We start from the raw sequence: 72,089 nt of genomic DNA on the forward strand, positions 1-72,089 counted from the left end.
ATAAGTTGTTTTAGGGTTTATATTAGACATCTTCCACTTATTACGCTCTACCTTCTGATCATATTATTATCCTTCATGTATAGTATAAGCTCATTACAATAGTTTACTTTCATTTCACCTTTCCTAGATTTTAGGTTATTGTGGATATACATTTTATTTCTACATATATTAGTAACCCCACATGCATTGTTACATTTTTGTTTTAACCGGTCAGTAATGTTTTAAAGATGTTTAAAAATTAGGGAAAAGTGTATTTTGTATTTACTCACAAACTTTGCATTTCCAGTGCTCTTTATTTCCTTGTGTATATCCAGAATTATAGTTGGTGTCATTTTCCTTCTGTCTGGAGGATTTTCTTTAATATGTATTATAATGCTGGGCTGCTGGTGATGAATTTTAGCTTTGATATGTCTGAAATAGTATTTATTTCATTTTCATTTCTGAAATGTATGTTTACTGTATATAGAATTCTGGGCAACCATTATTTTTCTTTCAGCTCTTTAAAGGTGTTGCTCCGTTGTCTTCTGGCTTTCATTCAATCCAGTGAGAAGTCTGCTGTAATTCTCATTTTTCTTCTGTACACGTGTCTTTTTTTGGGCTGCTTTTAAGTTTTTTCCTTATCACTGATTTTAAGCAATACGATTATGATGTGCATTGGTGTAATTTTCTTTGTTTCTTCTGCTTGGGGTTCATTGAGCTTCTTGGAAATATGAGTTTATGGTTTTCATTAAATTTGGAAAAATTTCATCCGTAAGTCCTTCAAAATTTTCAGTCCTATCCGTCTCCTCCTTTTTGGGAGTGCAGTTATATCTGTATTAGGGCACATGATGTTTTTCTATAGCTCACTGATATTTAGTTTTTTCCAATCTTTCCTCTCTCTCATTTTAGATGATTTCTGTTGTCTTTAAGTTCATTAATCTTCTTCTACAGTGTCTAACCTGTTGATAATTTTAACCATACTGTTTTTCTTCTCAGACATTGTATTTTCACTTCTAGATGTTTATTTGTGGTTTGTTTTGTTTGTTTCCTTTTAGATTAACAAAGGTTGTTTTACCATGCTAAAAATATAAAATATACCATCTTAACCATTTATGAGTGTAGCACAATTCAGTAGTGTTAAGTAAATTCATATTGCTGAGGAATAGATTTCTTTTACATCTTCCATATCTCCTTAAAATGCTCATCTTTCATCCTTCTTGAACATATGAACTATATTTATACTAAGTGTTTAAACATTCTTGCCAACTGTTTCTGTCATCTCTGGGTCTGTTCATATCGATTGATTTTTCTTTTCATTTTAGGTCTTATTTTCCTGTCTCTTGCATATCTGGTAATTTTTTTTTGTCAAGTGCCACATAGTGTGAATTTTATTTTCTTAGTTGTTGGAGTTTCTGTATTTTTTTTCTAAAATATTTTCAGGCTTTGTTTTGAGATTCAGTTAAGCCATTTGTAATCAACTCTGCCATTTTGAGGCTTGCTTTCTTGCTTTGTTAGGTGGATCCAGTACAACTTTTAGTATAGGACTAATTTGGTCCCAACACTGATGTGATACCCTCTTGAGAATGTCCTTGTATTAGGAGGTTTTTTTTATTTGGCTAGTGGGAATATAGAGTATTACCAGCCCTGTGTGAGTTCTGGGATGGCTATACTTGAATCTTTCTCATGGTCTTTCACTGGCCTTGAGTAGTTTCCTCACACACCTGCATTGATCAGTACTCATTTGGAGCTCTTCCTGCGCAGATCTGTCTTCTCTCATACTTCATCCCATAAATGCTCATAAGATTTCCTTGTATGAGCTCTGTATCTTTAGCTCCTGGAACCAGCAGGCTCCGTTTGGGTACTTCCTGCCTGCACATAGCCTAAAAATTCTCTCCAGGCTGTAAGCTGGGGCAATAATAATATGGCTCACATCTTTTGTTTCATTTCTCTCAGAGATCATTATCTTTCACTGACTGTTGTCTAATATCTGGAAACCACTGTATGTTTTGTCCGGTTTCTTAGTTGTGTGTGGTGGGAGGATAAGTCTTGTTGTTTTCTTTTTAATCCAGTTGTGTTTACCCCATCATTGCTAGAACCCCAAATCTCAAAAATACTACATATTGATAACAGATACATACAGATGTAGTAAAAGTACAAAGAAAAGCACAAGAAGGATAAATTCTAAATTCAGAATAGTGGTTACTTCTGGGGAAGCTGGGAGAAAGAGGAATGTGATTAGGTATAAAAAGAGACCTATAGGGGGCCATCCCCATGGCCGAGTGGTTAAGTTCATGCTCTCCACTTCCACGGCCTGGGGTTCGCTGGTTCGGATCCTCGGCATAGACCTACACACCGCTCATCAAGCCATGCTGTGGCAGCCTCCCACATAGAAGAACTAGAATGACTTATAACTAGGATATAGAACTATGTACTGGGGCTTTTGGGAGACAAAAAAGAGGAAGCTTGGCAACAGATGTTAGCTCAGGGCCAATCTTCCTCACCAAAAAGCGTGCAAAAACAAGACCTATGACTATTTTTATAATATTTTATTTCATAAGCTGGGTATTGGGCACATAGGTATTTGGCTTAGTGTTAGTCACATTTAATATCAGTCCTGAAATATTTCACAATTGAAAGATTTCAAACAGAACAAAGGATTAAGTTTTTTAAAAAGACAAACTGAAAATGCTAGAAGAAAAAGCAGGTATGTCTTAGTGGTGTCTATAACCTTTTACTCCCTCTACAAATGGATGTATACTATGTAAGAAATAGTCTTCAAATTAATATTATCAATCATTCATAAAAAACATTGAGCCGGTCTTGTGCCCATTTCTTTGATTTTTGCTCTGAGAAGTTGATATGGAGAATATATGTATTTCCAGACTGTTCTTGACTTTTAGAAAAGTTTAAGGCACCTTGACTGAAGTGAGCAAACTAGAATCCTGAGTAGGGACAATGAGGTCACATTCTGTGGATTCATTCTTCCAGGTCTGCAAAACAGTAAGAAACCATTTCCTCAGTATTAGAGGGATCAGATAGCAGCAAGACTCGGAAAGCTTCACCAAACTGTCTTCTGTTTCTACCATATGCCTCCCAGAGGAACCAGAACTAGCAATTCTAATGGCCTTGCACAGTTGTAGGAGAACTCCTGCCACTACCATGCATGTATCTATGACTTTCCCTCCTTTATATTTTCCCCTGTGAACATGAAGGACTATAGTAGTAGTTAATTATGTTTTCCGAATATTTCTGATTCTCTGCCTTCCAGGACGTGGTAGGACTGCGATTCCCAGATTCTTGGTTTGGGTGGGGTCATGTGAATAGTTCTGGTTAATAAAGTATAGGTGGAAGAAATCTGTGTCACTTACAGACTAGAGCTTTTCATTGCTGGTGTGAGGCCCTTGAGAATCTTACTTCCTTTTGTCACAGCAACCTGCAAGTTTCAGTTTGGTGGCTGCTCTCTCAGCCTGGGTCCTGGAATTAGATAAAAACTAGAGTTCCCAGATGATCCTTGATGAGATTATGATACAATCAAGAAATAAACCTTTGCTGAGAAAGTGCTAAAAATTCCTTTGTATCATTCAGTTCAAATGTCCCTTCAGAGAGGCAATCCTTGACCACGCAGTCTAAAACCCACCGCAAATATCAGTTGCTGTCTAACACAATCCCCTGTTTAATTGTCTTCATAGTACTCTTTACTTTCAGAAATGGTTTTATTTATCTGCACTTCTTTATTCTATTCCCCACCCCCTGCCAAAAAAAAGCCTCCAGATTACTCCATGAGAATAGAAGACTTGCCTGTTTCATTCACTGCAGTATTCCCAGCACTTTGAGGATAGAGAGACATGAAAGAATCAGATTAGCCTAATTTTTACAGGCCATGGTAAGTGCAATGTGAAGTCACTGAAGGGTAATGAGACTCTGACTACTTTTGGAGAATGGACTGGAAGTGGGCAACAGTGGAAGTGAAAGTAGATCAGTCAGTAAACTCTAGCATTGTTCTAGGCAAGATAAAGGGGGGTTGAACAAGTATGGTGTTTGTAGATCAAAAAGATAGGTCTTGTTTATGTGGGAATTAGGGAAGAGAAGCATCAAGAAGACTCTTAGGTTGCTGGCTTTAATAACTAGATAAATGGAGGTGCCATTTAATGAGATGGGGAATATAAGGGAAGAGCACTTTGGGGGGACTGTGGCAGAGAGTTGGATATCTAGAATTTCCTTCTGACTATGTTATGAAGACATCCTAGTCAAGATATCAATTAAACAGCTAGATACTGTCCATGAAAATAATCCATAAGCAATCTATAAACGAAAATATGGGTGAATTTGTTCTGAGCTGAAATCTGAGGACCATGGCCCGGGGCCTTTCTTCCCACAGGAAGAAAGGGCACCAAAGAAGTGAGATGTACAGAGTGGTTATATACCCCCAAGCAGGACGTTTCACATATGATTGAAATGTCCCTCCCACAATAGTCACAAGATTGCCCTGTCAGCACAGCACTTGATGGACACAGCAGGTAGTAGGTCTGCTATCTCAGAGGGCGTAGCAGGAGGCAAGTCTATTGTCTCGAGTTGGGCAGTCACAGGTGAGCACAGCAATCAGTTTCTAGCCTAAGGAAAGAGGCTTAAGCCTTAAGGAGATGCCAACTTTGGGAGAGGGAGGGAAGTTGCACCTTTATCTCAAGGGCCTTTGTTCTTGCCATAGGGAATATCTAAAGCAGATATACAATGCATGCTCAACAGCCACGGTCAGGCCCTTTTGGAAAGACAAGGTCAGGCCGAATTAGGTTTACACCAAATGGCTTCCTCATATTCTCCAATATATCCTATTGCTTGCCATTTTTATTTGTCAATACAAACAAGTTGAACTCAGATTTGGGATGCAGATATAAACCTGAGAATTTATAAACCATTTAAGATCACCTGTGTTGGGGAAGTGGGAGAATTCCCCCCCCGCCTTTTCCTTAAGGTTCTTATGGCTGGTCAAATAATTTAAAAGGCAGGTTAGCAGGAGAAAAATCAAGCAAAGTTTAATAGCATGTATACGTGGGAGAAACTCAGGAGAAACAGTAACTCAGTCATCTGGCTGAGGCTGCCTGTTTAAATTTCTTCAGCTACAGGAAAGGAGGATGTTGGGGGTAGTGATCTGGAGCTTCAAAGGGGAGGAAGGCAACTCCTGGAAATGGAAAAGCAAATGTTTGGTAAATAGAACTTTGATAAGAATGGGCTTAGCAAGGATCCTCCCAGTCTACCAGATACCCAGAGTCATCTAAGGTGATGGCTTGTCCTGGGGACTGGCCTTTATTTTAAATTTCTTTTAGGCAGTTGGGGAGAAGGTGGAATGTTCTTCCTGAGTCTTCTGAGCTTTTATTTTCTTCAGCTTGAAATAATCCACATACCAGAGTGGTGCATCTTGGGGGGCGGGGGGGGGGGGGGGGGCATGCCCTGAACCCCATCACCTGCATAGGAAAAATACATTTCAACATTTTGGGGTTAGATAGTATATGAGGAGCCACTAAAAGTGAGAGAAGCATGGGCTATCCAGAAACCCAACAAGAAAAGTATTTCAAGGAGCAAGTGCTCAACTGCTTTGAATGCTGCTAAGAACTCATTTAAGAGAACAGAGAATTTATATTTTTTTCAGCTTTATTGAGGTATAATTAACATTAAAAAAATATACATAGTTAATGTATACATTGTGATGAATTTGGACAATATGCTTACACCCATGATACCATCACCACAATCCTGGTAATAAATATATCCATCACCTCCAAAAGATTTCTTACGTCCCTTTGCTTTTGTGTGTGTGTGTGGGAAGAACATTTAACATAAGACTTATCCTCTTAAGTTTATAATGTTGTAGATCTCTAGAACTTATGTATCCTGCATAACTAAAACTTGATGCTGAACAACAACTCTCCATTTTCCCCACTCCGGTCCCCTGGCAACCACCAATCTATTTTCTGCTTGTCTAAGTTTGACTATTTTAGATACCTCCTATAGGAGAAATCATGCTATATTTGTCATTCTGTGACTGACTTGTTTCAGTTAGCATAATATCTTTTTTTTTATTGAGTTAATGATAGGTTACAATCTTGTGTGATTTCAGTTGTACATTAATGTTTGTCATTCGTGTTGTAGGTGCACCATTTCACCCTTTGTGCCCGCCCCCCACCCCCCCTTTCCCCTGGTAGCCACTAATCTGTTCTCTCTGTCCACATTTTTAAATTCCTCCTCTGAGTGGAGTCATACAGAGATTATCCTTCTCTAACTGGCTTATTTCACTTAACGTAATTCCCTCAAGGTCCGTCCATGTTGTTGCAAATGGGATGATTTTGTTCTGTTTTGCAGCTGAGTAGTATTCCATTGTATATATATACCACAACTTCTTTATCCATTCATCTGTTGATGGGCACTTAGGTTGCTTCCATGTCTTGGCTATTGTAAATAATGCTGCAGTGAACATTGGGGTGCATAGGACTTTTGGGATTGCTGACTTCAAGCTCTTTGGATAGATACCCAGTAGTGGAATGGCTGGATCGTATGGTAGTTCTATTTTTAGTTTTTTGAGGAATCTCCATACTGTTTTCCATAGCGGCTGCAGTAGTTTGCATTCCCACCAGCAGTGTATGAGGGTTCCATTCTCTCCACAACCTCTCCAACATTTGTTACTATTAGCTTTAGATATTTTTGTCATTCTAATGGGTGTAAGGTGATATCTCAGTGTAGTTTTCATTTGCATTTTCCTGATGATCAGCGATGATGAGCGTCTTTTCATGTGCCTATTAGCCATCTGTATATCTTCTTTGGAGAAATGTCTGTTCATGTCTCCAGCCCATTTTTTGATCGGGTTGTTTGATTTTTTTTGTTGTTGAGTTGTGAGAGTTCCTTATATATTATGGATATCAAGCCTTTGTCAGATATATGACTTGCAAATATTTTTTCCCAGTTAGTGGGTTGTTTTTTTTGTTTCAATCCTGTTTTCATGTGCCTTGAAGAAGCTCTTTAGTCTGATGAAGTCCCATTTGTTTACTCTTTCTGTTGTTTCCCTTCTCTGAGAAGACATGGTGTCCGAAAAGATCCTTTTAATACTGATGTCAGAGAGTGTACTTGCCTACGTTTTCTTCTAGAAGCCTTATGGTTTCAGGTCTCACCTTTAGGTCTTTGATCCATTTTGAGTTTATTTTAGTGAATGGTGAAAAAGAATGGTCAGTTTTCATTCTTTTACATGTGGCTTTCCAGTTTTCCCAGCACCATTTTTGGAAAAGACTTTCTTTTCTCCATTGTATGCACTCAGCTCCTTTGTCGAAGGTAAGCTGTCCATAGATGTGTGGTTTTATTTCTGGGCTTTCAATTCTATTCCATTGATCTGTTCACCTGTTTTTGTACCAGTACCATGCTGTTTTGATTACTGTAGCTTTGTAGTAAGTTTTGAAGTCAGGGATTGTGATGCCTCCCGTTTTGTTCTTTTTTCTCAGGATTGCTTTAGCAATTCGGGGTCTTTTGTGGCCCCATATAAATTTTAGGATTCTTTGTTCTAATTCTGTAAAGAATGTCATTGGGATTCTGATGAGATAGCGTTGAATCTGTAGATTGCTTGAGGTAGAACGGACATTTTAACTATGTTTATTCTTCCAATCCATGTACATGGAATGTCTTTCCATCTCCTTATGTCGTCATCCAATTCTCTCAGAAAGGCCTTGCAATTTTCATTATATAGGTCCTTCACTTCCTTGGTTAAATTTACCCCGAGGTATTTTATTCTTTTTGTTGCGATTGTGAATGGTATTCAGTTAGCATAATATCTTCCGGGTCCATCTATGCTTTTACAAATGGTAGTATTTCCTTAATTTTTAAGTTTGAATAATGTTTAATTGTGTGTCTATCTCGCATTTTCCTCATTTTCTTTATCCACTTGACTATTGATGGACATTTGAGTTGTTTCTATATCTTGACTATTGTGAATAATGCTGCAATAAATGTGGGAGTGTAGATATCTCTTCACAATCCTAATTTCAAGTCTTTGCATATATACCGAGGAGTAGAATTGCAGGATCATGTGGTAGTCTATTTTAATGTGGTTTTTTTTGGTGAGGAAGATTGACCCTGAGCTAACACACCTGTTGCCAATCTTCCTCTTTTTGCTTGAGGAAGATTGTCGCTGAGCTAACATCTGTGCTAATCTTCCTCTACTGTATGTGGGATGCTTTCACAGTGTGGCTTGACGAATGGTGCTAGGTCCATGCCCAGGATCTGAACCTCCGAACCCCAGGTCGCCAAAGTGGAGCACACGAACTTAACCACTATGCCGTCGGGTTGGCCGCAATCTTCCTCTATTTTTTGTACGTGGGATGCCACCACAGAGTGGCTTGATGAATGGTGTGTCGGCCCACACCTGGGATCTGAACCCATGAAACCCCAGCCGCCAAAGTGGAGCGAATGAACTTCGCCACTATACCACCAGGCCAGCCTCTATTTTTAATTTTTCTTTTTTTTGAGGAAGACTGGCCCTAAGCTAACATCTGCTGCCAATCTTCCCCTTTGTGCTTGAGGAAGAGTGGCCTTGAACTAACGTCTGTGCCAGTCTCCCTCTATTTTATATGTGGGTTGCTACCACAGCATGGCTTGACAAGCGGTGTATGTCTGCACCCGGGATCTGAACCTGCAAACCTGGGCTGCAGAAGCGGAGAGAGCTGAACTTAACCACTACACCACTGGGCCAGCCCCTACTTTTAATTTTTTGAGGAACCTCCATACTGTTTTCCATAGTGGCTGCACCATTTTACATTCCCATCGACAGTGTGCAAGGGTTCCAATTTCTCCACATCCTTGCCAACACTTGCCATTTTTTGTTTTTTGGTAATAGTCATCCTGACATTTGTGAGGTGATATCTCAATTGTGATTTTGATTTGCATTTCTTATCAGATTTGGCAATATGGAGGTTATTCATAGGAAAACGTATGAATCAAAGAGGAGGAAAAGAGAGTCCACGTAGAACTCTTTCAAGAAGTTTTGCTATGAAAGCTAGCAGAGAAATAGGCTCAGCTAGAGGGATTACGGGGTAAAGAAAAGTGGTGTTTTGTCTTTGTTTTTTTAAGATGAGCGATATTACAACATTTTTTATGATGAAGAGACCATCCAGCCTGAGGAGAGATTGATGATGCAGTAAAGAGAGGGGATAAGGAAAACAACTAAACCCCTAAGTGGGTAGCAGACATAGGAGTCCAGATCACAGCTGGAAAGACTGAAGATCAACAGAAGAAAAGCCACTTCCTTCTCTTTAATATGATGCAGAAGATAAATGCAGTTGTAGGAAGGATTGTACATTTAGTGGTGGGATGTGGGAGAAATTCCCTATCTCGTGACTTTTTTCTGAAGTGTAAAGGAAAATCATTGGCCAAGAGAGAACATACAAAACAGTCATCGCGGAGAGCGAAAAAGTAAGTTTTCTAAAACCCTGGAAAAGGATGACCAGCTTAAGGTTTGTGATCAGGAATTTAAAGAAAGCTTGTCAACCTGAAAGCCAGTTCTTTGTGGCCAGGAAAGAGGGCAATAATGAAAAGTGTTCTAGAGAGAGCAAATACAGTGATTCTTGTAGCTTCTTATTTACCCTAAATGATCACTTAAAGTGTATAAGTACATTATAATCTATAACAATGTTAGAGAAAATATATAGCTAACAGAAGTTGGCAAGTAGAAGGAGCAAAGAAGTGTGAGAGGTTAGGTGTGTGAGTATCTTCATCTCGCACAGAGTGAGGAGCTAATGTATAATTTTGAAAGTTGAAAATCCAAAAAAACAGATGTTTGAAGTACTTACCTTACTTAAATTATACGGTTTATCATAAAATAACTAAAATACTAAGAGGAAATAGTTTAAATTATCTAAATCCTCACCTGTCATAAGTGAATCCACAATGTCAAAAATTGATAAAACAATTAGTGATTGAGATCCTTTAATTTATAAATATGGAGGCAGTCACCGGAAGAAATAAAAAACAAAGTGAAAAGTAATTGCCTGTGGAGAACTTTTGTCCCTCATTATTATTTTGTATGACTTGATTTTTTTCATAACAAATGTATGCGTTAGTATACTTTAATAAAATTAAAACAGAAACTATTTAGCTGCGAATGAAGGCCTTGAAGTCAGGGCCAAGCTTTGATACAACTGGGTAGGTTTTGTCGAGGTGACATTTATTTCCAGCCCCTTCCCGTGCCCTCTGATTGGCTCTCTCGGAATTGGTTTTCTCCCAGTATCAAAGGGATTCACTGCCCTCCTGCCCCTGGCTTCCTCCCGCCTTCACTGAGGAAAAGCACATCTCTGGTTGTTTTCTGCTCCTCAACTTTGATCACTACAAAATGAGTCTATTCTTGGTCTCATTCTTAAAATGATTTGTTTTTGGCGCTCCGGGGCTCGCGCCCCTGCCTCGTGCCTGCGCCGCTCGTATGTAAATGAGGGCGCGTGACGCGGGACGCGGATGGACAAGGGAAGAGAGAGAGTGGCCGCTGCCCTCGCCGCCCGGTGCCGGAGCCCTCGGTGCGCGGCGGAGAGGAGAGGATGCCGGCGGGAACTCGACTCTTGGCGCCACCGTCTCATGCACTGTGTAGGTTTTGAGAGTATTTTAGAAGGGCTTTATGGACCACGGCTACGAAGAGCCCTGAGTTTATTTGAAGGATTGTCTACCATCTCTTGATTCTTCACAGTCAACACCAACAGAGGAACTGTCATCTCAGGGCCAGTCCAACACTGAAAGACTGAATGCCAAGCAGAAAATTAGCTAAATGCACTCTTTCGAAAGAAAGACCTTCCTCAGAACTGTGATCCTAACATTCCCCTAGTTGCTCAGGAATTAATGAAAAAGATGATACGTCAGTTTGCAATTGAGTATATTTCAAAAAGTGGTAAAATTCAAGAGAATAGAAATGGTTCAATTGGACCAAGTCTAATATGTAAAAGTATTCAAATGAATCAAGCAGAAAACTCCCTTCAGGAAGAACAGGAAGGCCCCTTAGACCTCACTGTGAATCGAATGCAAGAACAAAATACTCAGCAAGGGGATGGAGTGTTAGATCTCTCTACAAAGAAAACCAGCATAAAATCTGAAGAGTCGTCCGTATGCGATCCTTCTTCTGAAAATTCAATGGCTGGGAGACTGCAGAGAAACAGAGAGGACTATGTGGAGAGAAGTGCTGAGTTTGCAGATGGTTTGCTCTCAAAAGCTTTGAAAGACATTCAGTCTGGAGCACTGGACAGAAATAAAGCAGGCATACCTCAAAAAACTTTACTTCTCCGCTTCGAAGCCTTACCAGCAGGGAAGCCTGCATCTTTTAAAAACAAAGCTCGAGATTTCAGTGATAGTTACTCATATAAAGACAGTAAAGAAACTTGTGCAGTGCTGCATAAAGTAGCCCTGTGGGCAAGAGCTCAAGCAGAGCGCACAGAAGAAAGTGAACTCAATCTAATTTAAAGAAAAAAATGAAAGCCTACAATATGAAACTTCACGTCCTACTGTACAGTTAAAAATTCCTCAACTACGAGTAAGTTCTGTTTCAAAACCACAACCTGATGGTCCTGGTCTGCTGGATGTTATGTATCAAGTTTCCAAAACCTCTCCAGTCCTAGAAGGATCAGCTCTCCAAAAACTGAAAAATATACTCCCTAAACAGAAGAAAATAGAATGTTCTGGGCCCGTAACTCACTCAAGTGTTGACTCTTACTTTCTACCCGGGGACCTCTCTCCTTTGTGTCTTAATTCTAAAAATGGAACAGTTAATGGAACCTCTGAAAATACTGAAGATGGATTGGATCGAAAAGATAATAAGCAGCCCAGGAAAAAACGTGGCCGTTATCGGCAGTATGATCATGAAATAATGGAAGAGGCTATTGCAATGGTAATGAGTGGCAAAATGAGTGCTTCCAAAGCACAAGGAATTTATGGGGTACCTCACGGCACTTTAGAATACAAGGTAAAAGAAAGATCTGGAACACTGAAGACTCCTCCTCCGAAGAAACTCCGAGTACCAGACACTGGGTTATATAATATGACAGATTCAGGGACTGGCAGCTGCAAAAACAGCAGCAAGCCTGTGTAGATTACTTGTTAGGAAAATGTTTGTACGTGTGTTTGTGTGTGTGTGTGTATGTGCACAGGTGTGTGTTTGTGTGTCTATATACACACACGTGGGAATTACAGATGCTCACTCTGACAGGAGACATGAAATTTTGCAGTTCAAAAACCACTTACATGCCTTTTGAAAAAAAGTTTTATTCAGGGTTTTCACTGTGGACAGAATTATATAGTTGCTTACTTAATTCTGATAGTTTGTATTTAATCCTTGTATAAATAGGTGAAAAAGATTGAGGTTTTCTTTAGTAGTCAATAGCATAAAGCGTTGTGGGAAAACAAGTAATTGTCAAGTGAAACATTTTTATAGGTGAAAGACCACCCCAGCCATTCAGTTAAACCATCTTATAATGGAAATATGATATTAATAGTTTTTAAACATTTTTACCTAACATACTTAGAGTTACTGTAAGTACGTCAACCAACCAATCAGAGTTTAAATACGCAGCTATCTCCATACTAAGAAAAATTAATATATACAGTATTAGGACACTACAGTGCATTCTATGAAATATGAAATGCACTCAAGTGCATCCACCAGGAATAGACAAGAAAACCTTAAATGATATGTATAATGAAATTTAATATTTATCATTTAACAGTTGTTGTAGCAGGAAGTTGGGGTTTATAAGGTATACACTTTTTGAAAAAAACTGACACATTGTTAACCCCAGGAGCTATAAAATCCTTTAATATAAGATGGAATACTAAGAACAAAAAGTAATTTAAATTTAATTATTAAAATAATTTAATTTTGTTTTTCATTTGAAAAATAAGCTAATGTGTAAGATTAGAAAAGAAAGTTGGAATGCAACTTAGAGCATGTTTATAATGGGCACAGAAAAAGCTTGAGAATGATCATTTTGGTTTAAATGTGCTGGTTGGTTGATGTTACGACTACTTTAAATTTTAAGGATTGTGATAGACTCCTACTATTGAAAAACCTCAGTGTAACTTTAATATATTTGCTGCTGTGACATTTCAAAACATTTTCAGTTTATCAAAAATGAATTACAGATTTCATTTTGGTGGGCGATACATTATCGTTTTGCTAATAACCAAATTTGCAGTTTGTTCAGGGTCTTAAATGGATTTACAGATATTTCACACTGAAGCTGTTTTGAACTTTCAGTAATGTAAACTCTACTAATTGGGCAGTTAGAAGCTGGGCAGTGCATTTTAACTTTTACTAGCCTCATAAAAGAGACCAGTAATTTTTATATAGCAGTTTTAAAATGTGGTTCAGAGTATCCATGTTGGATTTATGGAGTATGCCGTTTTAGTGGTAAAATGTTATAAAGCATGTGCCTCCATATAAAGATTGGGGATTTGCTTCATATGTTCACAGTTCTCCGAGTGCCCCTTTGCTCTGTTAAAAGTCAGGTTCTGATCATTTTTCTAAGCCAGTTTTCCTAAGTCCAAAAGGAATACTTAAAGCTGAATTTAAAAAATAAGTGCACCTTGTCAAATACTTGTGTTTTTACACTTGTGTTTGTGTGTATCTAATAATCACATATACATGTAATACTAAAGAGATTTTCAGCTATTACATTGAAAAACTGCTTACATATGTATAAGGAAACTGAAGAGAGGGAAATACACAACCAAGTAGATATTTGGTCTGTTCGATCTATACTGAACCCTCTTCAGCAATTAATGTTACCTGCATGCTAGGGTATGAATCCTCTCGCTCTTTTTTATTCCCCCAAGAAAGTATACATAATAGATTGCAAAACAGCAGATGTCAGGGTCATCTTTCTTTTTAAAGAATTAAGCCATATTTTGTGAGGGCCAGAACTTGGATGATTTAATGTATTTCCCCTCCCCGCCCCCCGCGCCCCCAGTGAAAAGCAAAGTTAATGTTTCAACACAATTTTATTGACCTCTTTATACAGAATTTTACTTGCAAAAATTTGGGGGCTTGAAGGCATTACATAATATTTATATTGTATTGAGCTTTTTTATTCCTCACACTATATTTACATTAATAAATTGATTGAGAAGTTTATAGTAAAGGGATACTTACAGAACACTTTTATATCATTTAAAAGATGACCTGACCAAAAACTTGACAGGATTCATAAAATCAGGGATCATTTTGCTATTGACTTCACAGTGCTCAGTAGTTTTATAGGTAATATTATAGTTAATTTGCCGCATTTTAGTACTTGTATTATTTATTTTTGGTCAGAAATAGTAAATCAAATATTTTTTGATAGTTTGTAGGTAATGATCAACTCCTAACTTTTAAGATTTTTTTATTTTTTCCTTTTTCTCCCCAAAGCCCCCCGGTACATAGTTGTATATTCTTCGTTGTGTGTTCCTCTAGTTGTGGCATGTGGGACGCTGCCTCAGCGTGGTCTGATGAGCAGTGCCATGTCCGCGCCCAGGATTCGAACTAACGAAACACTGGGTCGCCTGCAGCGGAGCGCGCGAACTTAACCACTCGGCCACGGGGCCAGCCCCGAACTCCTAACTTTTAAAAGAAACAAAATGTTTCTAGTTACTGAGTTCACTTTTGATCATACAAACTTGGAAAGGCAGGGAAATTTATGGCTTCCCCTTCCCCCCAGTGATTCCATTAAGATATTCTCTATGTTAAACTTTCAAAGTACTTTATAAATTTAGTTACCAGTTATTACTTATTAATTGACAATTTTCTGAAAAATCCAGTTTCAGCAGACTTTTAATGAAGGTGAAAGCAACCATTATGTGCTTTCTACTTATTTGAATGTTCCTCAAGTATTTTATATTTTAAAAAAAAAAGAAGGAAAAGAAAAAACGGTGCCTCTGTTTTTAGAAAACTACTGCTCAGTAAAGTTGTTTAAACCATTTCTGGTAGCTAATGATAATTTTATATTAAATTGTATACTAACTTTAGTGAGACTGATTTTTTTAGTTGTTTACAGTACAAATACTTGTATTTGTTTTTTAATTGCAGTATTTCCATTGTCACAGTAATTTAGTAAAACTCTGGCTGCCTTGATTTTGACAGATTTTGTTAATATAAACTGATTGTTAGGCAATTAGTTATATTTATGCATAAATCAATTGCTCTATGATTCATGAATTATTTATTACAATATTTTCTAATGAATTCATGTATCTGTCTTGTGTTGTACTGTAATTCTGTTCCTACTTTGTGTTGTTATATATCTAAATCTGATTGTATGAATTTTAATTGTTCAGTTAACGTGTTTCTAGGTTGTAATTTGTAGTAAAGCTCTTCAGTGCTTTTGCACTTAAATTTAAAAAATAAATAAAAAATAAAAATGATTTGGTTTTGGCTCATGGTAAAAATCAGTAATAATCTAATAACTGAAATTCCCTTCCTCCTCCTGTTCCCATCCCTGCCAAATATTATTTAATGTGTGATCTCATTTAGGGAGATTAGATGGGAGAGTTTTATATGCATGTTTTTGTTTTTTAATCTCAGAAACAGAGGGTTAAATTGATCAGATGCTTCACTGCACGGTGTATTAGTATTATGGTTCATACCAAGTACCTCATGTGATAAATTTATCCCCTTTTATTTTCATCCCCCTCTCTCATTCTCTACCCACCTTGAGAATTTTAACTCTAAATAATGAGCTCAAAAGAATTCATCTCTGTTGGCAGACTGTTAAGGCACTGGGATAGGTAGGGGAAAATTATTTGGGAGTGTGTGAGAAAGAGGCCTTCCCAAGGAACTTCAAATTACACCATCTTTACAGGGCTTGTTTTATTCTTTTTACGTAATGATTCAGTAGTCACTATCAACTGGGACTGGAATTAGGATGGACTTTAAATCTCTTGTTGAGATGTTTTCTTATGGCAAGGTCTCATTAACATCATTTAAACAGAGTATAGCACAACACCCCAAGCAGGTGGGTGCTTAGTAAGTATTATCATGCAATGATAATGATGATGTAAAACTATAGGCTTCAGGTAAGGGTTGATGACTTATTCACCACACACCTTAAACTACATTCTTAAAACACAGATGAAACTCATTAAATTATTTTGACAGTTTTATATGCTTCATCAACATGTTGGATATGGGATAAACAAACGGCCTACAATTAACTACAAACAATTATTTCCACTATTATTAACGGATGTTCACCAATAGCATTATATAACCTACACAACAAAGAGCGTCTACTTGCAAGAAATGCAGCACATTGTTTTCTATTTCCTGTATCTCATTTATTCAATACACATTTTTTCCATGAGAAACATTATTGGTGTTAACACTCATCCAAAAGTTCATTACTTAATGCAAACGATTTTCTAGGTAGAGAAAAAAATTGTATATATTTCTGTAGATGAGGGCACATTTTGCAACGTATTTTGTAATTTTCCTCTCAGAAGTATGAAAATTCTAAAGAAAAGATTATGAAATATATTGAAGTGAAACCTCTTAAAGGCAGGAACTAGCTTATTTTTTTTCAGTATTTTCTTTTGTACTTCTAAATAGAGTCTGGACTTTATCTTCACATTGTTTTATAGAACTCATATATCTGTATTTTTCTTGAATTTGCATTATTAGGTCCACAAGAGACGTACTTTTTTTTTTTAACTTTTATAAAATACTCAATTTGGGAAAGTCTGTCCTACTAGATTTCAAACAACGTGGGAGCGAGATCTTGTTTGACTTCATCCACGTATATTTTTCAGTAACAGGTTTCAGTGTCTTGCTCATAAATATTGCTTAAATAAAGCATGAATGCAAATTTTTCTTTCTGTAGTATTTTATACTTGTTTTAAAATAAGTTGAAAAGGGTTTAATTAAACATAGAAGTAGCTCCCCTCCAAAAATTTCTCTCCTTCACTATTTGTGATCACTAAGAGGAACCAGAAAGAAAACTCCCCAGCGAGACAAGTGAAATATAAAAAGAATAAGAGAAAGAAAAAGAAAGGAACCTTGTTTTCTATACCGCATTCACTTAAGACAAAAATAGGGAAGCTATTTTTTAGCTTGAAAATAATGTTATGTGTTCTATGCTGCAGATATTCAATTTTATATCCTAGGAAACACTACTGTTCTACTAGGAGGCAGTGTAAGTGTGAGTCCTGGCTCTGCCGCTTGTTGTGAGACCTTGGTCAAGCTACCCGACCTTGCCAACCCTTACCGTCCCGGTCCGTAAAAGGTAGTAACATCTACCTCCACAAGCTATTGATCGAATAAGGCTGACAACACAGCGATGACACGTGCCAAGCGCTCCTATGGCACCTGTCATCACGAGCAGCTCAGTGAAGTTCGTATCTCAGCGACTCGGTGGGTCAATGCAGTACACGTAGAAGCACACTGATGGGAATGCGTAGGTTGAATTTCATTACACAGGTTAGTATTAGCCAGGCATTTTACTAGCTGGACTCTGAGTATTGTTTAATCTCACTGTGTTTGATTAGCCAAATTCAAAATTAGTAATTCTGCGCTCAGGTTATCTCATTCTCCACGGCGCGGTCAGAGAAGACGCTGCCTCTTGAGGACCGCAGACCGCAGCGTTTGCAGTGCGCGTTTGCTGTGGCGGAAGAGAACACCGGACGTTCAAGCCCGGGCTCAAGCCACGATCTCTCAAACCGTGAAGACATCCGCAGCGAATTTACAAAAAAAAAAAAAGGCAGAGCAACACCGACACGTCAGTCTTCCAAAGCTTCCGAAGCCGCTGCCGGATTCCAGGGCGCTGGCGCGCTCGCGGCACTGCGACAGGGGCGGGGCCGCAGCCGTAAAGCAGCGCCCCAGACCACGTGGGCTCCGACGCGGCCCGGTGCCCTTGGAGGCTCTTCCTGGGGGGTCATGGCAGGTTCGGTGCAGGGCAGTGGGTCCAGGGCTCTGGACCTGCTCCGGACCCTGCCCCGAGTTAGCCTGGCCAACTTAAAGCCGAATCCGGGCTCCAGGAAACTGGTAAGTGGCTGGTGGCGTTGCGGGCAAGCGCTGGCGCACGGGGCGATGGAAGCGGCCCTGCACTGCCCGCGCTTTCCGGGGACTGCTTACTCCAGAGGGTATTGGGATGGAGGTAGGGTTTCTGAGTCCCTGTTCTCCTTAACTGCAGAGGAAAATCTTCTCGCGTGGTGTCAACTCGTAATACGGTTTATGCTTAAAAGCATAATTATGCTAGGGCGTAGGAGCGAAGTCGCACTGCAAAATGATTGTCCCGTTCAAAATTGGAATTAAAATGAAGGACTTTTCCAGTATAGCTTCATGGGAAAGAGTTGAATTGATTTATTCCGTTAGATGTCTCTTCAAATCACTAAATACAGCCAGAAAAGCTGTTAGGTGACGTACTGTAGTTTTGAAAATCAGTTCGTTGCCTTCGTGAAGTGACAGGAAGTAAATTAAGAAAAATGTTTTCTTTATAAATTAATCTTTAAATAAAATAATGTATGGGTAGCAATGACATATTTACAATTCCAAAATAGAATTTCTTAACTATCATGTAAGCTTTGTTTGTTGTGGATGTTTAACTCTAGGTTTTTTTCCGTTCGAGCCTGTTGTAGAACCCTTATCCCCATCCCATCCTTGGAAGTTTGCCTTTGAAACACAGCTTGCACTTTGGTTGCAAGAATTAGGTACATCTTCAGAGGCAAAGATGCTGATTTAGAGTGTTTGGACGCTAGAGCAGCTAGGACAGTGCTTGGCACAAGGTAGTGTTAGCTAGTACTGGTTGGTTGGATGAATAAATGGTGTAACAAAAAATATACAACGAAAAGATGAGATACAGTTTATAAAAAGGCATCTGTAGATCATAAAACTTTGTTCTTTCCTTTAGGAAAGACGACCGAGGGGGCGGAGAAGAGGTAGAAGATGTGGCAGAGGCGACAGATAAAGGAGAACGACAGAGAGGAACCCGGCCCCGACTGGGCTTTGAGGGAGGCCAGACTCCATTTTACATACAAATCCCAAAATACGGGTTTAATGAAGGACATAGGTAGGTTGTTCTGCTTTTTAAAGTAGAAAGCCCTGTTTTTCGCTGAGAATCACCTAAAAAATAGCTTGGTAGAAATTGATAGTCACTTTGAAGCAAACTTTTGCCCCTGTTCCTCTGAAGCATCTTTAGTCGTGCAATTAGTTTGGAATAGCAGGGAAAAAAGCCCAGACATTGAGCCTGCAAAATGGAGATAATGATGCCTGCTCTCCTGGTTGTTTAGAGGCTTAGCAATAATATATATAAAAACCTGGCTCATTGTGATTACCCAATAAATGACAACTACCATGGTTACTTTGAGTTCCATTAATGCATAATTCAGATAGTGGGTTAAATTTTCCCCAAATTTGTTTGTTGATTTGTGTAAATGAGTGAAGTAAAATGCTTAAGAGGCAAAGTATTTTTAGCAAAATAAAGGAAATACTGGTTTTGTGTCGTTACCAAAACTCAAGCAGTATAACGTTTCTGTTGTAGTCAGGAGGGTCTTATTTTGTTACCATCTAAATTGTTGGAGGAAAATAGAGAACAAAACTTTTAAGTTGATTTGGAGAACTTAAGAGGAAGAGAGTTGAGTTTTCCAACTGTTACTTTCTTGTTTTGTAGCTTCAGACGCCGGTATCAGCCTTTGAGTCTCAACAGGCTGCAGTGTCTTATTGATTTGGGTCGAGTTGATCCTACTCAGCCTATTGACTTAACCCAGCTTGTCAATGGGAGAGGTGTGACCATCCAGCCATATAAAAGGGATTATGGTGTCCAGCTGGTAGAGGAGGTAAGTCTGGATTAGTATTTTTGGAGTTAGATAGGAGGCTATTTCTGATTTTCATATAATCTATACTCTGCCTCCTTTGTTTTTATCCCTTTTGAATTGTTATAACCATTACATAGTGGTGATTGTGTTTATACTCAGTTGTGGTTTTAGAAAGCCAGCATGATCATGTCGAGGGGCCTCTGATCCCATGGTCCGGGAATGCTCTTCTCCTGTGTGTCCGTTCAGCTTGTTCCCTCCCTCCCTTTGGTTCTCTGTTCAGATCTGATAATATCAGAAAGGTCTTTTTTGATTTTCTTTTATAAAGGAACACTCAGCCCCCACCCGCTTCCCCCACAGTCGTACTCTGTCTGCATTACTCTGCCCGAAGTATTTTTTTCTTTGAATATATGAACACCTGACATTTATTACTAAGTAATGCATTTATTTTTCACTGTCTTCCTCAGTGTGATGTAAGTTCTTTGAGAGCAGGTACTGTGATTCATTCCTATGTTTGCAATATTGGAAATATTGGCTCATGATAATAACTCAGTATTTATGGAAGAAAGGGATCAAATCCAATTCTAATCGCAGTAAAGGACTTTTCTATTTATAGACATTGGCCAGGCATTTCATAAGCAAATAAACGTGCTGTTAATTAACTGCTCCTCCTCCTTGTTGTCAGTAATGTAACTGTGTGAGTAACTTAGTGTCCACTAGAGGGAGGCATATGTTTATGGAAAAACCTTTTAGATTCCTTTGAAAAAGTAAACCTTACGGATAAAGGATTTTCAAATAAGATGATTTGAAGATAGATTACCAAATATGCGATTAAGTCTCAGTATCCTACTCTGGGTGTATAAGGGAATGCACATGTAAATTGACATGGAAAAATCCGTGACCTCTTCAGCTGTTAAACTGCGCATCCCAGCAACTCACAGGTATGTGTCTATTAAACTAACAAAAATAATCCTGAAAACGACACCAGGGCAGTGGTTGTGTGAGTACAGTTCCACATCGTTTACAGCGCTGTAAATTGATTTCAGATTTGTAGTAAATAGTGGATAATAAGACTTTCTGATCCTTCAGCATAAAATTACCAATTTGGAAAGACATGTTTTCAAGGAAAAACAAAATAAACCTAACTGATAGAAAGACATTCCTAAAAATGCTTTTATAATACTTAAAATACTGAAGCTAACCCCAATGTCCAAGGATGGGGAGTGGTCAAGCAATCTATGGAATAGTAATTAAAAATCACAAATTATAGGGGCTGGCCCTGTGGCCTAGTGGTTAAGTTTGGCGCCCTCCCCTTCTGTGGCCTGGGTTCAGTTCCTGGGTACAGACCCACACCACTCGTCGACGGCCATGCTCTGGCAGCAACCCGCAGACAAAATAGAGAAAGACGGGCAACAGATGTTAGCTCAGGGTGAATCTTCCTCAGCAGAAAAAAAAAAAAATCACAAATAATATGGCAAGACCTTACTTTATTGAGTCAAACGTACCATAATTATTAAAATGCAGGTCGGTATCATAGATGGAAAAAGTGTATCTTAGAATTGATGGAATATTTTTTAAATATATTAAAGGTTCATAATTAATAAAAGGAACTTGATTGGGAGCCAGCTTGTTTCAACCACACCAAAATAGGAAAAAATTCTTATCACTACAAAAAGAATGGTAATGATGCCATCTTTTTATTTTTGTCAGAATCTGTTTTGAAATTAAAATATAGCACATCCTAACTAAAGTGATCAAAAGTAGAACTTAAAAAAGTTCAGGACTACATTTTTCAGTGTTGACCATGGTAGGGAAAGGTAAACTTATTTTCTGTCAGTTTAGAGGCTGTAGTAAAGTCAATAATGAATGCAAAGTGAATTTCTGTTGTCCTTTGCTCCCTTTTTTCTTAGAGGGGGTGACCCCTCCAAAGCTCAGATATTTTATTCTTTCGCTGATTCTAGCCCACTCGTCCCCCTCTTTAACCTTCTCTTGGCCTCTTGCTTGTTAAGGGATAGGAAGATAAGTCATGATCTGTATCCTACAGCATAATGTTGTGGTTAAGAACACATACTGTGGCTGGACTGTCTGGGTTAGAATCCTAGCTTTGTGATTTTGGGCAAGGTATTTAACCTATCTGTGCTTCAGTTTCCCCATCTGTGAAGTTGGTTTAGCAATAATCCTGTCATAGGGTTGTTATGAGGGTTAAACAGCCAACTATTACCGAAGTACTGGGAATGGGTGCTTATATTGGTGTCTACGAAATACATCAAGTGAAAATATAGTCATCTCTGCCCACAGGGAAGGAAAATTGGTAAAAGAAGGGGGCCTAGAAAATGTAAAAGAATTTGATGTTATTTGATAGGACCTGGAAGCAGAAGTCTTTGAAGTAGGAATTGCTGTTACATTGTGGGCATTTTGGAGGAGGAAACACAGTGTAAAAAGGAAGCTTGCCATAGTTAATTTACTTTTAGCCAAGCTAGCTACTCACAGACTATTTTGACGTGTTACAGGGTGCTGATACCTTTAAGGCGAAAGTTAATATTGAAGTACAGTTGGCTTCGGAACTAGCCATTGCTGCAATCGAAGAGAGTGGTGGTGTCGTTACTACAGCCTTCTGTGATCCCAGAAGTCTGGGTAAGCTTGCTCCGCAGTCATTTTCTTCTCTCCCTCTTTGTCTCATGCTGGCTGCATGTGAGGATTGTAAAAGTCCTCATGGCTGTTTGACTTGCCGTTTGGACACCTCTGTTTTCTGTTTCAGGATTTCTTATTAGTGCTGTGGCTGGTGGGGCTCTGTCCTCTGATAGACCTCAGCCAGTAGGTCATAAAAAGGTTTTGTTTTTGTTTTTGAACACAGGGCTTAAATACAATGTTACCTATGTCTAGAAACTCACTAATGGTTGGTAACCCAGGAGTAACTCTGACTTTCAAGATACAAACTTTTGAAAATTAAGCATTTCCATTTGTTTACTTAAAACAAGCTTATTTAATTAAAAGAGTTCTTGGAATTAAGTTCTCATCTTGGTCATATTTAAAAATTAATGATTATAAAATACCATTATTAAAAGAAAACCATCATGTAAATAAAATAGTCAACATTTGCCTTTCTCTTTTTTTAATTTAAAAATTGTTTTAGAAATTCTATGCAAACCTGTTCCATTCTTTCTGCGTGGACAACCCATTCCAAAACGAATGCTTGCACCTGAAGCACTGGTGCCGTATTATACTGATGCAAAGAATCGTGGTGACCTGGCGGATCCGGCCAAATTTCCTGAAGCAAGACTTGAACTCGCCCAGAAGTATGGTTATATTTTACCTGACGTTACTAAAGATGAACTCTTCAAAGTTACTACTCGAAAGGACCCAAGGCAGATTTTCTTTGGTCTTGCTCCTGGACGGGTGGTGAATATGGCAGATAAGAAAATCCTGAAACCTACAGAGGAGAATGTCCTCAAGTATTACAGCTCATGAATTCCCTTCCAAGAAAGCAGAGTTGGAAAAGAGGACTGGAAAAGGAGGCCATGCGATAAAACAAAGAATTGGTGCGGTCACTGTGTTTGAGTGATGTCTACGACCTGGCTCTCAATAATACTTTCATCTTGGTCATTGTATTATTTCTTATCATAGTCATTGTCAAGGAAAGTCTGCCTAGCAATGGCTTAAACAAATTAGTTTTTTTCTTATTTTTTATCACCTAAGAAGAATTGGTAGTGACGGTAATAGCCATAGCAGTTCAATAATCTTGCAGTTTCTGTATCTGCAATTCTCATGGCCTCTCCCCAAGACCCTAAGATGATCACCATGGCTCCAGTAAGAATAACCTTAAAGGGCAGGAAGAAGCGGGGAGAATGGTTCAAGCTATAGCTGCCCTGTTCATAAGGAAGCAAAAGTTTTCTCATGACCACCCCTTGCAGACTTTCATATACATCTTATTATCCATAGCTGTGTCATTTGATTCCCTCTAAGGGCAATGAGGCTGACGCACTGAGACTTAACTATGCCTGCCTCTACAGTTGGTAGATGGGAGAGGCAGAACATCCTTGGGGATGGAAATTGATTAGCCAACCACTAAGGACTGCCAACGTCATCAAAAAAGTTATTCATTCAGTATATATTTGTTGAATGTCAAGTATTCTAGGTTCTATTTAAATAACATAATATACATATATTTTACAGGGTACTTGATATTTACAAAATATATTTTTATAAATATAAAATAATTAAAAATACTTTAGAAAAGGTGCACTACTTCAAAAAAAGATCATAATAGAAGTTTTCAATGTACATTTTTTAAAATGTGCTTTCAAAAACTGTACCTAGGCATTCTGGAAAATGTAATGAAAACAGGTATTGCAGTTTGAATGGTACTACGCTAGAAAACAGAAGTAAATAGTTGTAGCAAAAACTTGTAGATATAAAGATGTTTCTGTGAGAACATAAAGGGCTGATGTACCCATAATGCACATGACAGAGGGTTTAACAATGTGCTGCCAGGCACCGTAGCTTTTATATACTCGTTGATCCGTTGCTGCTGCTATTAAGTTGGTTTTTCTTACTAACGCAATAGGATAGACTTAGGGTAGATGATAATAACACATTGTGTTCTGTGAGAAAATATTGGGCCGTGGAAAAGAGAAAATTAAAAGGGGCGATTTAATTTTGAAGTTACATATATGATCCTGAAAGAGATAGAGAAACAACAGGAATAGTATTATCTTATAATAGCACATCTATTTATTTGGTAAATTTAAGACAACTGTTTAATAGTATCTTTATTATGTTCAAGATTATCATTATTATGTTTAAGATATTATTATTATGTTTTTAAGACATAATTTTCACTCTGAGCTCATTAGTAACAGTATAACAAAAGTTGAGGCAAATTCATTTTTGTTTTCAATCTGAAAAAAGTCACTTTTGGAAGTTTCAAGAATGGAAAAAGTGCTATAAATGTGTTTCATTAAATTGTTCTTTTAAAAATGTATTTTGAAAGTCTACAACAATGTATGAACACACCATTTTACTATTAATTTCTTCTCCTGTACATATCCGTGAGACCAGAATAAAAATGGACTATTTTCCTGGCTAGATATGCATTTATTTCATAAAGGAGCTCCTAATTGCGAAAATACTTGGGTGAAACCATCATCTCCATTCTCTGGATCCATTCCCAACGTCAGATGGAGAGACGAATGTGACTGGATTTCACCTGTTCAGCTTGTAACCCCAACCTTTGTCTCCACTTGGAATAAAGTTGTGTACTTTCGCTATCAAAAGGAACTTCCCATTCACCATCTGGCCCTTCAGCAGTCCCCTAAGCACTAAAAATAGAAGTAAGACTAAACGGGTGAAATTAATTTTAATGATTTGTTTTACTTAAGCCAGTATTTCCAAGTATTGTCATTTCAATGTGTACGTAGTGTACACTTAGTAATGAGATATTTGATCTTCTTTTTTTGTACTAAGTTTTCAAAATCTGGCTTTTACAGCATATCTCAATTCAGACTATCTGCATTTCAAGTGTTCAATAGCCAAATGTGGCTAATGGCTACTGTGTTGGACAGTCCAACTCCAGAGTATCTGGGATTTAGCTACTCTGTTTCCAGTTGACTAAAGCAGCACAGCTACCGTGACAATCAAGTTCGGTGGTGGGTTAAAATAGTTCTATATGAATTGATGTGCATAATGAAGATGCATGCCTAATTAAAATACAAAACCACCTCCCCTTGGAGAGAAATCAAGCAGGTACCATAAGCCAAAACATAGACCACACATCAAAAAATATTTAGATAATCATCACAAATCTGCTTTTAATTTTGAAATATTTGAAACATAACCATCCAATATTAGAAGACTAACAGAAAATATTTGAAGTAATCCAATAGTACAAAATAGAGGCAATAAAAGTTATGAGTATTTAATAAATGTTGTGTTTAATAACATGGATAATATAGCCATGAAGTATCTTTAAGTAAAAAGAGTTAGAAGACACTGTGTCTGATATTACTTCATTTTGGTAAAATAAAAATATTTATCATTATTTGAACAAATACATAGTAAAAAACATTGAAAATGCTTATTTATGTTTTCTAAAGGCACCATTTTTTGTTCATAACAAAAAATAAAATAAGGCATGGCACTGTGCATGAGTAGCTAATCTGAAAAACCTTCCACTGTAAACGCCTGGATATGCAAGACAAATTATATCAAGCATTCTTGTACCTGCAAAATTGAGGTCATATAAAGGAAAGCACAATGCCTCGTTTTCCACAAAGAAGGAGGAGTTCAGAACAAGCTCAATGAGCATCCAGTGCTGAGGCTGGTGTACCGCTTCCCTAAGTTGATGGGTATGGGAGGATGGGTGGGGAGCTTCTCTAGAACCTAGAGGATTGGGTTTTACTATCCCTACTGGAAGAGGAACTCTGTACTGGGACCCTGAAGGATCCGTGTTTCACAATGAAACCCCTACAGTAAAACTAACCCTCAATGAAAAACTTGGCTGAAATAGAAACCCACAAACACAGGGAGTTGACAGACAAGTCTTTGTTTTTTTCTTGGACTCCAGCTGGGATTCCTCTAAGAATTTGTCACTAAATGTGTGCCATCCAGTTGGTGTGGCTTCAGTGTCCACCACAACTGTACCTAGGAAAAGTCTAGCCGAAAAATAAATATAAAAGTATATTCTAAATTAATTGCATTTCCGTAGCAAGAGAAACTCTACACCCAGGCTACACAACAGTTTCAAGATAAAGCATTATGAAGTTTTAGCTTCTAGTATAAATATAAATTTACAAATCCTATATTGGGGTTTCTATTGTTAGATAACAAATTCTTACAAAACTACTGGCTGAAAACCACCTTTCCATATACTTATGGGTTCTGTGGGTTTAGAATTCAGGAAAAGCATAGGAGGAAGCTTCTACATGTTGCATGGTGTCTGGGGCACAGGCTCGTGAAGACTTGACAGGTCAGGGTGACTCCGTGGCTGGTGGCTGGAATCAATCAGAGGAGTCTTCACATGTCTGTGAGTTGATTTTGGCTGTAGTCTGGGTCCTCAGTGAGGGTTCACAGGAGCACCAGCATTTGGCCTCTCCGTGTGACTTGGGATTTCCACTGCATGGTGGCCCCAAGGTTCCAAAAGCAAGCATCTTTGCAAACAAGTCAGAATCAACATTGCCTTTCATGACATAGCTTCAGGAGTCCTGCAGCATCACATCTGCTATATTCTATTTGTTAAAAGTGAGTTACTTATATCAGCTGAGATTTGAAGGAAGGGGACACGGAAACTGCCCTCAATGAGAAGAGTGTTAAAGGATTTATGGACATATTTTAAAAACACCACAGTCTGCATTTGGGCTACAAATTATTTAAATTCCTCTCACTTGCAAAACATACTTACCTTCTCCCAAGACCCCTCAAAAATTTGATTTCATTACAGCATTTGGGTCCGGTTCAAGGCCCAGGATCTCATAATCTAAATCAGATCCAGGCCAGATTAAGTTCTTCAGATACAGTTACCCTTGATATGAAGACCTGTGAAGCAAAGAGGTAAGTTTTCTGCCCCCTCTAGCCACACCCCTCTTCCAAACATACACATCTGTGGGGATACAGGCATTGGATAACTGCTACTGATATACCCACTTAAAAAGATGGCAAAAAAAAAAAATTTGTTATGTAACAGTGATACAGTGTCAGATACATATGCTGTGTATCCACAGCAATTCTGAGGTACACCCAGGTGCATGCTGGCAGTTCTCTGATGTAGGCTCAGCCCTACTCTCTGGAGGGTTTTTTTCTTGCTTTTGTTTTGCTTTCCCCATGGTGCTTGGCTTTGACTTCTGGTTTCTTGGTTCTGTACTCTGACAAGCTGCACGGTATTTCCATAGATAAAGCATGACAAATTATGAGCTAAAGATGCCAAGTTATAAGGCCCATTATGAAAAAACCTAACATGATTGAATGTAATTAATATCAACTGAAAGTAGGTTTAGAATGCTAAGAATTTATAAAAGTGTTATGATAAATTATAAAAAGCATATTTTAAATGATTAAGACACAATCTTAAAATCTGAAAAATAAGATACCACGAAGGGGTAGGTATAAAAAAGTAGAATTTTATAAACAAAAGTTTTATTAAAATTTAAAACACCTTACACGGGTAAAATAACAGTTTAGATACAACTGAAGACAGAATTAGTTAACCAGAAGAAAGGACTAAAGGGAATGCAGATTAGAGTGAAAAACAAATATGTAAGGTTTAATGAGCTTGTGGGATAAAACTGTATGGTCTAACATATCTAATGGAATGTCTTTGAGGAAAGGAAAGAGGCAATATATGATGTGAAAATGATTGAAAATATTCCAGACTTATCTTAAATCGTTAGATCCCAGAAGTATAATTACCCCCCAAAAGGATAAGTAACAATAAATCTATACCTAGAAATATTCTAAAGGAAATTTCAGAGTCAGATCTTACAAGCAGCCTGGGGAAAAAAGACAGGATAACTACAAAAAACAGTAAGCTTGACGTTAAAGTTAACATCAATAAAATGTCGAAAGATAATATTATATATTCATGGTGCTCAGAAAAACTATCATTCTAGAATTCCAAGCCCAGGTAAACTACCATTAAGCGTAGGCATGAAATAGACATTTTCTAGAGAAACCACGAGGCAGGAGGTGTCTACCACTTATAGACATTCATAAAAGAACTTACAAAGGGTGTCATTTAGGAGGAGGGAAGTCTCCACACTAGGAAGGAATAGGATACTAGATCCAATGGGGATCGAAGAATCTGTTAGATACATGGGTAAGTCCAATTAAGGTTTACCCAAGTTCTGGAGATATAAAAAATTATGGAAAAGAAAATTGTGTAAGACAGGAGGCAGTGGAGTAACTGGAAGTAACAGATAATAAGCATCTTGTATATCTTGGGAGGAGACTAATCATAACTCACTTTAGACATTCTTAAATGAATTACGGTTATTAAAATTGTTAAAATATCACAAAAGTCAGAGAGAGAAGATAAAACTCTGTTTCAGGAATATAGAAGAGAAGGGACTTTGAAAATTCTCTCATGACAAAAGCACTTAGAATATTGCAAACACCATTGTAAAGGTATACTGAAATGCTCATGATTGAAAGTGTAACACCTCGGCTCCAAAAACAAAGAGTGAATGGACAGCTGGAGTGGAAAGTGAGAGCTGACACAGCTGCTGTGCCAGGAGGCACGTCTGTATAGTGGTGACCGAAGGCTTGGCTGATAGTCGTCCACAAGACAACGTGTAAGTTCTACACTAGGGCTGAAAGGGAGCACCGATGCTTCAGCCGTGCTTGTGGCAATTGTTGATAGTGGTGATCAAAGGGCTTGAGTGCTAATGGTCACATAGGATGTGGGAATTTGAGCAACAGATTTGAGCATGAAGCCTGGACTTGCAAAGGATCTCTGCTCTCCGTGTAAATGTGGACCAAAAGAAAATGCCCACCTTCAATAGGAAATGAAAAGAAATATTGTCTGCTTCAGTTCTGGCTGTGGGAAGGGTAGAAAAAAAATTTTCCCCCTAACATTTTATGACCACATGCTTCCATTCACATGGATTTTTGTGCTCATATTTGTATTGCTTTACTTATGAGGTCTGGGAACTCAGACGACACAGGATTTCTGAGATAAAGTCGCACCAAATGGAAACTTTGAATCTAAAATAACAAAATACAAGAGGAAGCAAGCTATCATGATGTCAGCAGCAGACAGAAACAAATCGCATCATTAATCTGTCAAGAAAAGCAGAATAGAATTATTGGACGGAGACTATGTGGTGTAGACTGGCTAGCTGTTCTCTCAATGTATTTCATTTTCCTCTCGGATTCAGAGATGGAGTCATTACATCTCCAAGTTTCCCTTATGGTTGGCTATGGCCATATGACCAAGTTCTGGCCTATGGAATGTGTCACTTTCAGGCCTACTTGATATAAACTTCCAAAATACAATCCTCCATTCTCAACCTTGCAGAATGGAGAGAACAGTATGGGTTTGGAGGAGGAGGATCCAAGATGTATACTCAAATAGGCACAAGGAAGACCACTCAGCCCCAAATACCTGTTGATCTGATTTCTGTTTGCAAGGAATATATGGCACAGAGACTGATTGCGTTTTTGCAGCAACAGCTAGCACTAAACAAATCAATAAACTATAAAATATGTGTAAGTGATTAAACAGATAAAAGAAGGAATTGAAAATAAGAAAAAGAAAAACTCTTTCAGTAAGGACCAGGCAGATTTGGAAAAGAACCAAAGTGAATACCTATAAATTATATGCGTCATCTTGTATATCTTGGGAGGAGACTAATCATAACTAACTTTAGACATTCTTAAATGAATGACAGTTATTAAAATTGTTAAAATATCACGAAAGTAAGAGAGAGAGAAGATAAAACCCTGTTTCAGGAATCATATGAAAGCCTGGGGGAGGGTGTGGTCTTTACTCCCAGGGATCATCATCTGTATTATTGATCCTTCAGCCAGTTGCAGCTATGTGACAGTGAGGTCCAGAGACGGTCCTCTGCTTCAAGCAAATTTGGAACTATTCCCTTTAGCGGCTGCCACTCTGATCCTAGATTAATCCATAAAAGCTATGATCTTAAGCATTTTCCATCAAGCTAATGAAGCTCAGCCATCAGGGTTCCTACACTTGCTTGCACTCCTTAAGGGCCTTGGGATAAAATCCAGCAGTTTGTTCACCTGGTCAGAGATTTTTTTTGTAACGTTGAAATAGTTTTAAATGCAACTGACTCCTGTCTCCAACTCTCAACTTTCCCTACATCCCATATTCTCTCGTATCAGAAGGCTTGAGAACGACAAAGCTGACTTAGGGTATGACTAAATTTGGCTGAATGGCACTGATTTTTGTGGTTTGCAGTCACATCTGTATTAAGTTATTTAGAACAGATGTAGCAAGATGACCACTCTCCACTGTGCTGATTCATCCTGCACCGTTGTGACACAACAGTGTCCTTTTTTTCATTGGAGTAAAGGCTTCTACCACAGTTCCTCATGCTGTTGACTATTTCAATATTTTACAATAGTTTACATTTTCTTTGGGAATTTGGCTATTATGTGGAATATGTTGACTACAGAGCAACTTGAGTTTTTCTTTATCATTTAAATGTAATAAGATGCTCATTATACAGCTGTTCAAGCCTTGTAAGGTGAGTACAGCAAGGTTTTGAAAACTAAAACATATTTTTGCTGAATTAGAGGAGAAACCCATTCACAAATGAGATGCAAAATATGTATTTAAAAAGCTAATAAAGTTTGAATCCTCTATCTTAACTGAAATGACATTTGGAAGAGTTTCAATGAACCCTGTTAGAAGTGGCAGATTCCTGGTTGGGTGTAGGAAGTTGCTGTGGCTGGGTGGCACGGAGGCTCCAATATTTCACATCCCTCGGTTTCTGTGCCCTTCGCCATGTGACTTGCAGCGTCTGCCAACTCAGCCCTTCGAAACAGGCCTAGACTTGTGAGCTGCTTTGGTCAACAGAGTGGGCAAATGTGCCAGTGTGCCAGTTCTGACCCTAGGCCTTCAGAAGCTGTGTGTGCCTGTGGAGTTGATTTCCCCTCTGTCGTGATCATGAGAACACGTCTGTGTAGCCTGTTGGGGGATCAGGAACCATGTGGAGGAGAGATGCCTCACTCCCCCTAGAGGACATTCCAGACCAGCCAGCACCCAGCTGACAAGCCAGCTGAATGCGGACACCTGAGTGAGCCCAACAGAGCTCGGCAGAGCCCGTCCGAGACCAGCGCAAGCAGCCAGCTACCCCCGAGACTGTGCAGAAATGGTCAGTAACAGGTTTTTTGTTCTACCCAAGTTACGTTTTGAAGTGGGTTTATTATGCTCGTTATTGTGACAACAGATGCCTGACATAGAGGGATGCATTCTTTGTTTTTGTTTTTATTAATGAAAGAAATAAGAGGAAAAACAGCTAAGAATTAGGGAAATATGGGAAATGTAATAAAATGAGCCCTAAACTTCATAGACATTATTCAAATACTGTAGTGGGCTGCACGGTGGTCCCCAAAAGATATGTCCACATCCTAACCCCTGAAATTGGTGACTGTTACCTTATTTGGAAAAAGGGCCTTTGCAGTTGTAGTTAAATTACAGATTTGAGATGAGATCATCCTGTAGGATCCAGGTGGGCCCTCAATCCAGTGACAGCTGTTCTTATAAGACACACACAAGAGAAGACAGACATAGAAGAGGGGGCGACGTGAGGACAGAGACACATTGGAGGGATGTGGCCACCAGCTGAGGAAGCTTCAGCCACCAGAAGCCACAGGGGCGTGAAGTGGATGCTCCCCGCAGTCTCTGCAGGGAACGCGGCCCTGCCGACAACTGGATCTCAGAATCTTGCCTCCAGAGCTGGAGGAGAGGACATTTATGGTTTTTTTAGGCACCCAGTTTGTGGCAACTTGTTACAGTGACCCTAGGAAATTAATGCAGGTACCCAGAAGTAATTTGTAGTCAAAACATTTTAGATTCTGACCAAGCCGCTGCCTCAGAAACCACACGAGCCTCTTATTGTCTGTGATGGTCTCTAGGGAATGAGCTGGTCAGAGTCAGGAAGGAGGGGCTCGAGACCTTCCCATCTGTTCACCAGCAGCGATGCCCTGACACTCACCTGAGCAGGGAACAACGCTTCCCCGGGCCGTTCAAGCCTCATTATCTTCTTCACCCTCGGATCACAGGATTATCCAATTCTTTCTCTACCACAAGTATCAGTATTTTCCAAGATTTTTGTATCTTAATGTCACGGTCATTAGCACTTCCTTAGGCCCATTCCTCACTAACTTTAGAAGCACATCCTGCTTAACACTGTTCAAAAATTATTTAAATACACTGTTTTCGTTGTCCCTCAGTCACAAACAAATGTAGATATTAATCAAACAGAATACTAATCTATGATAGGAAAAAGCTGTAACCAAAGCCCTGTCAGACACAGTACGTCCGCTAGTTTCCTGTGACTGCATCTATTTCTATTAGGATTTTATGGATTAAGCACTGAAGATCCTAAAAAATAATATTCATTATGTGAACAGTATTTCCCAGGTATGACAGAAATATCACTAGTGGCGTTTAAAATAAAGTTATCTACCACATGTTGGGATTTTTAAATAAGTATGTATTATTCAAATAGATATTAGGAAAAAATAACACACCAACCTATGACTCCACATGTATTACTTCTTATGACAATGCTAAGTTTAAAAAGAAAAAAGTGAGAAAGGGGCCGGCCCTGTGGTGTAGTGGTTAAGTTCGGCACACTCCACTTCAGTGGCCCAGGTTGGTGGGTTCGGGTCCCAGGTGCAGACCTACACCACTCATCGGCCATGCTGTGGCAGCATCCCACATGCAAAATAGAGGAAGACTGGCACAGATGTTAGCTCAGGGAGAATCTTCCTCAAGCAAAAAAAGGAAGCTTGGCAACAGACGTTACCAAACAAACAGAACAACAAACAAAAAACAAGAGTGAGATAAAATGCTGTGGTATAAAACACAGCAAAAACAATGAAGGAGTAGGGAAATGACTTAAGTTTGGAAAATGCCACATCATACATACCTTATACATTTGCTAATTTTTCAATTATGTAAATTCTAGGAAATCAATAAAAACTAATAATTCTTAGCCCTAAGATCATTATTAAACGAGAGTGCTCTGAAGATCAGTCTCTCCTCCACTGCTGGCAACCTTCACAGTTGGCATCACAAATCCTCATTCACCAGTTTTCACCTGAGTAGTAGCCTCCTTCAGATTACACCTCTAAGAAAGTACTGCAGCCTAATAAAACATCCCAACTCTGTCACATCACACGTCTACATTCTGAGGAACAGATAACAGAATTATACACGTGGAGAAGGAAAACTGCAGAATACTAATTTTCTACATACTCAGAACCTGCCTTTCCTTTGAGATTTGGATACAGTGGCTAGAATCCATCTAACAAGAAGATAATGCCCTAATACCATACTGGTATAAAACGTGCACTTACAACTGGCCAAAGCACAACAGAAGTCTCTCTCTTGCTCTGGTAAACTTCCACGGCAGGCGTTCCTGGTCAGCAGGCGGTCTGTTGCAGGCCGACTCAGGGATCCTGGCTCCTTCCATCTTGCAGCTCTGCCCTGGAGCTTCCTCGTTCCCTGCATTCAGCTGACTGAAGAAAGCAAGCCTGGAAGCAGCAGACTCTTGATGAAGTATCATCGAGACGTGCTCTGAGACAATTCTCCATGTCCCAACCAGCTCTGCTTCCATCTGCTGACCTTTGACTTTCAGTATCTGGTCAGACATAACTAACAGTAGTCTTGCAATCTTGACTCAAAAGCAGTGTTGGGACCCAGGGCAGACTGCCCCCAAAATATGCTACAATGGCACACTGATTATTTTGACTTAGTTATTTGAGAAGCAGCTGATGCAAAAATTGCACTTTGACCCTTTCCATTTCCCCCTGAAAGCAGCAAACGAATCTCCCATGTGAAAAACAGCTTCCTCACGAGGCTGACCCAACGGCATAAGGGTTAAGTTGGCGTGCTCTGCTTCGGCGGCCCAGGGTTTGCAGGTCCAGATCCCAGGGCGGACCTAGCGCCGCTCATCAAGCCACACTGCAGCGTCATCCCACATAAAACAGAGGAAGGTTGGCACAGATGATAGCTCAGGAACAATCTTCCTCAAGCAAAAAGGGTGGGGCTGGGAGGGGGTGGAATTCAGGGCGGAGAGGCCTGTATAAACACACCTTGTTACTTTTTTACTAATTTACCACCACAAGTCCAAACTCTGCTTAGATTGCTTACTAATGAAGCACCCAAACCTAAGTATCTTTGTCCTGTCAAATCCTCACAAATTTAGTGTTTCTGTGTGTAAAAAGTATAAAAGCTGCCTGCTTTGGTCACTTCTGAGCGTTAATTTTATGATCTCCCACGTGTACGCATTACATTCGAGTTTTCTCTTTAATCTGTCTTGAGTTAATTTTACTATGAGGCCAGCCACAAGAACTCAAGAGGAATAAGGGGGAAATTTCCCCCTCCCGGACAGGGGCATCTACCACTTCCACTCATACCTGCTTCGCCGCAAGGGAATCTGAAAAGTGAAACCTGGAGCTGTAGAACTGTATCTTATGGAAGGACAGAACCGATTTAGATGGACAGCTAGCCATCTCTGCCACATACCAATGCCCAAAAATTATCATATCGCTTGTCACTCTACCATTAATGAAGGCTTTGCAAGACCTTCGACAACCTTTTCTGAGAAACGCAACTGTCCCTGGAAGAGCATGCCTGGACTTACTACCTCCACGTCTGTAACACAAGGGAGCCACAGACAATACCAATCATTTATCAGTTTAGCTAATCAGCCAAACATGAATCCCTTGGTCCCACCCATGGAGAGATCCTGATTGAGAGAGTCTGGGGTAAGGACAAGGATCTGTAGTTTCAGAGAGCTCCCTGAGTGATTCTGATGAGCCAGATTTGGGACCCCCTGGAGTAAAGTCCCTTCTAACTTCAAAAAAAAATAATATAAACCTAACATATATTTACTAGACAGAGAGCTGAAGTGTGGAGAAGAGGGGAAAAAAGGAGAAGAAGGGTGAATGAGGAAGGAGAGTAAACAAACGCACTCAATAGGGATGTCACACAGGGATTCCAAAACAATCTCTCATGCAAAATGACTCTGAGGAATGTCACTTTTAGCAAACACTGCCTCCACCTCCCACCCTGAAATCCTAGGGTGTTAAACACCACCCATATGGAAAACCAGATTACAGACCCTGAAGATTCTTAATGAAAACCATTTGGTCTCATTTTTTGAAAGACTATAATTCCTACTACCTCTCCTCGAATGATCTAAATTGTCTAAGCTATTTGTAAAAGCAGATTACCACCTTAGTTTAAATTCTAATGGTTTTATAGTTATATGAACTTCTATAACTGTGATTTCTCATTCTAGAATAACTGATCCAATAATACGCATCAAATTCTGGTCCGGAATCCACGATCAGCAGAAATCACAAGTGAATTACACACTTTGAAAGAAGTGGTTTGTTGCTTGCTCTAGGTTTAAAACACAAAGTTTCCATTATCCTTAGTAACTGACAAGCATGCTGGGCTTTGGCTACATTTGATGATTACACTGCTATTATTCCAAATGCATCAAACAATAAATATCTTTTTCCTATTAGGCTTCCTATTACCTTACTTGTTTTTATTTAAAACTTTTCGTGTTTTTGTTTAAAGGGGGGAAAAAAGCATATAAGAGAAAATAAAAGAGAAATAGGAACATGAAACACATTGAAAAGCACTGGCAATTAAGACTGAGATTATCCAGCTTCAGCAAAATGCATCTGAAACTAGAAGAGCTGAAGTACTTAAAATTTGTTTTAAGAAGCCTATGTTCGGATCTCCAACAAGCACTACATGTGTCTCAAATGCAGACATCCCTGCTATGGAAGGACTCTCCTGGCTGTCAGCTTAGTAAGGGGCTGACTCTGCTGGAAAGTATGACATTACACAATTACAAATGCTTGACAGTTCATGTGGTTTAGACAATTTGAGCACTCTGAATTGAATACCAAACAAAAACAGTAGTGCTATTTGGTTTCATATCATTTGACTTATGGCTTCTAAAACATCTTTTAATTTTTTCTGTATTTGTTCATTTTAAGGAGTGACTGTCATACTACGGTGGCTTAAAATAAAGTTTACAATATAACCAATGTGTATCTAAGAAATAGTCCTCATAATATGAGACAATTATGATACAAAAACAATTATCAAAGGCTAGAAAACAATAGGCAAAGGGAGAGTCCCCAAAAGTGCCCTTTTTAGCAACCAAACTGCCTAAGCAAAGAAGTAAGATTTCCCAAATCCTATGGTGTGATCTTACCAATTTCTAATGAACTGGAAGATGCAATCCTTAAAACTAAAAACAAAATCCAATTACTTTTCTGCTTTAGGGACTCAGCATCTGCTAGAATGACACTCATATACGCTGGTTTAGAAACAAACCTACTAAGATAAAGAAAGCAACTTCAAAAATGCGGGTATATACAGCCTTCCCTCTCCACAGTCTTCCACACTCCCATTCCTATTTTGACTTTTCCTTTTTGTCTCGAAACTCCAACACTCTCAGGCATAACAGTCTTGTCTGGCTGTCCTCTCCCTCTGACCAGGTCTGACAGAGTGTTAGGAGTCAGCCAGCCTCTACCGTTTTCACCTCTGTATCCACACACACCTTTCCTCCCCTAGGAAACAGGAGGAGTCGTGGTACCAACCCCCAAATGCTCACTGTGAGGCTCAATCCTCAGTTAACTGAGGATAAACTCAGTACGTAATGTCCTTAGACCAGTGTTTGGCACCTGGCAAGTGCTCAGCAAGTATTAACCATCATCATCATCAAAAACAATCTTCTGTTTGATATCCCTACTGCTGAAAGTACTTTCAGACCATAATGCTGCAAGAACATATCTTCTCCACCATCACCCCCACCAGATCTTTTTCATACAAACTGAATAGTCCCTCTGTAGACAGACTTCGCAAAAAGAAAAGACATAAGTGTATGTTTTTTAAAAATTTGGCAGGTACAAAAAATAATTTGAATATGTGCGAGGCACTAAGCATAACATAAGAAAACCCTGAGTACAGATCACAGTTTAAGAAAATTAAATTCAGGGGGCCAGCCCCATGACCAAGCAGTTAAAATTCTGCACACTCAGCTTCAGGAGCCTGGGTTCACAGCTTCGCATCCCAGATACAAACCTACTCCACTCATCAGCCATGCTGTGGAGGCATCCCACACACAAAACAGAGGGAGACAGGCAACAGATTTAGCTCAAGACGAGTCTTCCCCACCAAAAAAAAAAAAAAAAATTAAATTCCTATCTTTCAGTTCCGTTTCGGGATCCCTATCACCTTCTCTCTTCTAATAGAGCTACCCACTAATTTGAATGTGTTTGTAATTAATCTGCTTTATTACTTTGCCATATCTGTATTCCTAACAGTATGGACTTTTGCTTCACATGTTTCAAAACTTTAAAAAAGGAAAAATACTATGTGCATTCTTCTGGAAGTAGCTTTTTTTCCTCAATATGATATTCCTGACAATAATCCTCAGTGGTGCAGGTGGCTAAAATCCATTCAGTTGCACTCCTATAGGAATACAATTTATCCATTCTCCTCGGATGGACACTGCTTCCAGTTTTTGCCTTTTACAAACAGTGCAACTGTGAGCATTTTGTCATGTCCTCAGGCACTCACATACATGCGTTTCTCTGGGGCACCAGTTTGCCAATTTTAGCATGCATTAAACCACCTGAACGGCTTGTTAAGACTGAAAGCTGGCTCATCCCCAAAGCCTCTGATTCAATAGGTCTAGGGTGGAGCCCCAAATTTTGCATTTATAATAAGTTCCTGTGAGATGCTGAAAACACAATTTAGAAGCACTGCTCCAGGATAAAGACCCAGGAGTAGAATCACTGGGTCAAAGTGTACATCCATCTTTAACTTTACTAGGTAATCCCAAAGTTATGGTACCAATTTACAATCCCACCAGTTGTGTGTAAGCATTCCAGTTATTTCCGACCTTCCTAAACAGCAGACATTGTCAGATTTTTACACTGTTGCCAACCCAATGTTATGAAACTATACACCACGTTGGTCCTAAACTGCCTTTCCCTAATTGCTAACGAAGTCGAGAATCTCTGCATGCAGGTTTCCTCTTCTGTGAGATGCCTACTTGGGTCATAGGCCCATTTTTCTATTGTTCTTACTGATTTGTCACTGTTTACCTTTCTAGATACAATCCTTTCTCAATAATACGTACTGAAAATATCTATTCTCACTTGTGACTTGTCTGTTCACTTTCTTGATGGTTTCTTTTCATAACCACAAGCTGGAAAATTAATGCTGTCAAAGCGGTCAATCTTTTCCTTTATGGTCTACACCTTCTGTGATCTGTTTAAGAAGCTCTTCCTTGTATTAGACTCACACAATTACTGTCCTACATTGTCTTCCAAAAATTTCATAGTTTTGCCTTCTGTATTTAAGCCTTTAATTCACCTCTAGTTGATTTTTCTGAATGATATGAATTAGAAATGTATCCCACTCTCAAGAAGTTTCCTATTGGCTAAGGCCCACAGATATGACCAACTATAACTTCAGAGAGGATAATGATTCCTGTTAACCCCTACCTTATTGAGGTTTATTCTGCTCTCTCATCGAGGCAAACCAAAAACTGGATAATTTCAATACGGAAAACTTGGAGGGTTATTAGCAAATTAGTCAGACTATGATCCCCACCCCACCATACTCCAGGAAGAATCCTTAAAAATACCACACACACAAAAAAAGAGGCCAGCCCTGTGGCCAAGTGGTTAAGTTTACACACTCGGCTTCAGCAGCCCCAGCTTTTGCCAGTTCGGATCCTGGCTGCAGGCAGGGCCATGGCACCACTCATCAGGCCATGCTGAGGCAGCATCCCACAGAGCACAACCAGGAAGGCCTACAAGTACAATACACAGCTATGCACTGGGGAGCTTTGGGGAGAAGAAGAAGAAAAACAAAGGTGCAAATCGTAAAAACAAAAAACAAATTTTTTTAACTCTAAATTTAGTCTTATTCTAAAGAACTGAAAGTTGAGCATTGGGGAAAGTGTGGCAAAATGAGCATTCTCAACAGTACTGGCTGGAATATAAATCTATACAAACTTTCTAGAGGGTTATTTGCAATATATCAAAAGCCTTAAAATACATATCTTCTTTGAGCTATCAATGACTCTTTACAGAACTTACCTTAAGGAAACAACTGAACAAAATACATATTTAGGAATATTCACCATGGAACTCTTTCTAATAGAAAAAATTGGAAACAGCCTAATCTCCAACAACGCAGGATGGGTTACAGACGTAGCTGCTGCAGCACATCCATATATGGTCATGCGCCACCTAAGGACGTTTCAGTCAACAGTAGATCACGTAGATGATGGCCATCCCATGAGATTCGTACCACAGAGCCTACATGTGTAGGAGGCTATGATAGAAGAAAATTTTATATATTGAGGTGTACGGGGAAGCCGTTCTGGTTTAAATGCGATTTGGACTAAATTTTATTTAAACCAAAGAAGCCTGACTTACAGCCTGTCAAATGTTCGTTGTATATTGTCCCAAAATAAAGAATGTACTCTTTTTTTTTCAATATTTCTTTTTCTGCTTTATCTCCCCAACCCCCCCCCCCCCCCCCCCCCGCACACAGTTGTATATCTTAGTTGCAGGCGCTTCTAGTTGTGGGATGTGGGAAGCCACCTCAACGTGGCCTGATGAGCGGTGCCATGTCCGCACCCAGGATGCGAACCCTGGGCCGCCGCAGCAGAGTGCGCAAACTTAGCCACTCAGCCACAGAGCCGGCCCCAGAATGTACTCTTTGAAGGTAAGAACCAATGCCTCTCTTCTTATGACACCAGTACTTTTTGAAGATAAGTGTCCTTTCCCATGACACTGGGGTCATGCTGACCCACTGTGTATGTACTAATCTATAACAAAGTATCTCCTTGAACCCTTGAAAGAATGTACCCCTGTCACACTTGATGTATGTCTGTTTGGAAATGGTATATAATGGTGCTGAAAAATCACTCTTCTTCACAGCACTTACAAAGGCTGCACTCCCAGGCTGCAGTCCTCAGCTTGGCTCGAATAAAACTCCCCGCTGTAGAATGACTATTGATTATTTGTGTCAACAGCTCGACCATCTAGGTTTGTGAAAGTACACTTTATGATGATTGCACAATGATAAAATCACTGACACATTTCTCAGAACATATCCCCATTGTTAAGCAAGGCATGACTATAGTGGAATACTATGATGATTACATAGCTGTGTTAATGTGGAAAGATGTTTCCAATAGTCTGGTAATTTCTAAAACCAGTTAACAAGATGCACATATGATATTCTTTTATTCTCAAATATTTATGGAGAGCCTTGTGTATGCCAAGCACCAAGCAAGTGACTGGTAAACAAAAAGAGATCTGTTCCCTGCTTCTAAGGAGCTTACAAGCTTTGGAGGGGGATGAGGGGGAGGGAGACAGGCCACATACATATCTTCCAACTGACTCCTGTTGGCATATTAAAGGGATATACGTTTTGAAAATACAGACCATTTATATGTGTCTGTGTATCTATGTAATATCTGCAGCACCTCATCAGCATAGTCTACAAAGAGAACACACACGCTCAGCTGTATGGACTAGGAAGTGGGTCAACAAGAGGATACTTGGAGCAACTGCCTTGTGATGAACTGAAGCACACAAATCTTCTACAAAAATGCTCTAGGGAGAATCTTAAGAAACGCAATGTAGTTATGGAAAGTCATCCACTGGAAGACAGATGCGAGACAGATCGCAGAACCACAGAAAAAGAATTGGAACAAAGAGCTTCCGCTGTTGACAATTCAAGACTAAGACTGACCAAGATCAGGTACAAGTTCTTGAACAAATAACTGTTCTTCTACAAGTCTACAGCTTTACCCTTCCCTACTATGTTGGGATCTAACAAATAATAATGAAGCCTCCAAGATAAGAAAGATCTCATAATTAGGGTCAGGCTCAAAGGATTCTGACATTCTATATCCATTTCATTTAAACATCTGCACTACAATCAGTAAACTTACGAGAGTCATTAATTACAAAGGGAAAATTTTTTTCTTTGGAGCACAGAAACATGTCAGACACCTCAACCAAGAGATCAAAAGTTAACATTCACCAGCGATAAGACCTATCTACATCACACATGTGCCAATATGATGCACTGAGAAGGGAACAACCTCACCACTGTGGTATTCTTGTCACAAATGCTTAACCCTCAATTTAATCATGAAAGAACACCAGATAAATCCAAACTGAGGGACATTCTGCAAAATAACTGACCGGTACTCTGGAAAAGTACCAAGGTCACGAAAGATAAAAAACTGTCACAAATTGGAAGACACCAAGGAGACACCATAACTAAATGCAGTGTGGGCTACTGGACTGGATCCTCGACCAGAAAAAAGACATCAGGGGTGAAACCCGAATAAAGACTTTAGATTAACTCTATCAACTGCCTGGTTTCAATAACCACACTATGGTTACATAAGATGCTAACAAAGAGACGCTGGTTCTAAGGTATATACGAATTCTCTGGGCTATTTTTGCCATTTCTTTCTACTTCTAAAATTATTTCAAAGTAAAAAGTTTGTAAAAGTAACTTCAGACGAATGATAAAGAGATATGGGGGATCACTCAATAACTCTTACATAAAAATATGCTACCTCCTCGGGGCTGGCCCTGTGGCTGAGCGGTTAAGTTCGTGCGCTCCACTGCAGGTGGCCCAGTGTTTCGTTGCTTCGAATCCTGGGCGTGGACATGGCACTGCTCACCAAACCACGCTGAGGTGGTGTCCCACATGCCACAACTAGAAGGACCTACAACGAAGAATCTACAACTATGTCCTGGGGGGCTTTGGGGAGAAAAAGGAAAAAAAAAATATGCTACCTCCTCCAATAATTGTGCTAAAAAAAACCCAGTAATTGCAAATAAGGCGTAAACCAGAATAATCTGTAAGTATTCACTAAAAACCTGTGATTGGGATAATCTAGAGAGCCGACTAACTTTCCTAGGGCACTGAAGTCTCTCCAGATAAATAATCTACCCCATTTTCCCTATTAATCTTTTTTAATTCAATTCAACTTATATTTATTTAACATCTACTATGGGCATGGAACTGTGCTGGGGCCTGATCAGATTTTGATACATTAAGAACATTTCAGTACACAAAATGAGAAAGAAAAACAGAGAGTAACAAAACTGGAAGGAACTTTTCACTCCCATACAATCTAGCAATCAATACCGGCACCCTTTTTAGTGTGATTGCTGCTAGGAGCTCAAGTGCATCCCCTTCAGCATAAGCGGTTCTGACCTCTACAATTATCTCCAAAAATTATCCCTGAAGATGCCAAAATGACTCTAAAACATACTCCATTTCTAGTACTTTTTTCCATCTAATCATTATGTTGTTGGTGCATTACAGTACACAACACAAAATTAAAGAACTTGATTCTCTGAACGTCAAGGAAGGGTCAAGCTGGTATAAACCCACAGACGTTTACTTACTATCCTCTTAGAAGAGGTCAAAGGCAACATCACAGAAGGCCGGGGTTCTCAAAGTGTGCCCTCAGAGTCAGCAGCTTTAACATCACCCAGGAACTTGTCAGAAATGCAAATTCTCAGTCCCAGTCCAGACCCGCTGATTCAGAGACCCAGCCCAGCATCTGCGTTTTCACAAGCCCCCCCAGCTGACTCTGATGCACCATCAGTTTGAGAACCACTGATGGAACAGCAGAAAGACTGGCCCCGTGAATCCGGAGGCCTGATTCCAATCCTTGCTCTGCCACTAACACCTCTACAATGCATTAGCCGCTCAGCTTCTGTGGGGCTCAGCCTCCTGATCAGTGAGGGAACTGCAATAGCTCACTACCACAGTCCTTACACCCTAATTTGATAACCATGAAAGCATTCATTTGTATAAGGCCTAAAAGTGAAAACACCACTGCAGTATTTCACCACGTATTTCTCTCTTTCATCCAAATGAAACAATTAAAATTTCTTCTTGGCATCCACCAGCCTCTGAATCAGACTTAACATAGCTACAATAATTTCTTCTGATTTTAAATAAAATTGTGTTTACTACTTTGCTGTAGCAAAAGCCATATAAATGCTAATTTTACAGTTTCCTATTTAGTTCTCTATCAAGCCTATTTTGGAGCAATTCCTCATAATAACAAAAATTCCAAGAAACCCACCTACTACAGACTGAATTGTGCCCCCCCCCCCCTACACACACACACACACACACACAATTTTGATGCCGAAGCCCTAATCACCAATGTGATGGTATTTGGAAATGAGGTCTTTGAGAGGTACTTAGGTTTAGATGAGGTCAGAACGGTAGGGTCTCCAAGACGGGATCAGCGTCTTTAGAAGAAGACGAAGAGAGACCAGAGTTCTCTCTCCATCTCTGCCATGTGAAGACACAGCAAGAAGGTGGCTGTCTGTAAGCAAGGAAGAGCCCTCACCAGGAATCAGCACCTTGATCTTGGACTTAACCTCCAGAACTGGGAGAAGTAAATGACTGTTGTTTCAGCCACCTGGGGTTATGGTGTTTTCCTAGAGCAGCCCACAATGACCAACACACTCACTCAAAATACCCCTCTGCTGTGGGCATAGTTCAGAAGAACTGTGCTCCAACCTCACATAAAGAATGTGTGTGATCAGACCACTGAAGTACTCAGCAACTATGAAAGAGAAAGAATTTTAAAACATACAGATCTAGATACTTCCATTACTAAGAAACACAGCTTAATTTCATCTCCTAGTCATGGATTTATAAACCGCGATTCTTCTCACAGCCTGTGGAAACTATGACAAAAACCTCTCAGAGGAGATGTGAGAAAGAGGGAGAGAGGAGAATCAAATAAGAAGAGTCCGTTTTATAAAGGTTAGAGAGTTCTCTTCGAACACAAACCTAGGTAGCATGAATGTGGGCAGAAATGTCCCATCAATCAAGTGAATACCCACTAATCCTTGAGACCTAACTCAAATGCTGTATCCTGCAAGCTCGCGCCACTCCTTCCCAGGCAGTCAGTCATAAATTACTCTGTGCTCCCCTTTCTCCATTTCAGCACTGAGCAAAAGGCACTATACTTGTTTATGGATCTGTCTCTTCCACCAGACCTTGAAATCATCTAGGGCAGCGTGTTACTCTCTCCAGCACCTAGAATGGTGACTGGCATGAAGCAGTTTGCTCAAGTGGAGCCACTCTGCTTGGCTGAATACAAGAGGAACTCTCTGTGCTATCTCACAGCTTTTCTGCAAATCTGAGATTATTCAAAAATAAACAGGTTTTTTAAAAAAGGCACCAGGAGCCAGTGTATTATCAGTAATAATCACACCTGCCTTACATGTCACGCAAGAAGACAACAGCTACTAGAGAGCCTTGCCTCAGTGTTTTTCAGACGTGCCAGCAGGAGTCAGTAACCTTACATGGAGCAAACTTGAAAAACAATGAGTAACAAACACTTGAGACGCTAATCCTGACCTTAACTTTGGTCAAACTGTTTAACTTTAGTCTCAGTTTGTGAAAAGGGACTAGTAATTCCGACCCTACACGGCTGCCGTGCTACATGAAGTCTACAGAGTATACATCAAATGAGCTCTCCTAACGATGTTCTAATCAATACGTGTTAGTGACCTTCCCCAGGCAGTGCTGCATCTGGACTAACGCTTCACCGCAAACCAGGTGCATACTGTAACTAGTTCCACCGGCACGGACTGTAAAGTCCCGACACAATCACCATTCGGGCTATGATTACCTAGAAAATAATCCTACATATGTGTCCACAGATGCCAACCCTGCCAAGATGTCCTAGTCCAGAACCCCCCAACCCAATAAACAGGCTATTCAAAACTCAACGCAACCGCAGGGGTCAGCAGCTCTTGGCACCCACCTCCCCCCGACTAAGCTCCAGAAAGCGGGCACGCACACTCAGGCCGTGCTTGCCCACTAGGAAGAGGTGGGTATCTCCAGGGACGATCCCGCTGCTGCCAACAGCGACGTGCGGCAGCCTGGGGTCTCCCGCTAGTTGCTGAGAGCAGCTGGACCCTGAGTGGCCAGGACCGTCCCCTTCCAGGCGTGGTGCTCTCGGGCACCAGCATCCTCAACCGAAGGAGGCGCGGGTGGCAGCAGCGCATCGGTGCGCTGGGGAAAACAGGGAGTGGGCGGGCAGCCACGGACACCACCGCCCGGACTAGAAACCGACACCGGGCAGCTCCCCGCCTGGGCGCCCGCGTTCCAGTCGGAGAAGCCAGGCGGTCGGAAGCGCCCCGACTGCGTGCAGGGGTGCGTGGGGCGCCCGGGGAGCCGCTCCCGAGCCGACAGCCCGGGCCCGCGGGGAAACGGAGGCCCGCCGGGTCCCCGGGAGCCCGGCTCGCGGAGCGAGCAGGTGACGGCGGGGGCAGGGCGGCTGCGACGCCGCGCGGGCGGCGGGCGGGTGTCGGGCGAGTCTGGGCGGCGTCGGGAGGGACCGGCGAGCGGGGAGGGGCGGAGGCGGGGGGAGGAGGGAGGAGGAAGAGCCTAGGGCCCTGGCGGGACTCCCGGCGCCCAGCTGCCCGGCCCGAGCCCTCAAGCCACCGCCCCCAGGCCCCGCGCAGACGCTGGACGGTCCCCGCCTCCAAACCTCCCCCCCGGCCCGGCTAGAGAATAACTTACCCGTTTGCCGACGGAATCGCTCCTGCTGGCCCCTCTGACTGACTCCTCCGGCTCGTCGTCTTCCGGAGATGAAACCGGAAGTCCCACCCCTCCCCAAGAGGAAAACGGAAAGCCGAAGGAGTCAATCTAAGGAAGGGGAGACGCAAACATGAAGATATTCAAAGAGATAGTCAAAAAGAAATGATATACTAAAAAACTGTTTTCATAGTTAATAGTATTACAGGTACAAAATTAGGTTCTGTCTCATCTACCATTAAAATAGTTTTAAAAGCAGTTATTTAAACAATAGACTGAAACATACATTTAATAGGCATAGAACATGAATGGATCATTTTAAAACAGAGAGATGTAAATTTTTAAAAATTAGATAAAGAAGTTTGGCCAAAATAGTTCATCAAAAACTGCCAAAAGCAGATTATGAGAGTTTCCATCCATTAAATGAGAAAATACCAAAAATCTAATGCTAATGGTTAGAAGGTGCAGTAAGCTGGACACCACTCACAAGTGTCAAATGGGTCAGACTTTCCGAAAAGCAAGTCAGTTGTATCTAAGAACAACTTTAAAACCTCATCATTCACTTTGAAACCCAGTATGTCTACTTCTAGGGGTCTGTCCTAAGAAAATAATATGAAAAGGTTGCAATGATGTATACAAAAAGATGTCCACCACAGGGTCATATATAAAAGTAAAAAACTGTGAACAACCAACGTAAGAAGCATTAAAAAATGGTCATATAAACCAACATATGCATGCATACGAAGTATTATACTGCCATAAAAATATCTACCAAGAATATCTAATGACAAAGAAAAACACTTCTCACATGATTTTAACCAAAAGCAGATTTTAAAATATTATGCATAGCACATTCAGTTGTGTAATACCCCCCCAAAAAATCAAAATATTAAAGTGGATACGGGTAATTTTTTTTCAGATTCATTAGAATTTATTAATTCCTCTCAATTTCCTACAACGAGCATATAATGCCTTGACAACAAAATTTAGAACTATTTTTAAAGAGGTTTGGGGGCTGGCCCGGTGGTGCAGCAGTTAACTGTGCACGTTCTGCTTTGGCGGCCCAGGGTTTGCCAGTTTGGATCATGGGTGCAAATATGGCACCGCTTGGCAAAAGCCATGCTGTGGTAGGTGTCCCACATATAAAGTGGAGGAAGATGGGCACAGATGTTAGCTCAGGGCCAGTCTTCCTCAGCACAAAGAGGAGGATTGGCAGCAGATGTTAGCTCAGGGCTGATCTTCCTCAATTTGGAAAAAAAAAAAAGAGGTTTGGTTTTTTTTTCTTTCACTTCATATACTTCTGGTACAAAATACTAAGCTTCTAACAAACCAAACCTTTCACAAATAACAGCTACGAAGTCTGGATAAAATACTAAAAAAATAACTATGTGATGGCTCTGGAGACTAAACAAAAGCTGGAAGTTTTTAGTGTGGAGTCAAGGCCCAAAGCAAGCAAATGTCAAAAGGTAATCCAGCACGCCTCCCCTTTTGGGAGGCTTTACCCAGAGGATATCCAGGGTCGGAGACCACTGACGAAAGACAGGCAGCTAAATCACAAGGGAAAAACCAGTTGTACTTCTGGATCAGAGGGAACGTGTCCGAATGCAATGATAGCCACAGAAGAGTAAGAAGTAAATACCATAAAGGAGAGAGCTAAAGGAACACCTGAATCTATGAATAAACCCAGAAAACATAAACCATGTATGAACAAGAGTGAAAGCAGATTGCAATTAAACACCAGGAATGAGATAGGAGTGGCTGACTACTGCAGACATGACAGATAACGATGTGGTCGTAGTCAAGTCATCCGCCTGCTAAAATGAAAACACCAACAATATTTAAAGCAACACAACAAAATCCAGAGACCACACAACATAAAATTCAAAATGACCAAAATTACTTGAGTTAGGAAGAGTCAGAAAACCGTGTCCAAATCTCAAGCAAAAAGATGTATGGCAAACATGATGGTCAAAATGATGGAATTATTTTAAAAGAACCATACAGTAGCTGTTACAACAATATTAAGTGAAGTAAAGAAAATATGTTTGAAACAAATGGAAAAAAAAATAATAAATTTCAGCAAAGAAATAAACATTATTCTTTAAAAAGCCACATGTTAATGTCAGAAACAAAAGATAAAATATTTAGAATAAAAAAAGGGGCTTAATAACAAAATGGAAATGACAAAGTAAAGAATCAGTGAGTTTGAGGACAGATCAACAGCAATCATCTAACAAAAAGAATCTAAGGAAAAAGACAGAATTAAAAAAAAAAGTAAAGAGGGGCCAGCCTGGTGGTGTAGGGGTTAAGTTCACGGACTCTGCTTCAGCGGCTCAGGGTTCATGAGTTCAGACCCCGCATGAGGACTTACAACACCATCATCAAGCCATGCTGTGGCAGCATCCCACATACACAATAGAGAAAGAATGGCACAGACATTAGCTCAGGGCCACTCTTCCTCAGAAAAATAAATAAAAAATAAATTTAAAAAAGAAAAGAGACTCTCAGGGTCCTACCTGAGGACTACAAAAGGTCTAATGTATAACTAATTAGCTAGAGTCCCAGAGGAAAAGAGAGAGAGAGAAAGAAAACGGAGCAGAAGACACTTCTGAAGAAACAACGGCTTACTCAGGAATATCCAGCTTTGGCAAAATAAAGAAGTCAGTGAACCTTCTCAGCAGATACAAGTATAAAACTGCATAGGACTGTCAAAAGCAACAATTTTATGATTCTGAAAACCATATTCAGGCAACGAGTGGAAAATGCACTTTATCCAAAGCCCTAGGTAAGAGGCTGAGAAAGGAGCACTTGCCTGGGAGACTACCATCCCCGCGACTTGGTGAGAGAGCATGCTAGCTCTACCAACACATGACTGGCACAAAAAGAGGAGCTATGAGCTAAGGCGGTGGAGGGAGGAAGCTATTTGGAGCAGGCAGCAAACCTCTATCGCTCTGTCAGCCAGAAGGGACCAAAGTTGGTGGGAGGCAACCAAAGAAATCTCACAACATTGGTCCACAGAGGTATGAGCCCAGTCTGGGCAACTGTCAGACTAGCAAGAAACTCAGCAAGGAGATCCTATAAATGAAAGGCCAATAAAAGGACCAGATGAAGTTCCCCACACACGCCTGGTTGACTAAGCAAAGAAACTTTGAGGGAACATGGTAGACAGTAAAAGCCCCAGAACAGAGGCTTGGTAACTAGGTAAACTTTGAATGTGCCCCCTGTACACCCGCAAATAGAAAGACAGATGGCAAAGATCATAATGGGCTCAAGGTGTTTGACTACAAATTCTGCCCAAATCATTGTGTGACCATTAATTCTTACGTTTACAGGGGAAACACCCAGAGAGTGCTCTTGCAGGTGTCCCACATATAAAGGAGAGGAAGATGGACACGGATGTTTGCTCAGGGCCAGTCTTCCTCAGCAAAAAGAGGAAGACTGGCGGCAGATGTTAGCTCAGGGCTAACCTTCCTCAAAAAACAAAAAATAAAAATATATTAAAAATAATAATGATGGAAGCCTATGTACAAATTGTAGAGGGAAGAGTGGTTACCCCAAAGATATCAGGTACCAAACCCCTGGAATCTGTAAATGCTACCTAATATGAAAAGGGTCTTTGCAGACGTTATTAGATTAAGGATCTAAACATAGGAAGATTTACCTGAGTTATCTGAGTCAGCCCTAATTGCAATCACAAGTGTCCTTCTAAGAGAGGCAGAGAGAGATGTGACACACAGAAGAGGAGAAGGCACACACCAGAGAAGCAGGGAGTGAAATGATGAGGCCACAGCTGAAGACTGCCAGCAGCTCAGAGGGCGCGCAGCCCTGCCTACGTCTTGATTTTGGCCCAGTGATTTCCATGTCTGACTTACAGAGTCCAAAACTGTGAGAAAATAGATTTCTCCTGTTGTAAATCACCAAATCTGTAATAATCTGATACAGCAGCCACATGAAACTAATTTAGTATATTTCAGATTTTGCCCAGAATATTTACATGGTAAATTCTAAACTGAAGTACTATAAAATGTATCATAACACAAAGTTAAAAAAAAAAAGTCCTTAATGACCTTCAGGAAATATATATTTTTATCTGCACAGAACTTCTTTTAATTCAATGCAGAGAATATCATAAACATGCATTTTTTTAAGTCTTCGCATTCCACTTCTTTTTCCACGCCATCACAAAGTCAGTCGCAAGACTGTGGTCAAGAGCTGGTATAGCAAACGACCCTGGCCAATAAGAAAATTCATATCGCTAAGACACAATCAGGGAATTTCCACATGTTTGTTAGTATGTACTGATAATATTATCTCACAGATAAAGAAACCAAAATGCAGAGAGAGTGGGGCACAGATGTCATATGTTAAAGTGCCTACAAGAATGTCTGGCACATAGAGATCCTAAATGAACATAAGTTTTCTATTTCCCCAAGGGAAGCTATGTATCTACCTCACTGTTCCCAATTCTTTTGTGTGAAAGTAATGATTGTCTTGATCTATTGGTAATAATTTAGCATGTTATATATGTAAACTGACATACAAAAATTCTGAAAGTTCTACTTATATACCTTAGTTTGGTTTAACACTTTGCTTCCCCAAATTTCTGACCACGGAGCCCTTTTTTTGTTGGCTTATGGGAATAATATATGTATCTCATAAGGCTGTAATGAGGATTAAGGTAAATGATATTAAACATATTCAGAAAATATGGTGGCACTCAATTCATTTTTTTATTACTACTACTAGTCTTCCTATTAAATGCAAGACAATTCAACTACGTGGATCATTATTGGCAATTTTCTTACCATAAATGAAAAGCAATTTTAATTCATTTGAATAAAAACAGATTCATATAAAGGGTATATATGAGTATACATTTAGAAAGCCAATTTCTTTTTCTACCTGTTCAGAATATACTCTTTGAACTCATATCCTTGAAAATAATTACTCTGCAGTTAAGTTTATGTATTAGAACCAGTGTATCAGTACTATGCAGTATATAGTCCATATTTATCTAAAAAGTTCAGTGGAAAGGGGTTTCTACCGTATCTTTATAACAGTAATCCAAGATGAATAAGGAATAACCCAAAGACAGTCTTCATGTAACTTAAACTTACGAAGTTATCATATTTTTTCAACCAGCAGTATTTAATTATAAATTTACTGGGCAAAAATCAGACTAAGACTGGAAAGTCTCTGTGGGAGAGAGCAGCAAACGTAAAGCTGCCGAGTCACTGCCGGCTGGAAGAAAGCACTCCACTCTAAAGGCTCAGCACGTGTTCCACAATTTATGTAACGCAGCCCAAGACATACAGTCCTTTACCACTGATGTTCTCACCAAAGCCCCACAAAGAAAGAGCTCAATAATTTTAGATTTCTGAGCATTTGTGCTGTTTAAATTTAAAATGGGCTAGAAGCTAAAAGAATAAAGAACTTCATATTCCGCTGCCTAAAATGGAACATTTTATCAACGACGTTTAGCAAATAGATGAATGTCCTTTAGAGCGCTGAGCCAAATACATCACCAGAAGAGACAGCACAAAGATCCATGTACCCAAGGAATAAAATGTCATTTCAGATCAATGAGGAAATGATGGGTTATATAATAAATGGTGTTGACTCAACTGCTTACAACATGGGGAAAAATAGCTTCAGATGCCTATGGTCCTACACCATGCAATAACAAATGCCATTTGGATTTTAAGATCAACATAAGGACACTCACTAAATTACAAAAGTGCTAGAAGAAAATATTTTTATAATCTTGGTTGGAAAGAGCTTTCCAAAATAAAATTCAAAACTCAAATGCTACAAAAAGATACTTCATAAAGTTAAAATGGCTATACAGCATAACACATCATAAACGAAGTTAAAAGACAGGGCAAAGAAATACAGAAAATATAGACAACATATGTGAAAGCAAATGATTACTAAACATATTACAAAATGAGTACTTATAATTAATATGTAAAAAAGAAAAACCTCAAAAATTAGATAAAGAATATAAGCAGGAAATTCATGGGGCCGGCCTGGTGGAACAGCGGTTAAGTTCGCACATTTTGCTTCGGTGGCCTGGGGTCCACTGGTTTGGATCCCAGGTGCGGACCTACACAATGCTTGGCAAGCTATGCTGTGGCAGGCGTCCCACATATAAAGCAGAGGAAGATGGGCACGGATGTTAGCTCAGGGCTAGTGTTCCTCAAAAACAAAATATATATATATCAGTAGGAAATTCTTAATTGGAGATCTACAAATGGTCGTGTAAGCTTTAAAAGGTAATCAATGACTCTAGCAATGAAGGAAATACAAATTAGAACCTAAGGTAACAGAGGGTCAAAATTTAAGAAGACTCATAACATTAATTATTGGTCAGAGAAGTGAATACCACTGGGTAACAGTGTCAGTTAGTAAAGGCTTTTGGAAAACATTTGAAGGTAGCCTTCAAAATTGAAATATGCACATACTCTTGGATTTAGGAGTTCAATTTCTAGAAATTATCTACAAGGAGGATCATTTAACCATTATTTATAACAGCTAAATATTAGGGGAAAATTTGAAACTAGATATCTGTTAATAGAGGAATGGGTCATTAATTTGCAGTGATCCACACTACAGTTTTCAGTACTGCTGAGAGGTAAGGGTTAATGTGCAAGTCTCCTTCCCAGAGTAGGAGCTGGTCTCCTACAGAGCTCCATGGAAGCCAACTATATCCTGGTAGAACATTGGGAGGCAAGGCTGATCAGAGAAAAGGAGAGCGTATTCGCCAACCATGAATGCTTAGTGGTGTCAGAACAAGGCAAGAGGCCTAGGCCAGGGCCAGGTCATGGGGCTGCTCGACCATAGCTCTGAACACACACCCAAGAAGGGTAGGACCCCCAGAGTCATGAAGTCCCATACCTAAGGCGGGAACATTTCCCAGTCTGATGTCGGACAACGCAACGTTTCTGAGTGTTGTTGCAGAGTACAACAGGTAAAGAGACAGGCTGAGGGAAGGAACAATGGCAATGCACCTGTTTCCGTGAATCTCTCCCAGCAAATGCTGTTGAAGAAGGCCTGGCTTGTGTGCTCCTCATCATTCATCCTTACTTGTTAGACAAAAGCCATTAAGTAGAATAAGGTAGACCTTATGTACTACCACAGAAAAACTTCCAAGACACACTATTAAGTTAAAAAAGAATAAAGCAAATCCCAGAAAAATGCACGCATGGATGCTTCCAGCTTTTTAAAACTATATACATGTATTCATATAGATAAACAAATGCATTAAATGGGTATTGGAAGCATGGCAAACTATTGATGGCAATTATCTTTATGGAAAGGTTTCCAAGTCAGAGAAAAGTTTTATGTTTGCTTAGTATGTTTTTGGATCATTTGGATTAGTCACAAGAATATATTTAAATTTACCTCATGTAAAGCAAATATGATCAAAACACGCATTTTAAAAACAAGTGGATGTATTGTATAGAATGCATACGTTATAAACAATAAACAGCATAGCTGACAGAAGTTGGGAATGGAGGGGGAAATGCTTCAGCGCAAAGATTCTCACGCTTACATAGAGATGATTCAATTTGATAAATCAAGTAAAAGATTTAAGTACGGTAAGTCAAGTTATAAAGGTAATCACTTAGAAAACCAAAAGGAATTCTGTAATAAAAACAGAGAAGAGAGGAAAGGGAGAGTGGGAGATGATGTTACTGAGCTAATTTCCTAATGAATGCTGTCTACAAACCAAAAAACAGAGGAATAAGCAAAGTAGTTAGGCCATCTCCAGCAGGACGGAAATATGAATGACGACACATGGCTGTCTCGGGGGAGTGGGGTGAGAGGAGGGCTGGGGACGGCGTGTGGTAGCAAGGCTCTGACTTTTAAAATGATAAAGTTCAAACTGTAAAAATAATGTACAATAACGGTAAGTTTTATGGGCATTTAAGTAAAATAGATGTTTAAAAATAATGGCATATTTATTACAAAATTATCTAAAACCTCTTGTCTTTTTACTAAGATTAAAAGAGTTTATATATGTCAGAGGTAATCACAAAATACAATCTTCTGAGTATTTTCTACAGAAGCAATATTTAATCGGACAATTTCTGGATCACCTTACTCTAAATTCTATGAATTTTTCTTTCCTTTTTCCTAACTAGTGGCTATTTATTAATAAATAAGATAATTCCTATCAGATCACTTATTCCTTATTTCCTGATTCACATAGATCCCAATTATTTAAGTCAATTGTTATGACAATAAAAGCTAATACACATTAATTTTTTCAGTTATAATTACTCAATTATAATTATGTTAACATTTGTCACGTGATGTAAGGTGACCTGCATCAGCTGATGCTACAACAGAGCAATGTCTTACAAAAAAAAAAAAGGAACTTGTAAGTTAGCAGAGAAGTGGATGAAAAATGATGCGTTACTGATTGTGTTCCACTACTCTTGAGTGGCTATGTCTCCAGGTTCCAAGTTACGTTGCTTTCCAAGTCTTCACAGCACATTCAGTGTGCAGGGAGCACGTTAACGTGTGCTCAAGAAGAAGCTGCCGAACAGCGGCCACAGCGCCAGCCCATGCGTGACCCACAGAAGGTCGACACACTTGTACAGCTAGGTGCTCGTCTAGGAGCCGGGGAGCAAGGACAGCCTTTCAGACCCACTGGGAGGTACTTTCAGAAGAGACGTAATTTAAGCCTACTTATTGCCTTGGTTTCTATGTAAAGTCTATGGTTACAAGAAAAGTCCACTTACGCATGTACTGACTTATTATTTTCAAAATGAATCTACTCAACAAATATTTATTGCCTATTATAAAAAAGAAACATATAAATGAATCATTTTGGTTATGCCCTCAAAGAAATAAGATGTGCTAGGAGAGATGAACTACATACATGAATAATCATAATAAAAGGCTGTGCTTCATAAAATGAAACTTTTGAAACAGAGTTGAAAATTCCACCTGTCTACTTACAGAACTGCTGCGCCCCTGTTCAGTGACGTCTTTAATTGGTAACAGCCTAAAATTATCTTGCTTTCCACACTATTCAAAATGCTTTACTAACTTTGACTGATTTCAAATAATATTAACTGCACACTTACCTATGGAGACACCCCTGCCTTTGAGAAGTTTATCATGTAAGAGTTTTGCACACTGTTACAGTGATCCTTCCATTCCCAACTATATGTATAACTTCCCATCTTTTCTTCACCATTCATGTTCCCACATTCATGTCCACTGAAATTACTTCTCGATTCAAATTTCTGCTCATTCTATCTACAATCAATAAGAGGAATAACCTGATTTAAACTAACATTCTCATTCTCTTTCTGCCTTCCACCCTACTGGGGAACAATGGAAATCACAAGGAACAAATGGTAGGAAGCAACACTGAACTTTGTCTCTGCTAGAAACCCAAATCATTTCGTTAGAATTTAACATTTCAGGAACAGTCCCCCTTGTGTACTTTGAGTACAAGGAAAAACGAGACTGTGACTTCAACATGTGGCCAGACTTGGCCTGTCCTCCAAGTTGCATGAAGGGAGGAGAGGTCAAACCCAAGAGAATCTTGATTTCTCCTTGATTCTTCTTCTTTAGCACAAAGAGAAGAAACACACCTCATTAACTGTTTCACTTCTTAATACACTCATATACTATCAGTCTAGAAAAGGAGGAAAAAAGCAACTTGCTTTGAGAAAAGAAGTGTAACCCAGTGGACTTTCATCTAACACTAAGGCAATAAGCTAAATGCTTCTAGAAGTAAAACTAAACTAAGGAGGTTTAAGCAATTATCAGATGCCTTATACTACACGCTTATGAGAAACTAATAACCCCAGTCTCTTAGGTAAAACGTGTAGCAGACATTAACGGTTGCCTACCCTATAAAAGAACAGAAATATCAGCATCCTGATTAGTCCAGCATGATGCCCTCAGGGCTTTGGGGAAAGGGCCTTGATGGCCAAAGTTACACATATTTCAGTTAAAATTACATATTTCTTTGCAGCAGGAATTCTGTGAGTCTTTAATATGCTGCTCATTATGAGTTTGAAGGGGAAGGACAAACGTACAATATATGTAGTGTTTCTCAAGCTTACGTAGCACAAACACATTTTTTCAAGGCCAAGCTAACAACATTGCTTGAAGTTTGTGACTTGTGAAAATTAGACCGTCGAATTAGCCCTCCATGTTGTTCCTCTTCCCTCCACTATATTCTGCCTGGCTGGAAATAACTGCTGGTCGAAATTCCTCCATTGTTATCTCGCCACTCTTTGTACCAGGTCTTTGAAATAAATATAGCCTCCACCCCACAAAGGGGCCTGAACCATATAAAGCAGTGTGCTTACTAAACTTTGGCTTGAAATAAGTCACCTACCAAAAATACCCCTTTACAAATCAAGTTTTATATATATACATATATACATATGATAATTTACTGTAGCTTTTCTAGTTGAAAGCTTTTCAAATTTAAGGTGATATAAGTAAAATTTTTCCTAAACTGAAACTATTTCACAATATTTCTGATAGTCTAGGCCAGAACTTGGTATTACTTCAGACAACAATTAAAAGGCTACATTTAGAACACCAACAACTTTCTGCACGCATGCATAGTGGTAGTCGACTGGCTGCTTTTGCAGACCCGATCTCCTAAGTCACCACATGCTCATAGACTCTGAGTCAACTGGGGCAAGGGAGGGGGCTGCTGTAAAACTGTAAATACTTCTTAAGTGGCTGAAAGGAGAGTGCATCCCTCACACCTGGTATATTGGAGGAACTGGCCGGTAATTCACCCAATGCAGGATAAGCGTGAGGAGGTGCAACAAATAATAAGACAGAAACTTTATTTTCGGTTCCTCTCTCAAGGATTAAGCTACACAGCCAAAGGAAACAGCGAACTGGCCCATCTGTGAAAGTCTTTTCAAAGAATTTTTCCCTGGCTCTAACTCTATTCCTTATAAAGCTGAATTAAGTATATATTTGTTTAATAGTAGATTTAAAATGCATACTTTATTAATTCTGTCAAATTGAGTCTTATCAAGGAGCATTTAAACCTTTTATACTAAAGTTATATGATCACTTTTGAAGAAAAAGTTTACAGAAAAGAATCACTGATGACGAGGGGCCATTCAATTTATTTAATAAGCCAGCCCATTTTTACAAAAATGCTCCACGTAATCCATTTAAAAATAATAACTGGTTCATTTCAGTCCCTGCACACAATGCTTCCCTTTGTCCCTTGTAAGTCTCTCAAATGTCTTATTTTAAAGGAATATATAGTACTCCCGGAAGACATTTTCCCATTTCTATTCTCTCCGACTCCTGCGAGCCCTTGTTCTGTGTGATAAGGCAATCTCCTCCGGGATCGGAGCTATGTAGTTTCGCACCACGAGTGCCAAGGACTCGACTTGAATAACTGCCGTGCGCAGGTTGTAATTATGTCAGCTGGAGTGTTGAACAAGGGGACTGATTAATGTGAGCCCCGGCCCAGGCCCAGTCCCTATCAAAACCTTGGCGCGGGCCAGCAGTGGGGACGGGTTAAAGCAGAAAGACAAAACATGCTGTATCGTCCGTGATAGAGGAATTGCTCCAACAGTCTTCAGGCAGATGTTCCAGGACAGTATAATATACAATTACTCTGCCTTATCACTTTCCCAGGGACAATAAAGCTTCCTCCTTCTATAGCTCATGTGAGTGAAGGCAAAATTCGTTTTACTTTTACAACACTGACTCACTTATCATGGTGCCTTGACTGTGCTTTTACAGCTAAAGAAAACATATATTCCACTTTTAAACTAAAAAAAACACTCTTAAAAATAAAACTGAAACCTTGTTTTGAATCTCTTTTATATCAGAGCACACAATGTTTTAAAAGATTGTTTTGTTAAAAATGGATGCAAGGAAGGTAATGTATATGTGTGTGTGCATATGTAGTTAAAAACAAGTACATATAACTCAAGAAGTAAGATTTGGATTGTATAATCATTACATTCACAATATCATTTTTCAAGGCCCATAGAGAAATCATTAATTGGAAGGAACATGTAATTAAAAAAATATATATGCTGATATCACCCATATATTTCTCAGGCACCAGCACACGGCTCCTTGAGTCTGAGACATTCTCAGTGACACACTTACTCATTACTGCCATTCCTATTCGGTGTCTTTGAGTCCCTTCTTCCTCAAGAAAGCTGTGTCAGCCTAAAAAAAGGAGCCTGCCTCCATCGTTTTAATAACACACTGTAGCCAATGCTAAAATGAACCTACTTCAGAAGCACTGTGGTGATTACTTCTATCTCTATTTGTACTTACAGAAATGGTGCCAAAAGTTGGTGACGAGATGTACAGAACTATCTTAATTTGCAAAGGGAAATGCACTTTTCATTTTTAAAGCTGAAAAACAAGCCAAAATCAAAACTTGAGATGCAGCCATAACCATCTTGTGGTAATCATAATTCATAATGAAACAAAGCAGCAAAAATTCCAATGGAATCAAAGGAAATCCATACAAAATGTTAGTGAATGCAAAAAGAGAAAAGCCTACGTCAACCTGTGGGGCAATAGATATGGCTTATTTCCACTTTTTAGTGGTTTAGTACAACTGACACCAACACTCAGCAGTTCTAATACACCCTAAGTCATGAAAACAAATCATGTCCCCTGTCTCACCCCAAGGAGTGATATATTTGCTTTCTTTTTCATATTATACACACACTACCTCCACTACCCACATGATCCTTATTATTGCCTTTCTCTTGGTAGGACCATTCCACCAGTTATACGTTTCTAGAAATATGGCAATTTGAAGAAAGTAGAGGTCAATCTAAAACAGTCAAATAGAAGTTTTAGCACAAATGGATAAAGAAAATATAATTAAGTCCACGATTGGTAAGAGAGTCATACCATATTTATAATTACTTAGAATAACTCAAACAAACAAAGATAGGTGAAACAAATCGAATGCACTATAAATATACGTGGGAGTCAGGTGTCATCACAATAAATGACTGTGAACAATTCCACTGGCTTATGATGTCATCAGAGTGGCCTGTTAGATTTACTGGTCTTGGGAAAACCGGAGACATTAGCAAAAATTGTGTAGAATAAGTCATAGAAAAGATGTCACATTTAAAAAGACTACACTTGTGTTTGTTAAATGGTTACACTGAATTGTTAGCTGGTGCCAAGCAAATTTTTGAATTACGTTTAACGGTTAAAGTAATATAGGCTTTTGTGAAAATTCTTCATATAAAGCAAATAAAATCCCAATGTTTTGGTGTATGTGTGGGACGAGGGCAGAATAATACCATTACACAATCTCTATGTTCTTAATTCAAAACTTTAAACACAACAAAGGTAAAATTTGGTGCTATAGTACCCCAAAAATGTGGAAACACTGTCACAGCAGTTGCACAGAGATTCAGAGGTTCTGAAGCCGCAGCTCTCTGTCTCAAGGCAGAGGTCCCACGGTGGGAACAGTGAGACACTGCTCTGATTCACAATGCTTCCATGATGCTTGAGTCACAGAGGATAACTCAGAAGTTGTTACCAGTGCTCCTTATGCTCCACAAAATCCTAATTTTACATGCACCATCCTAGCCATTAGATATACTGCAGTGTTAAACTTCCCTATTTCAGTTGGCTCTTTCACCTTGGCATGTAGGTATGTAAGTAAAATTTGAAAAGCGATGTTAAGCCAACAAAGAAAACAAACAGACGAATACAATGTGCATCCATCTATCTGCCCTTCCAGCTACCATCACCTCCCCAAGTGTTTTCACAGAGCAGCCTTCAAGACAAACTTTCCTTCAAGCCCAGTCAACGTGCATTCCTACCATTTCTTCACCTCAGTCCACGTAACTGGTTCCTGTTCCTACCGTTTTACTAGAACTGCTCTTCCCAAGAGAACCAGTGACCTCGTGGTGACTAAGGCAGGTGAACTGCACCGTTCTCATTTTACTGAACGTCTGATCGCTGAGTGCTCCATGCCTGTTGTCTGGGGGTCCCTTCCATTTCTGGGAGCCTACTTCTCAGTATCTCTTGTACTTGCTATTTGTCCCTCTGCTTTTTTTGTTTGCCACATTTTCCAAGAAAAATATCAATCACATCAGTGCCGTCAAGTTCCACACATATTAGTACTGACCTATGCATCTACTGACACCTTTCCATTTGGATATCCCATGGGCACTTCAAAGATAACATATCCCAAACCACACGCATCATCATTTTGCTAAAGAGTATCTTCCTCCTGCACTAGTGAGGACCTCGTGAATGTCACCACCGCTCATCCAGCAGCCCTGGCCAGGGCATCTAAAGGATGGCACGTGTCTTTCTGTCACCCTAAATTCATTTGTTTGGTCACCATATGCATTCACTCTATCTCTTAACAAGTATCTGAATGCACCTCTCTATGACTCAGCTATGGTGTCAGTTTAGGGTTTGGCACTTACTATTTTCTGCCTGTACTTTCACAATTGTCTTTTAAATGATCTCCCATCTCCTGCTGTGTCCCTCTCTGGCTCATCATTTGCAAGGTATCAGTGATCTTTGCAAAGCAAAATGTGACTATGTCAGTTTCCTGCTGAAAATTCTCCACTGGCTATCTACTGCCTTTAGGGTAACATTCAAACTATCCAGCATGGACTAGAAGGCCACACGTCCTTCTTACCGCCCTTCACCACATAATGCCACACACCCTACTATCCAGGCTGGCTGAAGTGAGAAGATAACAAGACAAATTTGAGTGTCAACCACTTTAAACCAAATGATTTAATCCAAGAGATTAATTGATTTATTGAAGCATGAACACTAAAAATTTACCACATTTTCTCTCAATGGGAAAATTATGATTTGTTTTACGACATTTCATATATTTGTTAAAAGTTGTAATTGAAGACAAAGAAATAAAACATTGAGGAAAGAAAGGACCAAGTCAAGATAATCAACATATATTCAAAACTTACAAGCCAGAGATCTCCAAACCGTGTCATAGCTGATATAAAAGATACAAAATGAGGGACTGGATTGTTTAGCAAGATTCAAGCCAAAAAATTAAGAGTAAGGAATTAAAGTTTAAGGGATAAGAGGAAAGGTTAATATTAGGTTAAAATTCCCTGTAGGAAAAAGTATCAGGTTACATATTATGTTGTCGAATACAGGATTCCAGCTTATTTCAATTACAGGTCACTTGTAGCTCTGTGGTAAGGAACAGCATAACATTTCCGAAAAAAAGTAAAAATCCAGGAGTACTTCTTGTTATAGAACTTTTCACAAATAGCACTTCTCATAAATAGGAAAAAGCCAACAAGAGTTTGTGCAACATTCTCTTAACTAATAAAGACGTGAAATTTCTAAGAGACGTAACCTTGTGTTTACAGACATTCTTAAGGTAAAGCTGAAACACATACATGTGCTAGCACATCAAAGGCGGCATCTTACGCCATCAGAGAGAGTTTAATGTAGAGGAGAGATGCTGACACAGATGCTACATCACTTCCTGTGCCTCATACAAACTAGTGTGTCACCATTTTCTACATGTTCCAAGTTCTTCTTTCTTTCCTTTCTTTCTTCCACCGTTTCTTACAGGCCCTAGAAAGGCGGTATTTGAGAACACGTTGAAACAAAGGATCTGAAAACAAAATGAAATAACTAACATCTTAGTACTCTCATTGAACCAATGACAATTAGTCAAACTTTTATACAATTCACAGCTATTTCATTCTGCTTCGTTTTTCTGTCACACCCACGTTTGAGTTTGTGATATCACCCACACACTGGAAGGCTGGCCCTGATGTTCCACTGTCTGCTGTCAGCCCCTCTGGGTGATTACAGAGCTTTCCTAATAAGCTGCACTGTAGGAGCCTCTGATGCGAGGAGATATAGATAGTTACAGAGTAAACTGTTTTGTTGGGTGATAATAGCTCTAGTGTCTGAGGAATAACTTATTATGCAAGAGATTATTGCCCCAAAAAAGATTTTCTATTTTTTTCATCTCTAAGGCCTTTCTTTCTGCCACAATATATACGGATATATCTAACTGCCACCCCAGGGACTGTCCACAGTAATTCCTTGTAGAAAGACCATCCCCAAAGATAGTTTTGGTCCTTTTATAATGACTGGATTTGGGATTCAACCACAGCAGGCTGAATAAACGTGTTTATCTAGATTCTACTTTCAGAGATAGCAGAGGGATGTGCGGTCACTTTGGGTTCAGAACGGCTCTTCTAATTAATCTGTGAGCTCAGTGCCTATTTCAGCTACATCAACAAACAAAACAACTTAACTTGTACTGATCAACAAAACGAATTAGCTTAGTTTTTTTTTCCTTTTAAAGGCATCTGAACCAATTTATAATTTTTAATGCTATGCAATCTATTTGTTTTCACGTCTACAGATTTTTTTTACTTAAAGGAGTTTTGTTACATGAAAATTTACCATCATTAATTAAAGGCCTGACATAAATACTGGAGTTGCACCAGCACATAGCCTGTCAGGCTGAAACAAAAATCTTAACAAGCCTATGTGCTTGGGTGTTACAGAGCAAGGAAGAAAAGTATGACTAAAACATGCTATGTACAAAAAGAACATTAGACATAACGAACATTATAGAACACACAAAACCACAATTACAATTACTGAGATTTAAAAGAACGTCACTAATGAAATGGTCAGAGAAACTTAGGAGATGTTTGTTCAGAAAGAATTCAATTACTTTCCAAAACAGATAGAAACATTAGGAAAAAAAGAAGAGTACATTTACATGCAACACAATTTTCATAATTCATGACAGAAAACCTGAAGATATCATTCTATCATTTTGTTAGGGAACCCCTCAAAAAATCCCCCCTAAACTGACCAGAAACATCCACTCCATGTGAAAGACAGTACAATTCCATACAGTGTTACCTTGACTCATGCTAGGAGAACCTTCTGAAGCAATGTTTATGCTTGTCAATGACTAAACATGGTTTCACAAGCCAGCCACGATACTGACATCCACCTGTAGCTGGCTGAACTGTGTGAGGGTAGCAAGCGGGAAGGGGCAATTCGCCAGGAGCAAGAATCACACACCTAACACAACGGACACACTGGCCTTCTGGAAGATATTCACCACGACTGGAAGAAAGTCTTGGAATCACCATTATCCTAAGAAAAGTCTGGAAAGTAACTGGGATTTTAGGCTTTCAAACTAAACCTTTCAGCCTAGTACATTTGTTTTTTATTCCATTAACTGGATTAGCAGTTATAATTGAGTAAAATGTAGAGATAACAGACTTGAGATAAATGAATAGTATTGACTAGTATTTTAAACGACAAAAATAGTGGGTTTTTTTAAATTCATCTTTTTTATTTTGTTTTAGTGAGAACATTTAAGTTCTATTCTCTTAGCTAATTTCCATTATACAATATAGTGTTATCAACTATAGTCACTATGTTTTCCATTAGATCCTCAGACCTTATTCATCTTATAACTGAAAATCTATACCTTTTTTACCAACCTCTCCCTATTTCTCCCAACACCCAGAACCTGGCTACCACTTTTCTGCTATTTCTATGAGTTTGATTTTTCTTTTTTTTCCCCCCAGTTTCCACATATAAGTGATATCATATAGTATTTGTCTTTCTTTATCTGACTTATATCACTGACAGAAATAGTTTTGATTTAAAGTCTGTTCTGATATAACTGGGCTGTGGCATCAATCAAATTGCTTTAAATATAAATTATATCTAATATTAATACTGCATATTTTCATTTGATTATTTTTATGTAATATCATTACTCTTCGAGAACTTCAAAATCACCCAAAAGAAATAAATGCTACTTCTGATTCTTCAGAAAAAAGAAACATATGCTGTTCATTTTGGTATGTATAATTTCACTTCTCTTTCTTGGTGTATATGATGTTCCGCTACACAGACAAACACCTATTTTTTCTCCTTGTCATTATTCAGGGCAAGTCCAAGTTTGTTCTAGCCATTGCTTCTCCTCTACAACCTGTGAGCCTGCACAGGAAGCCAAAGGAAAATTGAAACTCTCTGAAGAGATCATCCAAAAGGAGAAAATTATCCCCTGTGGAGTTAGTCTCCCTAACTCAGGATGCTGCTGAAACAAACGGAAGACAAGAACAGTGAACCCCGTTGTACACTGAATTCTTAAAGCCACAGTACCTGAGAAGGTTTGCCTTATTAATTATGCACAATAAACACAAAATGTTTATTTATTAAAATTATATACAAATGCATAATATTATCGAAGATCTGAAAAAATTTTCATAACTGAGACACTTTACAGAAATATGTTTGAGATATTAATACAAACTTTAAGGGGAAATAAAGAATTATCCTAAGTACAATTTTTTGTCATTATATCTTAAAACTACCCTAAAAATGCTTCCAGCATCATGCAAAGTTAAGACAGAATTCAATTAAATTAAAAGTATTTTTCGACAAAGATGTTCTAGGATATACAAACACACACACACGTATTTCAAACGGTTGTGACGAAGAGCAAATTTTACCTTCTCCAGTCACATGCATGAAAACTTACTGAACTTGATTATAAGAAATACTAAACAAAATGTTTGGATGAGTAATAAAAGAGATGTTAGGGAGTATCACAAAAAGCACATTTCTGGCCGAGATACCACTACCTGGGGCAAATGTTACGTCAGATATTCTTAGCCTCCCCCTTAGCCAAAAAGTAAACAAAAATCTTCTCGAGATCAAAACCTAATTATTAATGACTTACTGGCCAAGAGCTAAGAAAAGCATCAAGTAGGGGAAAAAAGTGTATTCCTATAAGTTTAGCAAAAACAATGGAGTGAATCTTTAATATGATGCAGAAATTGTAGATTTTATTCCTCAGCTCTATAACATATAATATTTCAATCTGGGTTATAATTTCAAGTAATCAAAAAAAGAATAAAAACAGTGAATAAAATGAAAAGTAGAACAGAAAAATGTTTTTTAAAAAGAGCGCATGTAAGATTGGAAATACTAAGGCAGCTATACAGTTGAAGAAAAATCTGGCCAAAAACACTCTTAGGGAACACTGAAGTCATTCCAAAATCAATAACAAGAATGCAATAAATAAACGATCAAACTCCTAGAGTTTGGTTTGAAATTTTAGTTTCCTTTATTTTAGTAAATCACATTTAAAGTGTAATACAGGGTTATCCTTAATATTTTTAACATTGCAGGTAGTGTTTTGTGTCACTTTTCATTACTTATCAGTGGTTTACTGTTTAATATGCATTTATTGTATTTCCTCATAAATCCTAAATAAAAGTAGAAGCCAATGAAAAGAGAAATTTCACGTAAAAAGAGAGCCCACCTACAGCCATCTACTCTTATGTGAAAGCCAGTATCATCAGTGAAATAGAATGCAGTTTGATAATCATAAATTCTATTGGCAAATAAAGATTTACATTATTAGAAAGGCTACTTAGTATGATTTATTAAAGGTTTTCCTATTTCTCTCATTAATATAGACATGACAATTAATATATAACAAAGGGAAATTAAAATATAGAAAAAGGTTAGACTGTTTCCATTTTAATGTAGAAACATCTAAAAAATTTGCTGCACAAATAATATGATAGGACAGTGTGCTATAAATCTAAATTTATGCTTTGAAATTAAAATGAATAGCAATTAATGGTGAAAAAGTTTTGGAGTAATAATAAAATATACTGATTTGTAATGGATTCGATTTGGATATTTGAGACAGTAAAAGCTTAGGAAAAGGGTACGTGTTTACATCTAAATAGAGTGAGATGCCACTGCCTAAATTAATGATGCAAATTTGGAAAATAGCCCCAGGTTCAAAAGACCAATTATAAAATTCTTTTGTAAACAAATCCATATTCACATTTTTCATGAATAATTATAACTACTAGTATTTCTCCACTAATGTTCAATTTATAAAATGAAAAATATATTTCCAAATGAAATTTAAATAATACTTCAGTGTCTAATGATGGTAACTTACCTGCAAATAGTCTTAATAATGACAAAGATAAGAATACTCTACAGGAATAATTTTTATCTATATTGAGCAAATAAAAATCTAAATGGGAAAAAAGTTAAGTATTGTAAGCAATAAAATATTATGAGAAGATACCGGTAAGACCAATACAACCATATCTTCTTAGGAAATATGTGATCATCTTACAGAGGTTTTTATTCCTTGGAAGTCATATATACTCAAATTTATTCATCTTGTGAAAGAAGATATTCTCTTTGTTGTTTGGAGGTAGATAAGGTAAGCACTCAGTTCTTCCCGCACTATGCAACCAAAACGATCATTTTGAACTTAACTATCTGCTCAACAAGAAAACAAAGGTAAATGCTGTAAATTCTACATTTCATTCGCAGTCCCTACCTTGAAGTTTTTTGTACTCCTGGTCAAGGTTAACTCGTCTTTTGCTCACTAGTGAAAACAGACCTAACCATACACACACAGAATGATAAAAGTGTCTTATGAACAGAAAATGCTCCAACTATTTACTTTTACTAATAATCAAACAATTAAAAAATTTTAAATAAAGATAAAATCACCCTTTTATCAAGGGCTTTAAGCATTTCAAAAGGAAATGTGATAGATCACTGGATTTAAATGTCCTGAGTATTAATTCACAGGACAGTGACAATATTCCTAGAAAACACAGTCTCCTTTTCACCACAATGCCTGACAGAAGTATAACATAGATGGGATCCAGCTGGCTCAAAGGCACTTCTAAACAGAAGTGATGCTATTGCAGAGAGAGAACTTGAATAGGGGACAAGTAACATGACCTCGACTATAGCAAAAGTATAATACAATTTCAAACCAAGGAAATCTGAAATACTTTGACATATTTTTATGTATACAAAGGCTTAAGACAGTGCTGTACAAAGACAAAATACTGTACTGATCAGTGAAACAAAACTCAAATCTCAACCTTTGTAGTCATACTATTAAAAGCCATAAATCATACTTCTAGGATTTTCTTTAAAAAAAAATCTTGGATATATACAAAGATTTAGGTATAAGCGTTTTCAGAGTAAAAACCTAAAAATAGCCTAAATGTTTAAGCATTTAATAAAATGATTATTGTATTTCTATCTAACCAGAGGCCACGCAAGTATTAAAATTATGTTACAGAAGAGAGGTTTTCAAACCAGGAAATTTGAAACTCTAAGGTATTTCAGCAATTATCCAACAATCGACTTTGCATTTAATATATTTTTAACGACTTAAAAAACTGAAAAAAAATCCATCGTGGCATGTACTATAAATAAATTTAACATACTGAAGACCTTCAGGGCATTGAAGCTCTTGCATTACCTCACTGAACACCATCTTGAGAGCGCCAGGAGAAGTAAACCCTATAACCATCTCAAGTACTAACCTGAGATGAGCGTGAAAACAAGGCGGAGTGTATCAGCCAGGCTCTGGCCAGGTGATTTCAATGTGCTCCTCATCTCATATAAACCGCCATCCTACAAGGTTGGTACCAGTCACCCTTACTGACAAATGAGGAAGTGGCAGCTCCCAGAAGTTACACGATTTCAGTGAGGCCTGGGCGGCTCCTTCACAGGGAGCTGGGCTCTTGACTACATCCTGCTGCCCCCACTCCCACCAGAACCAAGACAGGAACTGGACAGGAAGGCTAATCCAACAACAACTGCTGCCAGTAACTCCGCCATGGGAAAATTTTTTGCTTATTAAAGTCTTATATGATATTCTTTAATGTTATAAGTAAATATTATAGATTTTAACTATGAAATCTGCTTATTAGTGGTAGATACACTTTTATTTATTTTATATATTGGGTTTGTGTATGATCTTCTTTGAAATAATAGTTCTGCTACTTAAAAATAACAATTTGAAAACCACAATTACATAAGATTAATGAAACAGAAAAGTAGTTACAATTTATGTGTAAAAAATAAAACTTAGAAGGAAAGAAACAAAAAGAGCCCCCAAAACAACAACTCAAACCTCATGCATAGAGTATAGACTGAAAGGATACAATCCCATCAGCTAAGAGCAATAATTAGGAAAATTTTTATAATTTTCTAATTGCTTTCCTGTGTTTTAAAGGGAAGGCAGCTACATAGTCTGACCTCTTTAATAAGGAAAAAGAGCACTCGATAATGTTTATTTTTTAAAGAACTCATATTAGCATCTTAAAATTTCTATACCTACCTCTAATCGGATCACCATTTTACCAAATTTCCAAGAAACGCCAACCTATTGTTAAGCAAAGATAGAACTCACAAAACGTTGAATGAATGAATAATTAATAAATGAAATATATCTGCAATATCTCTGTACTATTAGATGACCTTTAACATAAAACTTAATGCAATAATGAGGATAATAATAGAGATATGGCAATATATTTACTGAATGCACAGGCTACATCCACAGGAATATGAAAATCTATTTTTTCAAAGAAGGCTTCAGGTTGAAGGTATATATTCCAATATTTAACAAAGGCAGGCTGTGTTGAAAGAACCACCCTCAATGTTTCCAGGTCATCATGAGTAACGGGGGCTGTGAGATCTTCAGCTCCAAGATGAAGAAGGCTCACATTCTGACTCAGGCCCCACAGTTCAGCTGATTAAGCTCCTAAAACAGATGTCATTAGGCTGCCTACAAACTCTGTGGTGTCTCCCAGACCACCTCATGAGCTCCGAACTCACTCTCACGGGCTCCAGGTGCAGCTTGATCTAGCTGCAACCTCCATTCCCCATCTTATTTTCCACTCTGCCCTCTCTACACATACCATGTCATGTAGTAAGACAAGATTATTTACTGTTGCCTGAATATGTTTCATACCTACTTTTCTGCACCTATGCTTTGCTGCCTTTGTGAAGTAACGCTGCAGTCTGGCAGACATCATGCAGCCACTGTGGACCTCAGCAAGTGGACTGAACACACAGGATCTCTAACATGCCTTCAGCACAAAATGCTACATTGTACCGTGACCTCCTGCATCCTCGTACAACATACATGTGTCCTTGAAATTTACCCATCTTCTAATGCTCTCTCCTCGAGGAGGACTTCATTGTGGCGGAACTTATACCTTCTCTATGCACTCCCCTGGCCTCTTTATTTACCCACTGAAATGCACGTTAACATTATTTGTGAATATCACAAGGCAGTGATTATGCCACAACACCCTTAAAGGCAGGAAACATTTCTTACATTGTCTTCATTGCCTAAAGTGCTTCACTCGTAGTAGATGAGATGCCATATACACCGAATAACTGATCAAATGCAACTGTTCCTTACTTTGGCAACCAAGTAAAATCACTTGAAATTCAGGTGTACCAAAGGATTATAAAACCTAAATGTTAAGATTATAAAAAATGGAAAAGAACTTTACAACTTCAAAAACAGTCGCTAAAATTAGGTGGTAAAAGAACGTCCCAACCTAATAAATGAATCGTGCTTTAAATTGTGCTAATTCAGGTTGATCAGGAAACCTATTCTTTTATGGTGAATTTAACAGGATTTTAATCCGTCCTGGTGACCCACTTGATTCTCGGTGCTCAGTACTGAGCCATTACCTGTAGTCGCACCAGGGGCATCTGTAGGGCTTCTCGCCGGTGTGCACCCGTTTGTGCCGAGTCAGATGAGACTGGGTTGTGGAGGCAAAGTTACACTCATCACACTTGAAAGGTTTTTCTCCTGTAATATATCGAGAAGTGTTGTACATGAACAATTATAAAAATTGGAGATGAAGGGCTAAACCTGTTATTGACAATTTAAAAGAACCCTATTTCCATGAAATTTTAAGGATATAGTTCAATGAACCACACATATTTAGGACATTTGAATATTTACTCTCCAGTGAGAAAGTTAGAAGACACCATTGATTTTTATTTCTATATTGGGAAAGATGCAAGGTATCCATTATGTCATTCACAAGTAACTCACACAAACAGGATCTAAACTAAGGCTGTGATTCAGCACTGAATTTGGAGCATTCAACAAACTGTGCTACATTAGAGCCATTATAAAAACCTCAGTGAGGTTACCACCACGGAAAAGCAAGTAACAGAGATATACCTTAAATATATAGTGTAAAACTTAGTAAATCTTAAATATGAAGAAAATAAAATAAAGCTATAAATTGATACCAATTAAAACCTGGTAGAAAGGAAATTACAGTTCACTAAGTTGAATAAAAGGTACAGAGGCCTCAAAGAAACATTTAAACTAATATTTAATAGCACTCTAAATTTTATCTCCCCTGTGTAGACATAATATCTCTCTACATAGATATATTACCCATGAGCTGGCTCAAGGGCCTGCGCAGGACTCGCAGCTGGTCCTCTGACTGACACCTGTCTCTCCTTTAACTACGCCTCCTTCACACACACATTCAAAGAAATCATCAAGTCTTAGCAGTTTTTAATTCCACTAGCTACAATGGCTGCAGAGCACCTGAAACTTGGCTATTTTATTTTAATTACTGTAAATTTAAATTTAAAAACTGATACTGGATTCACCTATTGAAAAAATGTTTAAGTCTGTTTGGAACAGCTTGGGAACGTGAATCCACTTTTTGAAGTGTAAATTTTATCTAATCTAAATATAGATCACGGGTTTCAGATGAAAGTTTAGCCTCCAAATTGAGATGTGTTAGAAGTGTAAAATAAACACCAAAATCCTAGAACAAAAATATCGCTAATAACGTTATATTGATTTCATGTTGAAACGATAATAATTTGGAATGTATTTGGTTAAACTACTTAAAAGAATACTTTCACCTGTTACTTTTTTATTTTTTTAATACAGTTCCCAGGAAACTTAAAATGACACGCATGTAGCTCGCATTACATCTCTATTGGACAGTTATGAACTAAAGAAAATTTCAGCATCTCTTCCCCAAAAACAGTTATAATATACAGGGATACTCTTCTTGATAAACAATTTTCCCAAGAAATTTTACATATAGGACAGATTAATTTTACATACGTTCAATAAGTCTACCAATGTTTTGTAATAGTTTTATAAGTATACTGACATACAGAAAATGAAGGATGAAATATCTTGGTTTAAAATTAGATCAATTGAGCTAGCAACAAAATTATACCTGTCCTGAAAATTAGAACATTTAGAAATTTGTCCTACATTGTCAAAGCCTATTTATATGTCCTTAACCATAACTGCAGTAACATTTAACTGAATGCATACACATCTCATCTGATGGCATTTTATCTGTCACCACAGCCCAGGGTAGCAGTTAGAAGAAGCCAGATGGACTTCGATCTCAATCCAGGTTTTGCCACATTTCCCTCCCTACCTGTTGAGCCCCTGAGCAAGTGCAGGAGGGGAGCATCACCAAACAAGCGGGGCTAACTGCAAGGAGTAAGCCACCCCAAGTACTTTGCAGGGCGCTCAATAACCAGATGCTTTTATCATTATTACGACAGGACTGCGTAAACCCTGATAACTGCAAACTCCTCTCTCGCAAAGATAAAAGAAGTGAACACAAATGGTTCCCATCAAGACCTCACAACCAGTAAAAGACAAACCTATAGCACATATGAAACAATTCATGGTACACAGAGTCACTGAAGTTAACATAAAGATATCACTGGACACATCCTACCAGGGAACATTTGATTCACTCCTGTAAAAAGACGACCACATTCAAAGCAGAGTAAAAGTCTTAGAGTTGAGAGAGACTTTTGTCTCTTTTAGTCATCTATACTTAAAATAAATCCCTTCTACAACACCCCAATCAAGCAGTCACCCAGGGTCAGCCTGAATAACTCCTTGTTCTCAGTTTCAAAACTGCTGGTTAAGTGACTTAAATTGTTATAGACAACTCAATTGTACTGAATTGACATACGAAAACTGACTTTCATGATGATGGCAGGTTTTGATTTTGAGAGACAATATATGCTCTTCATATTACATAAGGCTATAGAAAATAGCTCATTCTCTTCAAATCTGACACAGGAATATTCTACATCATGG

General features: G+C 38.8%; 1 protein-coding gene, 1 long non-coding RNA gene and 2 pseudogenes across 2 annotated transcripts in view; 2 read left to right on the forward strand and 2 right to left on the reverse strand.

Annotated features, from left to right (window-relative positions):
• The first annotated feature begins 10,313 nt into the window (after positions 1-10,313).
• Positions 10,314-11,668, forward strand: LOC138915575 (ligand-dependent nuclear receptor corepressor-like protein pseudogene; annotated as a pseudogene).
• Positions 11,669-17,872: 6,204 nt separating this feature from the next.
• LOC138915587 (large ribosomal subunit protein uL15m-like) lies at positions 17,873-24,846 on the forward strand (annotated as a pseudogene).
• Positions 24,847-27,866: 3,020 nt separating this feature from the next.
• LOC138915590 (uncharacterized) lies at positions 27,867-46,222 on the reverse strand. Its single transcript, XR_011421619.1, has 2 exons — positions 46,097-46,222; positions 27,867-34,528 (listed from the first exon to the last, which is right to left on the reverse strand). It is a non-coding gene; the product is annotated as an uncharacterized lncRNA (long non-coding RNA).
• Positions 46,223-60,859: 14,637 nt separating this feature from the next.
• LOC111774977 (zinc finger protein 407-like) overlaps positions 60,860-72,089 on the reverse strand; it is a 21,408-nt gene continuing 10,178 nt past the window's right edge. Inside the window, exons 4-5 of the mRNA XM_023648694.2 lie at positions 69,668-69,788; positions 60,860-61,733 (exon numbers count right to left, since the gene is read on the reverse strand). Coding sequence (XP_023504462.2) covers positions 61,694-61,733; positions 69,668-69,788 — 161 coding nt within the window. The 3' untranslated portion in view covers positions 60,860-61,693. The remainder of the gene's footprint in view (positions 61,734-69,667; positions 69,789-72,089) is intronic.

This window comes from Equus caballus, chromosome 9 (genome assembly GCF_041296265.1).
Source record: "Equus caballus isolate H_3958 breed thoroughbred chromosome 9, TB-T2T, whole genome shotgun sequence".
Taxonomy (NCBI): domain Eukaryota; kingdom Metazoa; phylum Chordata; class Mammalia; order Perissodactyla; family Equidae; genus Equus; species Equus caballus.